The following is a 72,089-nucleotide window of genomic DNA, read 5'->3' on the forward strand; positions in this document are numbered from 1 at the left end:
AATATTTTCTTGTGTCTTCATGCTTTTTAGAAGCATGCTTTTGGTTGGGCATGGTAGCTCATGCCTGTAATCCCAGCACTTTGGGAGGCCAAGACTGGAGGATCACATGAGGCCAGGAGTTCCAGACCAGCTTGGACAACATAATGAGACCTCATGTCTACAATAAATAAATAAATAAATAAATTTAAAAAATAAACAGAAAAAGGACTTTTAGATTACTGTGGGCCCAGAGAGCTGATTAAAGAAAATCTCATCATCTATCTTGATTCCTAATTTAATCACACTGCAAATTCTCTTGCTGTGTAAATTAAAATATTCACAGGTTCTTGGGATTGACACATGAACATCTTTGGGGCCGGGACATGATTTTGTCTACTACAGTCCATCTTCTGGTCCCAAACATGCACATCTGTCTCACATGGAAAATACTTTCACCTCATCTCAACATCCCCAAAGTCTCAACCTGTTACTGTTGTAATATTGGTTATACAACTTTGTAACCATTTTTCAAAAATCATAGAACTATACACCGACAGTGAATTTTATTGAATATAAACATTAAAATGGGTATAGAAAAAGAGGAAACAGCAAAGGAGACCGAGAAGAAGTCACCAATAAGGTGGGAAGAAACCAAGAGATTGTGCTGACCTGGAAGCCAAATAAAGAAAGTATATTAAGGAGGGTGTAATATGGCCAGGCAACGTGGGTCATGACTGTAATCCCAGCATTTTTGGAGGCCGAGGTAGGCGGATCACCTGAGGTGGGGAGTTCGAGACCAGCCTGACCAACATGGGAGGCTGAGGCAGTCAGGAGTTCGAGACCAGCATGGCCAACATGGTGAAACCCCGTTTCTACTAAAAATACTAAAATTAGTCTGGCATGGTAGTGGGCGCCTGTAATCCCAGCTACTCGGGAGGCTAAGGCATGAGAATCGCTTGAACCTGGGAGGCACAGTTTGCAGTGAGTAGAGTTGTCACCACCACTGCATTCCACTGGGGGCGACAGAGCCAGATGCTATCTTAAAAAGAAAAAAAAAATGCAGTTCCAATTACATGCCCATGATTGCCATATGCAAGTGTCTGTACACACTCCTGCCAAGCCTGGATATAACGAATCTCTTTACTCTTGCCACTATAAGTCACAAAAATACCATTTAACTTGAATTTTCCTGATGAATAATGAGGTGGGACGTCTTTTCACATAGTTTGGACATTGTGTTTCATCTACAAACTGCATGTATTTATCCTTTGCTTATTTTTCTTTGCTTTGCTTTTTAAATCTTAAATTAATATTTGAATATGTGTAAGACTCAAGTTTTGAAACTCAAAAGGTAGGAAAGGATATTTTGAAAAGCCCTGGCTCCTAGCCACCCAGTTCCCCCTCCCAGAAGCAACCAAAGTTACCAAGTTTTATAGTTTTAGAGACAGTCCATGCATATATAAAGAAAATGTACACATCATTTCTTCTCTCTTTTTATGCAAATAGTAGCATGCTATCAGTTGGCACCTGGCTCTTCTTATTCAAAAATTATTTGGAGATTATTTCCTTCTCAGTAAAGAAAGCTGCCTCATACTTTTTGATGGTATTATTTAACCAATCCTCTACTGATGAACATTGAATCTGTAGCTTCATTCTGGCTGTAACAAATAATCATGCAATTAATGCTGTAGCATAAGTGGGACTCTATTGCCAGGATAAATTCCTGGAAGTAGAGTAACAGGGTCAAAGTGAGAGGTGAAGCCAGCTGGGCTTCTGGGAGCAGAGGGCACTCGGAGAACTTTTCTGTCTAGCTAAGGATTGTAAATGCACCAATCAGCACTCTGTGTCTAGCTAAATGTTTGTAAACGCACCAATCAGCACTCTGTGTCTAGCTAATTGGGTAGGGGACTTGGAGAACTTTTCTGTCTAGCTAAAGGATTATAAATGCACCAATTAGCACTCTGTGTCTAGCTAAGGGTTTAAACACACCAATCAGCACTCTGTCAAGACAGACCAATCAGCACTCTGTAAAACGGCCCAATCAGCACACTGTAAAATGGACCAATCAGCTCTCTGTAAAATGGACCAATCAGCAGGATGTGGGTGGGCTAAGTAAGGGAATAAAAGCTGGCCACCCAGCAGCACCTACCCACTCCGGTGCTTTTCCATGCTGTGGAAGCTTTGCTCTTTCACTCTTTGCAATAAATCTTGCTGCTGCTTACTCTTTGGATCTGTGCTGCCTTTATGACTGTTAACACTCACTGAGAAGGTCTGCAGCTTCACTCCTGAAGCCAGCGAGACGATGAACCCACCGGGAGGGAAGAACAACTCCGGCGGGAGGAATGAACAACTTCAGATGCGCCACCTTTATGAACCGTAACACTCACCGCAAAGGTCTGCAGCTTCACTCCTGAAGCCAGCAAGACCACAAACCCACCGGAAGGAATGAAGAACTCCAGACGCGCCGCCTTTAAGAGCTGTAACACTCACCACAAAGGTCTGCAGCTTCACTCCAGAAGTCAGCGAGACCACGAACCCAGCAGAGCGAAGAAACTCCGGACACACCATCTTTAAGAGCTGTTACACTCACCGCGAGGGTCCGCGGCTTCATTCTTGAAGTCAGCAGGACCAAGAACCCACCAATTCCAGACACAAAAGGACACATGCATCTGTGATTTTTTTTTTATTTTTTATATTTTTTAACAACTGGTAATCAGTTTATTAAAATAGTTGACTTAAGCATCTGCAATGGTGACTTCCACCTGAACTCCTGGCTCACTACTGATGGAAGTAATCTGCTTAACAATCTCAGAAGGACTGCAAGTCAATGAGTCGTTTGTGGATTCTCATCTGGAAATGATCCTGTGTCTTAGAACCTTCACCACAAGGAGTTTTTCTTGCAGTGATTCTCAAAGTCTTGGTAGGCATTCAAACTGGTCCTTTCACTTTGAGATTCTTTTCCTTTGTGCCTCTGATCAAGTCAGCACACACCTTTTCCAGGGATTTTACGTTGCGGCTCCCGATGAATTGGCACCTCCGGCTCCACGGGTATTTTTCCAGTATCCTTAAAAGCCATGGCTGATGTGCGGCTTCCTGACCAACTTGTTCCTCTGTAAGAGCGAACAGCGGTGAGTCAGCAGCAGGAGTGTGCAGATCAGCGATCCACAGCACCTACGACCGCATCTTCCTCAAAGAGCATTCTAACAGATATTTCTAAGTCTGCCCTCCACAGAGGTTACCAACACGTCTCGGTAGGATACAGGAGAATGCTGGTTTCCCTACAGACTTGCTCACATCAAGTGTTAACGTTTTTCCTCTATCTGCTTTGCTAACTCAGTGTCAGTCACTGAGGAGTTCTCTTATTATAATGAAAGTTTATCATCTTCTCATAGGCTTAGAAACCATTCCTGTTTCCTTTACTGTTAATTGTTCATACACTTGGCCCTTTTGGAGGCAGTCATTCTTTTTCTTTTCTTTTTTTTTTTGAGATAGCGTTTCATTCTTGTTGCCCAGGCTGGAGTGCAATGGCACGATCTTGGCTCACCGCAACCTCCGCCTCCTGGGTTCAAGCGACTGTCCTGCCTCGGCCTCCTGAGTAGCTGGGATTACAGGCGTGCGCCACCACGCCTGGCTAATTTTTGTATTTTTAGTAGAGATGGAGTTTCAGCATGTTGGCCAGTCTGGTCTCAAACTCCTGACCTCGTGATTTGCCCGCCTTGGCCTCGAAAAGTGCTGGGATTACAGGCGTGAGCCACTGCACCCGGCCTCTTTTTCTTATGCTTTGTAGGATCTTTGGTGTTAGAGAATTCCACCCTTGGTCTGTGACCATTGTCTGGGTAAATTTTTTTTTTTTTTTTTTTTTTTTTGAGATTGAGTCTTGCTCTGTTGCCCAGGCTGGAGGGCAGTGACACGATCTTGGCTCACTGCAACCTCCGAGATTCTCCTGCCTCAGCCTCCTGAGTAGCTGGGATTACAGGCACACGCCACCATGCCCAGCTAATTTTTGTATTTTTAGTAGAGACAGAGTTTCACCATGTTAGCCAGGCTCATCTTGAACTCCTGACCTCAGGTGATCCACCCATCTTGGCCTCCCAAAGTGCTGGGATTATAGGCCTGAGCCACCATGCTTAGCTTTTCTATTCTTTTCTTTTCTTTTCGAGACAGGGTTTTGTTCTCTCTCCCAGGCTGGAGTACAGTAGTGCAAGCACAGCTCATTGAATCCTCGCCCTCCCGGGCTCAAGTAAACCTCCCACCTGTGCCTCCTGAGTAGCTGGGACTACAGGCATGGGCCACCACACATGGCTAATTTTTTTCTGTTTTTGTAGAAACAGGGTCTCACTATGTATTCCAGGCTGGTCTTGAATTCCTGGGCTCAAGTGATCCTTCCTCCTCCACCTCTCAAAGTGCTGAGATTACAGGTGTGAGCCTCTGCACCTGGCCTTTATTAAAAAAATTTTTTGGGGGGGTGGGGTCTTGCTATGTTGCCCAGGCTGGTCTTGAGCTCCTGAGCTCAAGGGATCTTCTTGCCTTGGCCTCCCAAAGTGTTGGGATTATGGGCATGAACCACTGCACGTGGCCTTTTTTTTTTTTTTTTGAGAGAGTCTCACTGTTGCCAGGCTGGAGTGCAGTGATCTCAGTTCACTGCAGCTTCCGACTTCCAGGTTCAAGCAAGTCTCCTGCCTCAGCCTCCCAAGTAGCTGGGATTACAGGCACATGCCACCACGCCCAGCTAATTTTTGTATTTTTAGTAGACAGGGTTTCACCATGTTGGCCAGGCTGGTCTTGAATTCCTGACCTCAGGTGATCCTCCCGCCTCGGCTTCCCAAAGTACTGGGATTATAGGTGTGAGCCACGGAGCACGGGCTGGCCCCCATTTTTAACGATAAAATCTTTGAATCAGCTGGGATTTAGTAGATATGAATTATGAGGCAGGGATATAACCTAAGTTCTTTTCTTGATGCTTTCCCTCGTTGTCTTCATAACATTTATCCTTTTCTTGGGGGGTGCGCCTGGAGGATGATATGGTTTGGGTGTTGTCCCTGCCCAAATCTCATGTTGAAATATAATCCCCAGGAGCAGTGAAGGGGCTCATGCCTGTAATCCCAGCAATTCAGGAGGCCGAGATGGGCAGATCACCTGAGGTCAGGAGTTTGAGATCAGCCTGGCCAACATGGTGAAACCCCATCTCTACTAAAAATACAAAAATTAGCGGGGCATGGTGGCACACGCCTGTAATCCCAGCTACTGGGGAGGCTGAGGCAAGGGAATCGCTTGAACCTGGGAGGCAGAGGTTGCACTGAGCCAAGATCATGCCACTGCACTGCAGCCTGGGTGACACAGCGAGACTCCATCTTAAAATATATATAGATATAATCCTCAGTGGTGAATCTAGGGCCTGGTGGTGGGAGGTGTTTGGGTCATAGGGGTGGATCCTTCATGGCTTGGTGCTGTCTTCACGATAGTGACTGAGTTCTCACGAGATCCGGTTTTTGTAAAGTGTGGCACCTTCTCCTATCTTGATCCTGCTTTTGCCAAGTGATAGGCCTGCTCCCCCTTTGACTTTCACTGTGAGAAAATGCCTCCTGAGGCCTCCCCAGAAGCGGAGTAGATAGATGCCTATGTCATGCTTGTACAGCCTGCAGAACCATGAGCCAATTAAACCTCTTTGCTTTATAAATTAAAAAAAAATATATTGAATGAGCTAACTTTTCTGCAGTGAATTGAAACATCTTTTGGCCAGGTACAGTGGCTCACGCCTGTAATCCCAGCATTTTTGGAGGCCGAGGTGGGCGGATCACCTGAGGTGGGGAGTTGGAGACGAGTCTGACCAACATGGCGAAATCCCGTCTCTACTAAAAATACAAAACGAGCCGGGTGTGGTAGCACACACCTGTAATCCCAGCTACTTGGGAGGCTGAGGCAGGTGGATCTCCAGAGGTAGGGAGTTCGCGACCAGCCTGACCAACACACAGAAACCCTGTCTCTACTAAAAATACAAAATGAGTCGGGCGTGATGGCACGTGCCTGTAATCCCAGCTAGTCAGGAGGCTGAGGCAGGAGAATTGCTTGAACCCAGGAGGCGGAGGTTGCGGTGAGCTGAGATCACACCATTGCACTCCAGCCAGGGCAACAAGAGCAAACTCCCTCTCCAAAAAAAAAAAAAGACCAAAAAAAAACACACTTTTTTTGTTTTGTTTTTGTTTTTTTTGAGACGGAGTCTCACTCTGTCGCCCAGGCTTGAGTGCAGTGGCGCGATCTCAGCTCACTGCAAGCTCCGCCTCCCAGGTTCATGCCATTCTCCTGCCTCAGCCTCCCGAGTAGCTGGGACCACAGGCGCCTGCCACCACACCCAGCTAATTTTTTGTATTTTTAGTAGAGACAGGGTTTCACCGTGTTAGCCAGGATGGTCTCGATCTCCTGACCTTGTGATCCGCCTACCTCAGCCTCCCAAAGTGCTGTGATTACAGGCTTGAGCCACCGTGCCCGTCCTTTTTTTTTTTTTTTTTTTGAGACAGAGTCTCATTCTGTTGCCCAGGCTGGAGTGCAGTAGTGCAATCTTGGCTCACAGTAACCTCTGCCTCCGGGTTCAAGCGATTCTCCTGCCTCAGCCTCCCGACCAGTTGGGACTACAGGCACACACCACCACGCCCAGCTCATTTTTGTATTTTTAGTAGAGATGGGGTTTCACCGTGTTAGCCAGGATGGTCTCGATCTCCTGACCTCGTGATCTGCCCGCCTCGGCCTCCCAAAGTGCTGGGATTACAGGCTTGAGCCACCACGTCTGACTTTTTTTTTCTGAGAAAGAGTCTCATTCTGTCTCACTCTGCCTCCCGGGTTCAAGCGAATCTCCTGCCTCAGCCTCCCAACCAGCTGGGACTACAGGCACGCACCACCATGCCCGGCTCATTTTTGTATTTTTAGTAGAGACAGGGTTTCACCATATTGGCCAGGCTGGTCTCAAACTCCTGACCTTGTGATCCGCCCACTTCGGCCTCCCAGTGCTGAGATTACAGGTGTGAGCCACCGTGCCCAGCCTGAAACAACATCTTTTATATACTAAATTCTCAAATACACTTTGGTCTATTTCTAAATTTACTATTTTGTTTCATTGATGTAATTATTCATGGGCAGTAGCACACTGTTTTAATTATTATATTATTATAATACACTTAATACCTTGTAGAATTAATCCTCTCACACACAGATTGAGAGAATTGCCATGTTTATGACGTCAAGACTTTCTATCCAAGGACACAGCATACCATTTCAAGTCTTCTTTTTATTCTTCAGTGGTGTTTTAAAGTTTTCTTCAAAAAGATCTGGGTACTTGATCTTTTTTGTTATTATTGTAAATGGGGCCTTTTCTTCAATTGTGTCTTCTAACTGGTAGTTGCTTGTATTAAAGCAACTGATTTTTACCTATTAATTTCACACCCAGAACCTTACTGAATACTCTTATTTATATATTTTTGTGATAGTTTTTCTTTTCTTTTCTTTTTTTTTTGAGACAGAGTCTCGCTCTGTTGCCCAGGCTGGAGTGCAGTGGTGCAGTCTTGGTTCACTGCAACCTCTGTCTCCCAGGTTCAAGCAGTTCTCCTGCCTCAGCCTCCCAAGTAGCTGAGATTACAGGTGCCTGCCAACACACCCAGCTAATTTTTGTATTTCTTGTAGAGATGGGGTTTCACCATGTTGGCCAGGCTTGTCTTGAAATAGTGACCTCAAGTGATCCGCCCCACTCGGTCTCCCAAAATGCTGGGATTATAGGCGTGAGATACCACACCCGGCCTGTGATAGTTTTTCTACTTAGGTTCTTTGGAGTTAGCTGGTAGTCAATCTTTATTTGATAAGAAAATGCAATCTATATAACTCCATATACTTTTTCTTATCTAAATGTTTTGTTGGATCTTCCAGAACAATAAGAAATAGCAATAATATGAGTGAATTTTTTATGAACATGTCTGGTGTTTCCTACTAACTTTATCCATTTATTTTATTTTATTTTAATATTATTTTTTAAAAGTTAAAGAGATAGGGCCTCACTAAGGTGCCCAGGCTGGTCTTAAACTCCTGGGCTCAAGCAATCCTCACACCTTGTCCTCCCAAAGTTCTGGGATTATAGGCATGAGCCACCATGACTGGCCATCTGTTTTCTTTTTTTTTTCTTTTCTTTTTTTTTTTTTGAGACGGAGTCTTGCTCTGTCACCCAGGCTGGAGTGCAGTGGCACAGTCTCAGCTCACTGCAAGCTCCGCCTCCCGGGTTCACGCCATTCTTCTGCCTCAGCCTCCCAAGTTGCTGGGATGACAGGCGCCCGCCACCATGCCCAGCTAATTTTTTGTATTTGTAGTAGAGGCGGGGTTTCACCATGTTAGCCAGGATGGTCTCGATCTCCTGACCTCACGATCCGCCCGCCTCAGCCTCCCAAAGTGCTGGGATTACAGCCGTGAGCCACCGCGCCCGGCCATGGCCATCTGTTTTCTAATAGGTTATTTTTATCTTATTCATTTAAATTACAAACGTGGGCTGGGCACGGTGGCTCATGCCTGTAATCTCAGCACTTCAACAGGAGTTCGAGACCAGCCTGGCCAACCTGGTGAAACCCCGTCTCTACTAAAAATACAAAAATTAGCTAGGCATGGTGGCAGGCACCTGTAATCCCAGCCACTAGGGAGGCTAAGGCAGGAGAATCGCTTGAACCTGGGAGGCAGAGATTACAGTAAGCAGAGTTTGTGCCACTGTACTCCAGCCTGGGCGACAGAGTGAAACTCCGTCTCAAAAAAAAAATTTTTTTTCAATAGAGAGAGGGTCTTTGTATGTTTACCAGGCTGGCCTCCAACTCCTAGGCTCAAGCGATTCTCCAGCAGTGGCCTCCCAAAGTGCTGGGATTACAGACGTGAGCCACCATACCCGGCCCTAATTTGAAATTTCTATCCGAACATCTAGTTCCTCTATAATAACAGAAATGTCTTAAATATTTATTAATATGGGACTGGATTAATAGAAGCAGAGCTCTAAAAGGTTAACAAATATTCCTGAATATATTTTTATATGCAATCATCAATGGTATTTTAATTGTATTTTTAAATTGTATTTTAAACTGGTTCTTTTTGATATGTATTTTAAACTGGTTCTTTTTGATATGTAAGAAAATCGTTGATCTTCATGTTTTACAGTTTGCCACCCTTGCTTTCTAATGGTTTTTCTTAAATTCTCTAGATGTCTAATGGTTAATTCTTAAATTTTGTAGATATTAATATATAACCATCCCATGCACAAATTAATCCTGCTCCTTTATCCAACTGTATTGATGGGCACTTTTGGACAATAGTAAATAGCAGTGATTATAAAAACTAGCAGTCTTATCTCTTTTATTTCTGATATTTTGTTATTTTTTAGTGTATCCTAGAGATAAACTTTTAAACAAGACCTTAAAAAATAATCTCTCAGTTCAGGACATCATAAACATAAAGTGAAAACAGAGCCCAGGTTATGGCTGGATTACAGGAACAGGCTTTGAGCGTGTGTGAGCATAGTTTTTCTACTACAATTCCAGTAGTGAAATCACTGAAGTTAGTGACATTAATTCATCAACAGATATTGAGTGCCTACTTTGTGTCAGACACTGTTCTATGTATGAAGGACACAGTAGAAAGCAAAAGATAGAGCTTACATTCTATCAGGAGACACAGACAAAGTAAACAAGTAAGTTACATGAAGTATTTTCTCCTTATCTGCAGGGGAAACATTACAAGACCTCAGGTGATGCCTGGAGCCACAGATAGTACTAAACCCTATGAACACTATATTTTTTCCTATCCACACATAACTACAATAAAGTTAAATTTATAAATTAGGCACAGAGAGTAACAACATTAATAACAAAATAGAACAATTATAACAATATACTATAACAAAAGTTATGTGTGGTGGTGTAGTGCACATCTATAATCCCAGCTACTCAGGAGGCTGACTGAAGTGGGAGGATTTTTTTTTTTTGGGGGACGGATTCTCACTCTGTCACCCAGGCTGGAGTACAGTTGTGCGATCTTGGCTCACTGCAACCTCCACCTCCCAGGTTCAAGTGATTCTCCTGCCTCAGCCTCCTGAATAGCTGGGATTACAGACACGTGCCACCACGCCTGGCTAATTTTTGTATTTTTAGTAGAGACAGTTTCATCGTGTTGGCCAGGCTGGTCTCCCAACTTCTGACCTCAAGTGATCCACCCACCTCAGCCTCCCAAAGTGCTGGGATTACAGGCGTGAGTCACCACACCTGGCCAAAAGTGACATTTGAACAAAGACTTGAAAAAGATATATGGGAGTTGATCATTCCAGGCAGAAGGAACAGCAACCACAAAGGTCCTCAGGTAAGAATGTGCTTAGCAGTCCAAAAGCCACAGTGTGACTGACACGGGGTATACAAAGGAACAGTAGGAGAGAGGAGGTGGGGTGGGTGGGAAGTGGAGATTTTCTAGGTCCCTGAAGGCCACTGTCCGGGCTTTGGCTTTTACTGAATGAAAAAGGGAACCATCAGAGTAGTGTTTTAGAAGGATATTGTTGGCTGCTGTGTTAAACATACATTTGTGTGTGTGTGTGTGTGCATGGGGCTGGGGGGTCAGGCTACAGAGGTGGTGAGAAGCAGAAAGACCACTTAAAAGACTCTTATAGGCCAGGTGTGGTGGCTCATGCCTGTAATCCCAGCACTCTGGGAGGCCAAGGAGGGCGGATCATGAGGTCAGGAGTTCCAGACCAGTCTAGTCAGCATGGTGAAACCTCGTCTCTACTAAAAATAAAAAAAGCACGCCTGTAATCCCAGCTACTCAGGAGGCTGAGGAAGGAGAATTGCTTGAACCTGGGCAGTGGAGGTTGTAGTGAGCCGAGATTGCGCCACTGTACTCCAGCCTGTGTGACAGGAGTAGGACTCCATCTCAAGAAAAAAAAAAAAAAAAGAAGAAAGAAAAAGAAAAACACTATTGTAATAGGGCCGGGCACAGTGACTCATGCCTGTAATTGCAGCACTTTGGGATGCCAAGGCAGGCAGATCACCTGAGATCCGGAGTTCAAGACCAGCCTGGCTAACATGGTGAAACCCCCTTTCTACTAAAAATATAAAAAAATTAGCTAGGTGTGGTGGTATGTGCCTGTAATCCCAGCTACTCAGGAGGCTGAGGCAGGAGAATCACTTGAACCTGGGAGGCGGAGGTTGCAGTGAGCCCAGATCGCGCCACTGCACCCCAGCCTGGGCAACAGAGTAAGACTCCATCTCAAAAAAAAAAAAAACCCAAAAAACTGAAAGACTATTATAATAGTCCAGGTGAAGATTATAGTGGCTGAGGAAGTAGCATTGGGGGTGCCAAGAATTGGTTGGACTCTGGGTATGTTTTAAAGGAAAATCCAGCAGGATTTGCTGATGAATTGTTTATAGGGTTTGAGAGAAAGAGGAGCTGCCATTACAGGGGTGGAAGAGACTGTGGCAGGTGGCTCAGATGGGGACATGTTCTGTTTGAGGTGTTTTTTAATATACCCAAGTAGTGATCTAGAAGAGGCAGTTGGATACATAAGTCTGGAGTTCAGGGAGGAAGGCCTGGCTGAAGATTCACATTTGGAAATTATCAGCTCATAAATTCTATCAAAGTCATGAGATTGTGTGAGACCACCAAGAGAGTGAACACTGATGGAGAAGCCAAGAGGCCCAGGGGTTGAGCCCTGGAGAATACCAACAAAAAGGAACTTGCAAAGCAGATAAAAGAAGAAGCTAGTGAAGTAGAAGAAAAGGAGGAGAATGTAGTGTCCTGGAAGCCAAGCTGAAATAAAGAGTCAAGGAAGAAGTGATCAACTGTGGGGAAAAGAAAGAGAGATCAGATTGTTACTGTGTCTATGTAGAGAAAGAAGACATAAGAAACTCCATTTTTATCTGTACTAAGAAAAATTGTTTCTGCTTTGAGATGCTGTTAACCTATAACTTTAGCCCCAACCCTGTACTCACAGAAACATGTGCTGTATTGAATCAGTTTAATGGATTTAGGGCTGTGCAGGATGTGCCTCGTTAACAATGTGTTTGCAGGTAGTATGCTTGGTAAAAGTCATCACCTTTCTCCATTCTCGATTAACCAGGGACACAATGCACTGAGGAAAGCCACAGGGACCTCTGCCCAAGAACGCCTGGGTATTGTCCAAGGTTTCCTCCCACTGAGACAGCCTGAGATATGGCCTCATGGGAAACGAAAGGCCTTACCGTCCCCAAGCCCGACACCTGTAAAGGGTCTGTGCTGAGGAGGAGTAGTGAAAGAGGTAGGCCTCTTTGCAGTTGAGATAAGAGGAAGACTTCTGTCTCCTGCTCATCCTTGGGAATGGAATGTCTCGGTGTAATGCCGACCATTCCTATTCTTTCCATTCTGAGATAGGAGAAAACCACCCTGTGGCTGGAGGCAAGATATGCTGGCAGCAATACTGCTGTTACTCTTTGCTACACTGAAATGTTTGTGTAAAGAGAAACATAAATCTAGCCTACGTGCACATCCGGACACAGTACATTTCCTTGAACTTATTCATGATACAGATTCCTTTGCTCACATGTTTCCCTGCTGACTTTCTCCCCACCTGTTGCCCTGCTACACTCCCCTCGTCAAGATAGTAAAAATATATATACTGAGGGAACTCAGAGACCGGCGCTGGTGCCGGTCCCCTGGGCCCACTGTTCTTTCTTTATACTTTGTCTCTGTGTCTTATTTCTTTTCTCAGTCTCTCGTCCTACCTGACGAGAAATACCCACAGGTGTGGAGGGGCAGACCCCCTTCAATCATCTGCGCCAAGTGTTGCTGGTAAGTTAAAAGAGGAGACCTATGCATTCATCTCCAATTTAAGCAATGTGGAAGGAAGTTATTGGTGACCTTGCCAAGAACAGTTTCAGTAGAGTAGTAGAGTGAAAAGTGAGAATGAATAGAGAGGAGGGGAGAAGAATTAGAGACAGGCTTCCCTGGTTTACGAATGAAACAATTTTCCTTAGGAAACCTAGGGAATGTTTTGAGATCTTAAATTTGTGATTTTCACATATTCAAAGTTTGATTCTTCAAGAACTCAGGAGCTTACCAGATGTGAGTTTTGTATTCAAGATTTATTTATTTATTTATTGAAACAGAGTCTGGCTCTGTCGCCCAGGCTGGAGTGTAGTGGCACGATCTCGGCTCACTGCAACCTCCACCTCCCGGGTTCAAGCAATTCTCCTGCCTCAGCCTCCTGAGTAGCCGGGATTACAGGCACCTGCCACCACGCCCAACTAATTTTTTTTTTGTATTTTTAGTAGAGATGGGATTTCACCATCTTAGTCAGGCTGGTCTCGAACCCCTGACCTCGTGATCCACCCACCTCAGCCTCCCAAAGTGCTGGGATTACAGGCATAAGCCACCACGCCCGGCTGTATTCAAGATTTATAAAAGCATCTCAGTTCAGACTGAGATCACTAAAATATCTGAAACGGACAGACTTGTTAAAGGGCATGCCTTTCTAGCCTTTTCTGTAAAAAGAACAGGAAAAGGAGAATATAAAATTCATTTCATTTGCTGTTGACTTTCTGAATGGTTACAGCATAAAAGTTAAATTTTTTTCCATGAGCCTTATCATACCATAAATCTCAGCCATATTAACACAAGGTCTAATTTAGAGAAGAACAACTGAATTTATCAAACCCAATAGTTGGTTTATTTGTCTACGGTGTTAACTCCTTCCATTCCCCAACACCAACAACCACCATTAAAATGTAGATACCATGAAAACAGGCATCCTTTCTGTCCTATTGACCCCTGAATTCACAGCACCTAGAATACTTTTTGGCACACAGTCAGCTCTCAAATGTTAAGTGTTAAATAAAATTAAACTAAATGCATGTGTGTGGGGACACTTTTGGTTGTCACAAGATGCTAAGAGCATCCTAGTAACCAGGATGCTGTTAAATACCTACAGTGCACAGGAGGGACAACCCTCCCCCAACAAAGAATTGTTCAACCCAAAATGTCAGTAGGACTGGGGTTGAAAAACCTTGTCTTAGTGAAATTTGGGGAAAAATAAAAAAAAGAGAAAGGATTAACTTGACTCAAATAAGACTTTTGTTTGAATCCCTGGAAGAAGAAAGAGGGCCTATGGCAGAAGCCTGGATATACTAAAATTCACTCAAGCCACTGGCAGCTCTCCCATGACAAGAAGATATCCAACCTAGGCCAGGCGCAGTGGCTCACGCCTGCAATCCCAGCACTTTGGGAGGCAGAGGCAGGCGGATCACGAGGTCAGGAGTCCGAGACCAGCCTGGCCAACACAGTGAAACCCTGTCTCTACTAAAAACACAAAAATTAGCCAGGTGTGGTGGCAGGCACCCGTAATCCCAGCTACTTGGGAGGCTGAGGCATGAGAATCGCTTGAACCTGGTAGGCAGAGGTTGCAGTGAGCCTAGAGCGTGCCATTGCATAGCTTGGGGGATAGAACAAGACTCTGTCTCCAAAAAAAGAAAAAAGAAGATATCCAATGTGGCTCTGGTTATTCATTAGTGTAAAATTTTCACCAGTGCTGGGGAAGGAAGAATCCAGGCTGCAGTGTTTAAACAGTAAATGACAAAAGAACCCAAAACAACAAACTAGGATGTACTTCTAACAAACGTGGGGACTATCTTAATATATAAAGGAAGATTTTATATATATATATAACTATATATATATAAACTATATATATATAACTATATATATAAACTATATATATAACTATATATATATATATAAACTATATATATATAACTATATATATATAAACTATATATATATAACTATATATATATAAACTATATATATATAACTATATATATATAAACTATATATATATAACTATATATATATATAAACTATATATATATAACTATATATATATATAAACTATATATATATAACTATATATATATATAAACTATATATATATATAGTTTATTTATTTATTTTTTGAGACATAGTCTCCCTCTGTCATCCAGGCTGGAATGCAGCGGCGTGATCTTGGCTCACTGCAACCTCCGCCTCCCAGGTTGGAGTGATTCTCCTGATTCAGCCTCCCAAGTAGCTGGACTACAGGCGCCTGCCACCACGCCCAGCTAATTTTTTTCTTTTTTTTTTTTTTTTTGAAACAGAGTCTCACTCTGTCACCCAGGCTGGAGTGCAATGGTGTGATCTTGGCTCACTGCAACCTCCGCCTCCCAGGTTCAAGCTATTCTCCTGCCTCAGCCTCCTGAGTAGCTGGGATTACAGGTGCACGTCACCGCACCTGGCTAATTTTAGTATTTTTAGTAGAGACAGGGTTTCTCCATGTTGGTCAGGCTGGTCTCGAACTCCTGACCTCATGATCCACCCGCCTCGGCCTCCCAAAGTGCTGGGATTACAGGTGTGAACCACCGCACCCAGCCTTAATTTTGTATTTTTAGTAGAAACGGGGTTTCTCCATGTTGGTCAGGCTGGTCTCGAACTCTTGACCTCAAGTGATCTGCCTGCCTCTGCCTCCCAAAGTGCTGGGATTACAGGCGTGAGCCACCACGCCCAGCCAGAAGATTCTATTTGTTAAGAAAAAGAATATCCTAGGACAATAATAAGCAAAGGACTTGAATATACATGTCATAAAAGATTTATAAAAGACCAAATAATTTGGAAAAAATGTTTAACACTTCATTAGTATCCAAAGAAATACAATTTGAAACAATGACATACTCATCAGATGGGTCAAGACTTAAATAAGGTAACACCCACTATTGGTAAGGGTATGGAGACCAGGTCAGCTGGCTCACACCTATAATCCCAGCATTTTGGGAGGCCAAAGCAGGTGGATCACCTGAGGTGAGGAGTTCAAGATCAGCCTGGCCAACAAGGTGAATCCCGGTCTCTACTAGAAACACAATTTTTTTTTTTTTTTTTTTTTTTTGAGACGGAGTCTCACTCTGCTCTGTCACCAGGCTGGAGTGCGGTGGCACTATCTCGGCTCTCTGCAATCTCTGCCTCCCAGGCTCAAACAATTCTCCTGCCTCAGCCTCCTGAGTAGCTAGGATTACAGGTGCGCACCACCACACCCAGCTAATGTTGCTAATATTTTTGTATTTTTTGTAGAGATGGGGTTTCACCATGCTGGCCAGGATGGCCTCGATCTGCTGACCTCGTGATCTGCCCGCCTCAGCCTCCCAAAGTGCTAAGATTACAGGCGTGAGCCACCGCACCCGGGCGAAATACAAAATTTTTAGTTTTTTTTTTTTGAGATGGAGTCTTGCTCTGTGGCCCAGGCTAGAGTACAGTGGCATGATCTCCCCTCACTGCAACCTCCACCTGCTGGGTTCAAGCAATTCTCCTGCCTCAGCCTCCAGAGTAGCTGGGATTACAGACACCCTGCACTGCACCCGGCTGATATTTGTATTTTTAGTAGAGATGGGGTTTCACCATCTTGGCCAGGCTGGTCTCGAACTCCTGACCTCGTGATCCACCCACCTCGGCCTCCCAAAGTGCTGGGATTACAGGCGTAAGCTACCACACCCAGCCCAAATTTTTACTATTTTTGTACTAAAAAATAGTGGCACGCGTCTGTAGTCCTAGCTGCTTGGGAGGCTGAGGCAGGAGAATCACTTGAACCCGGTAGGAGGAGGTTGCAGTGAGCCCAGATCACACCACTGCACTCTAGCCTGTGAGACAGAGTGAGACTAAAAACAAAAAACAAAACAAAAAAAGTGTACATTGGTATAATCCCTTGGTAGTGAGATTTCAAATAATTGTTTTGCTTTATATTTTTCCATATTGCCATTTAAAAAAAATGAGCTTTTAACTTTATAAGTCATGATACTGTTGTCATTTGGAATACATATACATACATATATACCTATATCTATCTATATACCTATACACATATATACTTATAATAAAAGGTTTACTATACCTGCCCTAGTTCAGGGCCGTATCTTTCTGCCACACATATTTCCTACATATTGAACTACGATCTGATCCTGCTGAAACTAAAATTGACGTTGTCACTTCCTTGCTTGAAATGCTTCAGAGGATCCCATTATCAACAAGATAAAGTGCGGTCTTCCAGCATAGTATCAAGGCCCTCCAAGCTCTGACCCTGTCTACCTCTCCACCTAGGTCCTGCCTCACACTTTTGGTTCCAGCTATACACAGTGCTTGTGATATTTTGTAGCTATTTGCCTTCCTACTTTACTCATTGTTTTCTCTGGCATTCTTAAAACCCTCTACCCTCCTGCCCCCAGCGTACCCCCTGACGTAGAGCTCCCACAGCACGTTGGGCCTACTGTCATTACTGCACTTAGCACAGAGTCTGGAAATCTATTCCTCACTCTCTTTAGAATGTAAGCTGCCAACCAGAGTCCTTAATTTTTGTATCCTCAGTGCTAGCACAATTACCAGCCTGGTGAATAGAATGTTTAACATTTAAATTGTTTTGTTCATTTTTCTGTTTTGTTACTTCTTTTTTTTTTGAGATCGAGTCTAGCTCTGTCGCCCAGGCTGGAATGCAGTGGTGCAATTTCAGCTCACTGAAACCTCTGCCTCCTGTGTTCAAGCGATTCTCCTGCCTCAGCCTCCTGAGTAGGTGGGATTACAGATGCGTGCCACCATGCCTGGCTTATTTTGTATTTTTAGTAAAGATGGGGTTTTACCATGTTGGCCAGGCTGGTCTTGAGCTCCTAACCTCAGGTGATCCACCTGCCTCAGCCTCCTAAAGTGCTGGGATTATAGGCGTGAGCCACTGCACCGGCTGTTTTGCTACTTCTGATACTTAGTTTCATTTTCAGTTATTGTTTGAAATGTTCATTATTGCATTCAGAAAAATGATGATTATACAACAAACATGTTGATGATTACATGAGAACATGGACACGCTAACTTTTTAACTACACTGTTCCTTGTAAACCAAAGTTCATCCCATAAATCTCAGATACTGACTACAGATCCAAATTAAATTTTAAAAAGAAAGAAGAGTTAATCATCTACCACTGGTGTTCCCTTTTGAAAAGAAAAACAAATGAAGGCAAAGTTCATAGGCTCTTCCAGAACAGCGAAACAGATTTCTAGAGAAGGCAATGGCTTTGAGATAAACTTATTAAAAAGAAAGGAAGGCCAGGCACGGTGGCTCATGCCTGTAATCCCAACACTTTGGGAGGCCAAGGAGGGCGGATCACAAGGTGAGGAGTTTGAGACCAGCCTGGCCAGCATGGTGAAACCCCGTCTGTACTAAAAATACAAAAATTAGCCAGGCATGGTGGCATGTGCCTGTAATCCCAGCTACTCAGGAGGCTGAGGTAGGAGAATTTCTTAATCCCGGGAGGCGGAGGTTGCAGTGAGCCGAGATCATGCTACTGCACTCCAGGCTGGGCAACAGAGCGAGACTCCATCTTAAAAAAAAAAAAAAGAAAGAAAGAAAGGAAGGCGCCATTGCACTCCAGCCTGGGCGACAGGGTGAGACTCTGTCTCAAAAACAACAACAACAACAACAACAAAAAACCAAAAAAACAAAAAAAAAAAAGGAAGGGAGAAAGGAAATTTTAAAATTTTAAAATTAAAAAAAAACTTCATTTTTATCTTCAGAATCAGATATGTTTAATATCTGCATATAATTTAATATGCATTTTATCCATTACAATTTTTAAGTATAATCCAAGGCTTTAAAAAGGTATCTTTTTTTACAGTAATTTAAAATTACAGAAGATGCCTTTCCTATAATTGAAGTTATTGATTAATTGAAGGTATAACCAGACTGAAATATACAGCAACTTCTTGAAGAATGGCAAAAATAAAGTGAAAGTTCTAAATTCTTCTCTGAATTTTTCAGCTATTGCTAATGGAAGGTGCTGCCAATATAATAGGCAACACAGGTTTGTCTAACACAGGTCAGTCTAACACTGGTCCAAGTAATCAATCATCATATCTTATTTCTTTTCTTTTTCTTTTTTTTTTTTTTTGAGACAGAGTCTCGCTCTGTCGCCCAGGCTGGAGTGCAGTGGCACGATCTCGGCTCACTGCAAGCTCCGCCTCCCGGGTCCACACCATTCTCCTGCCTCAGCCTCCCGGGTGGCTGGGACTACAGGCGCCCGCCACCACGCTCAGCTCATTTTTTTTGTATTTTTAGTAGAGACAGGGTTTCACCAGTGTTAGCCAGGATGGTCTCGATTTCCTGACCTCATGATCCGCCGCACCCGGCCCTTATTTCTTAAGAATAGAAAACTGTAGGAGTTTGCATAGTAGATCACCTGGTGAGACCTCAGTCCTATAGTGAGAAATTCTCTATAAAAGCTATATGGTACATGATGTCATCCAACACCACATAAGCATATAAAATACATGATAAGGCTCTCCAGGAAAAAACATTCACAAGAAATAATGACTTCTTTCATCAGCTTAAAAGTGGGAAGAACTTATTTGATTAAACCCTGTTTAAAATCGATTGTCTTGTTAGACTTCCCCTATCCATAATGAAATCATTACAGGGTTCTAATGTCAGATGGAAAAGTGTTGACTATGGAGTTGTTTAGCCTCTGTTCCTAGGATAAACCAAGCAGTTAAATAATTTCCAAAAGTACAAAACAGACATTCCCCTCAAGTTATCCAGGCTTCTATAGGTACTTTTCAAGTGACCCACAAGCCCTATATTTTAAACAGCCACAGAAGTCAGAACCAAACTCAGGTTTCCAACAAACACTGTAAAATTCTATTCAGCAAAAGCTGCAGTTCCCCGTGGCAACTTGTTAGGTGGTCAGTCAGTCTCAATTACTCTGGGTTCCTCTGCAATTGCTGTCATGCCCGCGAGCCTCTCACGTTCTACTTGGCTGACAGCCCAGGTCTGAGGAAGTGAGAGCCAACAATCGCTTACTCAGCAGCGCATTGTGTCGCTTCAGGTATTCAATGGTGTCTCCTTGCTTTTCAACAATTTCTTCTAGGCTTGAAATAGTCCTGCAAATAATCAAGATATAAATGGGTTACACATATTCACCAATACTCATTACTGTCTTTGCAAACGAGTACCTACTAGTTTTTAGTAAAGCATATTGTATTTGTCACCTTTTCTTAGATGTCAGAAGCCAGGGTAATATTGCCAAATAAGATTATTTTCATAAATCGTTTTAGTAACTTCTACTCTTGAAATAAATTTAAAATGTTATAAACTTTCACACCTCTATGTTTTAAAAAAGGCCATCATTGCTTTATTTAAGAAGGATCCTAATTTGTTAGATAATTGAGTATAAGACAATTGAGTATAAGTGATCAACTTAAATGGCATTTAAAGATAAATAAAGGCAAAATTCATTCAATAATCAAATGACGATTTAAAATAGACAACTCTGACCATGGGAAACAATTTTTTAAATGTATGGCATCTGTTTATTTTTGCATTTCTCCTTTTTTCTCCCATACCACAAAAACGTATCTTTTTGCACTTGACACAAATAAAAATATTATATAAGTATATAAAACAAACAAAAAAATCTAACTCCTTCCTACACTACTGCCCCAGCCCACTTTGGTCTCACTGCTCAGAAGTAATAGCTATAAAGTGTTTTTAATTTCCTTCCACTAATTTAAGATATTAGTACTAGGAATAGTGATGATGACAATGACAGTAATATGCCAGATGAATTTTAATGTTGACTAAAAATTGCCTATTCAAGAAATAAAACGTTATTGGATGTGTTTCACTCAGATATTCTATATGTGCTAAAAGGGAACTATTTCAAGGGATGGTAAGTGAGAAATTCAGCATGAAAAATATCACATGGGAATGGTCCCATGTGAACAAAAAAGATTTATTCTTAGAAATAAACAGTTATGCTTATAAATAATGTGGTTACAGGAATGGGCTATGTAACCACATTACTATTATTATTATTTTTTGAGACACAGTCTAGCTCTGTTGCCCAGGCTGGAGTGCAGTGGCATGATCTCCACTCACTGCAACCTGCACCTCCCGGGTTTAAGCGATTCTCCTGCCTCAGCCTCCCAAGTAGCTGAGATTACAGGCGCCTGCCACCATGCCCAGCTAATTTTTGTATTTTTAATAGAGACAGGGTTTTACCATGTTGGCCAGGCTGGTCTCAAACTCCTGACCTCAAGTGATCTGCCCGCCTCAGCTTCCCAAAGTGCTGGGATTACAGGTGTGAGCCACTGCGCCCAGCCAATAACCACATTATTTATAAGCATAACGTGAAAAAAACTTTGAATATGCTATTATTTATAAGTATATTCGGAAAAAGACTATCCGAATTCTAATCCTGACTTTGTCACCCACAGACTGTGTGAACTTAATAAGTTACCTAAACTCTCTGGTCTTCAGAGGTTAACACAACAACGAACATTTAGCACTTAATATGTATAAACCACCTAAGAACCTCCCACTCTTTTTTTTCTGAGCTGGGCTATTCACTGAAAAAATACTCTTTATATAAAGGTTTTCAAGTTATCTTGATGGAACTGAGAAGGGATATGCTCTGAGTAGAGTCAACTCTTGTATACACTGACTTTTTTTTTTGAGACCGAGTCTCTTTTTTTTTTTTTTTTTTTGAGACGGAGTCTTGCTCTGTTGCCCAGGCTGGAGCACAGTGGTGTGATCTCGGCTCACTGCAAGCTCCGCCTCATGGGTTCACGCCATTCTCCTGCCTCAGCCTTCTGAGTAGCTGGGACTATAAGTGCCCACCACCACGCCCAGCTAATTTTTTTTTTTTTTTTGTATTTTTCAGTAGAGACAGGGTTTCACCGTATTAGCCAGGATGGTCTCGATATCCTGACCTTGTGATCCACCCGCCTCAGCCTCCCAAAGTGCTGGGATTACAGGCGTGAGCCACCACATCTGGCAGAGACCGAGTCTTGCTCTGTGGCCCAGGCTGGAGTGCAATGGCACGATCTCGGCTCACTGCAACCTCTGCCTCCCAGGTTCAAGTTATTCTTCTGCCTCAGCCTCTAGGATTACAGGCATGCACCACCATGCCTGACTAATTTTTCTATTTTTAGTAGAGATGGGGTTTCACCATGTTGACCAGGCTGGTCTCAAATTCCTGACCTCAAGTGATCCGCCCACCTTGGCCTCCTGTAGTGCTGGGATTACAGGCGTGAGCCACCATGTCTGACCATCTTCTCTTTTTTTTTTTTTTTTTTTAACACAGAGTCTCACTCCATTACTCCATTGCCCAGGCTGGAGTGCAGTGGCGTGATCTTGGCTCACAGCAACCTCCGCCTCTAGGGTTCCCACAATTCTCCTGCCTCACCCTCCCGAGTAGCTGGGACTACAGGCGTGCACCACCACACCCAGCTAATTTTTATATTTTTGGTAGAGATGGGGTTTCAGCACATTGACCAGGCTGGTCTTAAACTCCTGACCTCAAGTGATCCGCCTGCCTCAGCCTCCCAATGTGCTGGGATTACAGGCCTAAGCCACCACACCCAGACCTGGACACTTCTATATACAGTAGACTTTCAATTAACGTCCCTGTTCCCTGCCCTATGTCCCACTCCTGGGCATCCTGTTCATTTCTGAGTTCCAAGTCTTTCTGGGGCTACACAAAAAGAGTGGCTGCCTCCTTGGCTTTATTTCTCCCCGTGTCCTCTAAATGTAGCCTCTCTGCCCTGTGGTATTGTTTACCGCTCCTTCTTCTGTATTCTGTAGCCCATACATTTTCAGAAATCATTCAACCATCGATGGTCCCTTTCTCCTCCAGTTTTTCTGCTAGTGTGGGTAGGGTGGTCTTTTTTAATCCTTCACTATCCTTTTGGAAGGATCTGGGGAGGGTGAAGGGATAAACGTGTGGCCAGATTTACCTTCTTTCATTGGAAGTTGATTCAAATTTTCAAACTGAGATGCAGTTTCAAAGAAGAATTCCATACAAATTTTAAAATTAAAAGAGGAATATAAACTGAAATTTTTTTTTTTTTTGGGAACAAAGTTTCACTCTTGTCTAGGCTGGAGTGCAATGGCGCGATCTCAGCTCACTGCAACCTCTGCCTCCCGGGTTCAAGCGATTCTCCTGCCTCAGCCTCCTGAGTAGCTGGGATTACAGGCGCGCACCACCACGCCCAGCTAATTTTTGTATACTCAGTAGAGATGGGGTTTCACCATGCTGACCAGGCTGGTCTGAACTTCCGAGCTCAGGTGATCCGCCCGCCTCGGCCTCACAAAGTGCTGGGATTACAGGCGTGGGCCACCACGTTCGGCAGAAACTGAATTTTATTGCCCCAAAGTTAACCCCACGAGGTGAAGGGAATACATTTTAAAGAGCTTTCCATTAAGTCATAAGACAGCAATATTAGGTAAACTCTTCAGTGCTCAGGGGGAACAAGATGAAATATGAAAAGGGTCAAAGTCAGGAAGAACAGTCTCTGAATAAGCCCAAAAGTCGACACAGAGATAATCAAGAACTGATACTAAAGTTACTCCTCTATTTAGGTTAGAATGAAGAAAAAGTAAACAGAAGAAGAAGGTAGGTCATGGTAGGTGAAAAGTGACAAAAAAAGGTTGTATTTTCTCGGGGAAAGAATCTATTTCACTAAAGACACCTCCGTTTTCATAGTTCTGTACGTATTGAGAATTATAGACGGTATAATCCAGGCTTCAAGAAACCGAGGGTAAAGGATTCTAGAACTATCAAGATATCATCAGCTTACACTGTGGGACAGAGATAACGATCCCAAGATGAAGAACCTTGGACTTGCTGCTCATTAACTGTTTGTTTTTGTTTTTTGTTCTTTTTTCTTTTTATTCATTAAATATTTATATTCCACACTATAATAAAAAGCAATGTGCATCCTGATTCAACACTGTCACACCTGTGTTGCCACTTCACACCTGTGCCTAACAACAGTTCAGTTTATAAAAGCTAATTTAAAAATGACACTAATTTGAAAATTGGCCTTACTAAAAGCCAATACATTAAACTATATTTATTTCAACAAGTGTTTTTAAAAGTATCTCTTTCCTTTATCTATAAAGTTTTTTGTTGTTGTTGTTTTGTTTCGAGACAGAGTCTTGCTCTGTTGTCCAGGCTGGAGTGCAGTGGTGCAATCTTAGCTCACTGCAACCTCCGCCTCACGGGTTCAAGCGATTCTCCTGCCTCAGCCTCCTGAGTAGCTGCGACTACAGGTGTGCATCACTTTGTCCAGCTAATTTTTGTTATTTTTAGTAGAGATGGGATTTCACCATGTTGGTCAGGCTGGACTCAAACTCCTGACTTCGTGATCTGCCCACCTCAGCCTCTTAAAAATGCTAGGATTACAGGCATGAGCCACCGCACCCAGTCATGTTTTTTTCTTTTTTTTCTTTTTTTAACTAGTACATTAGTAATGGCACTGAGTCAATTTCTTAAGCCCCTAAATAATACACTTTCTTCTTTTTGTTTTGAGACGGAGTCTCGCTCTGTTGCCCAGGCTGAAGTACAGTGGCACCATCTTGGCTCACTGCAACCTCTGTCTCCCAGGTTCAAGAGATTCTCCTGCCTCAGTCTCTCAAGTAGCTGGGATTACAGGTGTGCGCCACTGTGCCTGGCTAGTTTTTGTATTTTTAGTAGAGATGGGGTTTCACCATGTTGGCCAGGCTGGTCTTGAACTCCTGACCTCAGGTGATCTACCCACCTCGGCCTCCGAAAGTGCTGGGATTACAGGCGTGAGCCACCCCACCTGGCCCACACTTTCTTTATATATACTGACTATATTTCTATGTCTGTTGCTATCCACTTCAGATGATGTTAAGGAATAACTTGTGTCCCAGATTATATAGATCCAAAAGCGGGATGAGAAGAACCACAGACATGGTCAGGAGTGGTGTAATCATGCCTGTAATCCCAGCACTTTGGGAGGCCGAGGTGGGTGGATCACTTGAGGTCAGGAGTTTGAGACCAGCCTGGCCAACATGGTGAAACCTCATTGCTACTAAAAATATAAAAATTAGCTGGGTGTGGTGGCACATGCGTGTAGTCCCAGCTACTCGAGAGGCTGAGGCAGGAGAACCTCTTGAACCCAGGAAGTCAAGGCTGCAGTGAGCCAAATCACAGCAGTGCACTCCAGCCTGGGTGACAGAGCTCTCACCCTGTCTCAAAAAAAAAAAAAAAAAAAAAAGAGCGGGCCGCGGTGGCTCACACCTGTAACTCTAGCACCTTGGGAGGCCCAGGCAGGTGGATCACTTCGGATCACTTGAGGTCAGGAGTTCAAGACTAGCCTGGCCAACATGGTGAAACCCTGTCTCTATTAAAAATACAAAAATTAGCTGGACGTGGTGGCGGGTATCTGTAATCCCAATTACTCAGGAGGCTGAGGCTGGAGAATCACTTGAATCTGGGAGGCAGAGGTTGCAGTGAGCCAGGATCGTGCCACTGCACTCCAGCCTGGGCGACAGAGTGAAACTCCTCTCAAAAAAAAAAAAAAAAAAAAAAAAAGAAGAGGCTGGGCGCAGTGGCTTACGCCTGTAATCCCAGCACTTTGGGAGGCCAAGGCGGGTGGATCACGAGGTCAGGAGATCGAGACCATCCTGGCCAACACGGTGAAACCCCGTCTCTACTAAAAATACAGAAAAAAATTAGCCGGGCGTGGTGGCAGGTGCCTGTAGTCCCAGCTACTCGGGAGGCTGAGGCAGGAGAATGGCGTGAACCTGGGAGGCGGAGCTTGCAGTAAGCTGAGATTGTGCCACTGCACTCCAGCCTGGGCAACAGAGCGAGACTCCGTCTTAAAAAAAAAAAAAAAAAAAAAAAAGAAGAACCACGGACATGATGCAGATAAAGAAGAAAAGAGGTCTAAAACCTGAGCTTTGGGCACACCAATCTTTAGGAGTCTTGAAGGGGAAGGGGAGCAGGATAAAGAGACTGAAAAAGGAAGGGCAGGTTGATGGCAAGGAAACCAGGAGACTGTCATGCCCCAGAGCCCAGGGAAAGAAGCACTTCAAGGAAAAGACAGTGATTACCTGTGCCCACTGCCATTGAGAGGGCAAACACAAGGACCAAGAGTCAGTTCACTCTGGATTGGGCAAAGTAGAGGCCATCAGAGGGACTGCAGGGGAAGATGGGAGTGGGGCGACCAGTAAGGAGACTCTTGCACATCCAGGTGAGAGATGTTAGTGGCAGTGGAGGTAGAGAGCAGTGGTTGGATTATTATCTTATTTTTATTTTATTATTATTATCATTATTTTTTGAGACAGAGTCTGACTGTGTTGCCCAGGCTGCAGTGCAGTGATGCAATCTTGGCTCACCTCAACTTCCGCCTCCCGGGTTCAAGTGATTTTTCTGCCTCAGCCTCCCAAGTAGCTGAGATTATAGGTGTGAGCCACTGCACCCAGCCAGATTATTATTTTAGAGACAGACCCAACAGGACTTGCTGATGGGTTATCTGGGTGGAGGTGGGGTGAAGGAAACAGGAGTCAAGGATGATACCAGCTTTCTGGCCTGAGCAACCTGTTGAATAGCGATGCCACTTCCCAAGATGGGAGAAGGCTGGATTTGAGTTGGGGCAGGGCTCTGTGTTGGACACATTAAGTTTGCAGACATCCAACTGGAGATGCTGATGGCTAATGAGAAAGTCAGACAGACAAATCTGGACCACAGGGGAAATACACAGCTGGAGATACATGTTTGGGAATCAGCAGCATATTTATGGGATCTATTTTGTTGTTGTTTATATATACTTAATACTCATACACAGTTAAAAAAGAAAAAAAAAAGGATCACAGTGAAAAACAACAATCCCCCCACTCGCTCCCCACCACCCACCACCTCTGAGTGTCAGGCCCAAAGGTAGCCACTTTCAACTCTTTGTAACTGGTTCTTCTGTATTTCTCTCTATATTTCTAAATAACAAGATTATACAATTTCTTGATTTTTCAATTTTTGCTATTATCTGCGGACTTCCTATATAAGAAATTAGAATTTAGTTCTCTCACTTTCCCCAAATCCATATACATATACATTTATGTCTTCTTTCTTGTAGCCTCTCAATCCAGTAAGCAATATTACAATTTTGGGTTAAATCAATATTCAGAAACTGCAATATCACTATCTAGATATTCGCCACAGTTAAACATGTAACAGTTGGCTAAATATTAGCTAGAGTTAAGCCATGTAAATCAGCCTTCTGATTTACCTAGAATTAATAATCACCTCATTTTTTTGTTTACATAGTTTTGTTTTTTGATTTTTGATTTTTGTTTTTTGAGTCAGGGTCTCACTCTGTCGCCCAGGCTGCAGTGCAGTGGTACGATCTCAGCTCTCTGCAGCCTCAATCTCCTGGGCTCAATCAATCCTCCCACCTCAGCCTCTTGAGTAGCTGAGACCACAGGTGTGTGCCATCACACTTGGCTAATTTTTTGTACTTTTTGCAGAGACAGGGTTTTGGCATGTTGCCGAGGCTGGTCTTGAACTCCAGGGCTTCGGTGATCCACCCGCCTTGACCTCCCAAAGTGCTGAGATTACAGGCGTGAGCCACCACATGGACCTGTATAGTTTTTTACATCTACGTTAGCCCCAAGATCTCCAACAGATATTAATGATATTTTAATTACCATGGAAGTCACTTAGGGAGAGACTGGATAGAAACAAGGGCGGGCAGACCGGGCTGGCTGTTCGGGAAGCTAAAATGGGAGGATTGCTTGAGCCCAGGAGTTTGAGGCCAGCCTGGGCAATACAGAGAGACTCCATCCCTTAAAAAGAAAACAACAGGCTGGGCAAGGTGGCTCACGCCTGTGATCCCAGCACTTTGGGAGGCTGAGGCGGGCAGATCACCTGAGGTCAGGAGTTTGAGACCAGCCTGACCAACATGGAGAAACCCCATCTCTACTAAAAATACAAAATTAGCCAGGCATGGTGGTGCATGCCTATAATCCCAGCTACTGGGAGGCTGAGGCAGGAGAATCGCTTGAAACTGGGAGGTGGAGGCTGCGGTGAGCCAAGATCATGCCATTGCACTCCAGCCTGGGCAACAAAAGCAAAACTCCCATCTCAAAAAAAAAAAAAAAAAAACAAAGACATCTATAAAAAAAGGTGCTTCAAGGAGGGAGTAACCAGTTAATCACGTCAAAAGCTCTTGAGAGGTTAAATAGGTTGGCTAAGTGGTTAATCTTTTGCATCAAATATATGGCCTATTTAATACATTTAGACATCCTGATTTAGACTTGATTCCACCACAGCTGAAAGGAAATAAACAAATCAAACAAATGTAAAAGTACAATTACACAATCATAAATTCCAAGCATCAGAATGGTTTCTAGCTTTCTAGGGGAAAAAACTCAATTATTTTATTCTCACCTAAATCTTACCTGAATCCAGTCTCCGAGGTAATATTGCTGGGGTAAGCATAGATTTTTTCTTCTTCAAGTATATCAGGCTCTGGTTTAGCTTTATTAAATCTCCGGATTTTCACTAAAATAATAAAGTCATTATTAGATCGAATTCTGAAAGACAAGTCTAGTTTCATTTTTTCAAATTATGCTAATTTGCTGTTCTTATTAACGTCCTCGAGTATTTCAAAGTCTACTATGTGCCAGGCCTGTTCTAAGCCCTGGGAATATAGGGATTACATTAGTATTGAAAATAGCAATAATAGCTGACATTTATTGTGCACTTAGAACACATGAGGCACAGTTTAAATGTTTTATATGGATGCCCTCATTCAGTTCTCATAACCACCTGCATGAAGTGGATGCTCCTATTACCCCACAGTGAAGCCCAGAGAAGCTGAGCAACCAGCCAGCCATCTAATTCAGAAATCATGACTTCCTCTGGTCCAGGGGAAAATACAGATAATAATCCTACATTCTAAGACAGTATGGAAAGCACCTTCAACAGAAGCTTGTGCAAGAGGCTTGCACAAGGAGTTGTCAAGCTGCTTTTTGGCCTGGAAAGCAGTGCCTAACTCAACAGAAGGTATCAGAGAGGGGAAAAGAGGATAGAGTTTGAGCCCTTCCTTGAGAGAAACACGGGAATTAGTCACACAGACTAGAAGAATAAAGAAGGGTGCTTCAGGTGTGGGAGGAGTCTGAACAAATGCTATGGTCTTGAGAAGCTACACGTATGTATGGGTGTGAGGGTGTATGGACGAGGGGTGAGGTTGGGAAGGTGAGCAGAGAATGCATCAGGAGTGGCTGGTGTGTCATGCAAGGCAGTTACACTTTTTTTTTTTTTTTTTTTTTTTTGAGACGGAGTCTTGCTCTGTCGCTCAGGCTGGAGTGCAGTGGCACAACCTTGGCTCACTGCAACCTCTGTCTCTGCCTCCTAGGTTCAAGCAATTCTCCCACCTCAGCCTCCCGACTGGGATTACAGGCGTGCACCACCACACCCAGCTAATTTTTTTGTATTTTCAGTAGAGACGGTGTTTCACCATGTTGGCCAGGCTGGTCTCAAACTCCTGGCCTCAAGTGATCCGCCCGCTGCGGCCTCCCAAAGTGCTGGGATTACAGGCGTGAGTCACCAGGCCCGGCCTAAGACATTTAGATTTTATCCTCAGAGCAACTGGCAGTCTTTGAAAGGATCTCACCATCATCACTGAAGAGCAGGCTAGGTAGAGGCCATTCAAGGAGAACCTTTCAGGCTGGGCATGGTGGCTCATGTCTGTAATCCCAGCACTTTGGGAGGCCACGGTGGGTAGATGACCTGGCATTCCGAGTTTGAGACCAGCCTGGCGAACATGGTCAGATGCCGTCTTTACTAAAAATACAAAAATTAGCTGGGCATGGTGATAGGCGCCTATAATCCCAGCCACTCAGGAGGCTGAGGCAGGAGAATCGCTTAAACCCAGGAGGCGGAGGTTGCAGTGAGCTGAGATTGTGCCATTGCACTCCAGCCTGGGCGACGAGAGCGAAACTCTGACTCAAAAAAAAAAATAAAGAAAACACCTTTTATGCCACATGAAAAATTTAGATTTTTTTTCCTTCAGCTATTAGAAAAGTCTGGGCAGGGAAGCTGTTAACAATCAGAGTTAAGTATAAACAAGATCACGTTGGCAGGAATAAGAAATATGAATCAGTGGACAGAGGGAAAGAGACCTGTTATATGTCTCCTGGATGTGGCCATGCAAGGGATGATGAGTACCTAACCAAGGCAGTGGCAGGGACCAAAGAAAAGAGACAGAGCTGAAAGACAGGTAGACTGAATAAGACTGATGACTGATCACCAATCCTATCCAGTTCTTGGGGAGTGAGGTAGAAGGAAGAAGGTAGATGACGCCTACGTTTCTAGGATTCTGATTTATCAAGTGGATGCAGGCTGGTATTGTTAACTGAGCTAGAAGAGGACAGTTAGGATGGAGGGAAATTTTGAAGAAAATTATGTTCTGTTCAATTCTGATCTTGGTGCCTATGGGACATGTGGATGAAAACTTCATTAAGCAGATGAATATATAAAATTTGAGGCCGGGTGCGGTGCGTCACACCTGTAATCCCAGCACTTTGGGAGGCCAAGGCGGGCGGATCACCTGAGGTCAGGAGTTAGAGACCATCCTGACCAACATGACGAAACCCCATCTCTATTAAAGTGCTAGCCTCCTAAAGTGCTAGGATTACAGACATGAGCCACTGTGCCTGGCCTATTTCTTAATTTTTAATTTTAAATGGCAAGCTGACATTTCAGCTGCCTTCAGAGAAGCAAAAGTTTGTGCATGTTTTTGTTGTTGTTGTTTTAGGAGACAGGGTCTTACTCTGTCACCCAGGCTGGAGTGCAGGCACATGATCTTGGCTCACTGCAACCTCTGTCTCCCAGGCTCTAGCGATCCTCCCACGTCAGCCTCCCGAGGGGCTGGGACCACAGTTGTGCACCACCATACCCGGCTAATTTTTTGTATTTTTTGTAGAGATGGAGTTTCATCATGTTGCCCGGGCTGGTCTTCAACTCCAGAGCTCAAGTGATCCTCCTGCCTCAGCCTCCCAAAGAGCTGGGATTACAGGCTTGAGCCACCATTCCCAGCCCCAAAAGTTTGTGTCTTGTTTTAATGGAAAAGTTCACTTGCGTTAACAAAAATTTATTAATGACACAATCTTAAAAGAATGGGGTCTCACTGGTGGTGGCTATACCTTCCTGTTGGTTTGAAATTAAAGAAGTCTGCATGTGGTCACCACTCAGATACACAGAGAACTTCCTTGTCGCTAAGATAATGGGCTATACTTTAAACTGGGAGGAAAGGAAGCAGTTCGAGGTTCCTATAAGAACAGGCTCGTTGTAATTCTCACCTGTGTAAATGAGGAGACATATCAGGGAACAGATGAGTTCCAGTGCCAAGATGGCTAGAATGAGGTCAAGATACAATCTGCCAGGCTCTGGGAAGGAGTGCTGCATGCATAGTATGAGGAGAAGCACTGTGTTGCCTGAGGAGGAGAAACATAAAACACAGCATGTGATGAGAAAGACATATATGGTCTTTGTCCAATAGATAGTTGGTCTTTGTCTGGTTCCTTACACAGAGCTCCTAAAACCCTTGTAATTTCCTGAGTGATCAGAGCCTTCAGAAATGAAGACCCAGGCCAGGTGCAGTGGCTCACACCTGTAATTTCAGCATTTTGGGAAGTCAAGGCAAGAGGATTGCTTGAGCCCAGGTGGTCGAGACCAGCTTAGGCCACATAGCAAGACCCCATCTCTGTAAAAAAATATAAAAAATTAGCCAGGCATGGTGGCACACATCTGTAGTTCCAGCCACCTGGGAGGCTAAGGTGGGAGGATTGCTTGAGCCTGGGAGGTTGAGGCTGCAGTGAGCTGAGGTCGTGCCACTGCACTCCAGCCTGGGCAACAGAGCAAGACCCTATCGCAAAAAAAAAAAAAAAAAAAAAAAAGAAATGAAAGACCCAGAGAAAACTATTCTTATGCTTAGGTTTGATGAAGAATGGACAGTCATGTAGAAATGTGATTGGACAAAGTATGATCTACTAGGAATAGACTGAAGGGGCAAACCCAGCAAGGCCTGTCTGTTCAGGTTCTTCTTGGCCTCTCTGTATAGACTCCTCACCCGCAACCCTCCTGCCATATAGGGTAGGACCCCTCTGAAATAAGGGTCTTCAAGGGAAAAGGGTAAAGGAGAAAGTGACCTTTCTTTTTTTTTTTTTTTTTTTTTGAGAAGGAGTCTCGCTCTGTCACCCAGGCTGGAGTGCAGTGGCGCAATCTCGGCTCATTGCAAGCTCCGCCTCCCGGGTTCACGCCATTCTCCTGCCTCAGCCTCCCAAGTAGCTGGGACTACAGGAGCCCGCCACCACGCCCAGCTAATTTTTTTAATATTTTTAGTAGAGACGGAGTTTCACCGTGTTAGCCAGGATGGTCTCGATCTCCTGACCTTGTGATCCACCCACCTCGGCCTCCCAAAGTGCTGGGATTACAGGCGTGAGCCACTGCGCCCAGCCAAAAGTGACCTTTCTAGATATTATGGCCTGCTTTGGGAGAGAGGAGTCTAGTTTCTATGGCCTGCCTTTGGGAAGAAGAGTTCTGGTTTCCACGACTGGCCAGGGGAGAAAGAAGGACAAGAAACAGGAGGGCAGGAAGGCAGAGAGACTTTGCTTCTGAGCCCCTCCCAATCTCCTTTAGTTTGGAGTACTCAGCATGCCAAAGCCCTGCACTTTGGAGTACGGTGTTCTGAATCCCAACAGGTATATTTGGTTTTTGTATAGAGTTCCTAAAACCCTTGGAATTTCCTGATAGAAGTGTCTTTTAGGCCAGGTGCGGTGGCTCACGCCTGTAATCTCAACACTTTGGGAGGCCAAGGTGGGCGGATCACCTGAGGTTGGGAGTTCGAGACCAGCCTGACCAACATGGAGAAACCCCATCTCTACTAAAAACACAAAATTAGCTGGGCGTGGTGGCGCATGACTGTAATCCCAGCTACTTGGGAGGCTGAGGCAGGAGAATCACTTGAACCCGGGAGGTGGAGGTTGCGGTGAGCCAAGATCGTGGCACTGCACTCCAGCCTGGGCAACAAGAGTGAAACACTGTCTCAAAAAAAAAAAAAAAACCCAAAAAGGCGTGGTGGCAGGACACGCCTGTAGTCCCAGCTACTTGAGAGTTTGAGGCAGGAGAATTGCTTGAACCCAGGAGGCAGAGGTTGCAGTGAGCCGAGATCACACTACTGCACTCCAGCCTGGTGACACAGAGAGACTCCATTTCAAAAAAAAAAAAATCTATTGAACAATGAGTTCTGATGAACTTCTGGGTTGCCAGGAGGAGGGTGGTGCACCCCAACTCCATGTGGACAGAAGCTCCTGTACTTGGGACCCTGCTAGACCTCATGCAATGTACCTCTTCATCTGGCTGTTCATCTGTCTCCTTTATAACAAACCAGAAAACATAAGTGTTTCCCTGAGTTTTGTGAACCATTCTAGCAAATTACAGAACTCAAGAAGAGAGGGGCCAGGTGTGGTGGCTCACACCTGTAATCTCAACACTTTGGGAGGCCAAGGCAGGTGGATCACTTGAGGTCAGGAGTTCGAGAGCAGCATGGTCAACATGGCGAAACCCTGTCTCCACTAAAAATACAAAAATTAGCTGGTGTGGTGGTGCACATCTGTAATCCCAGCTATTTGGGAGGCTGGCGCAGGAGAGTCACTTGATCCCAGAAGGCAGAGGTTGCAGTGAGCTGAGATCATGCCATTGCACTCCAGCCTGGGTGACGGAGAGAAACTCTGTCTCAAAAAAGAAAAAAAAAAGAGGTCATAGAAACCCTACTTTATAGCTGGTAGGTCAGAAGTATGGGAAGCATATCGGCTGGGCGTGGTGGCTCAAGCCTATAATCCCAGCACTTTGGGAGGCCGAGGCAGGTGGATCACAAGGTCAGGAGATCGAGAACATTCTGGCTAACACGGTGAAACCCCGTTTCTACTAAAAATACAAAAAAAATTAGCCGGGCGTAGTGGTAGGCGCCTGTAGTCCCAGCTACTTGGGAGGCCAAGCCAGGAGAATGGCGTGAGCCCTGGAGGCGGAGCTTGCAGTGAGCCGAGATCACGCCACTGTACTCCAGCCTGGGTGACAGAGCAAGACTGTGTCTCAAAAAAAAAAAAAAAAAAAAAAAAACAGAAGTATGGGAAGCATGGTCTTTCAACTGACATCTGAAATGGGGAGAGTCTTGTGGGATTGAGCCCTTTAATTTGTGGGATCTAAGACTAGAGCCCTTTAATTTGTGGGATCTAAGACTATCTGTGGATAGATGGTGCTATAATTGGATTAAGTTGAAGGACACCCAATTGGTGTCTGCTGGAGAACTGAATTAAACTGTTGTAGGGAAAACTCCACACATCTAGTTTAGCAAGAAGTGTTCTGTGTAGGAACGTAGAAAAGCAGTTTTTTCAGACAACATGTTAGAGCTCAGCACTGACACCCACAAGGGCATACTTGCACACAAAACGATTTATTCTTAGCAGCAAAGGAAGTTAAAGGATTAAAAACAAAATACTGTTAAATTTGGGAGAAAATGGAAAAAAAATCTACACATCTAAGAGTTAATAATGGCCCATAAAACAACTACATAAAGACCTGGACTTTCTTAAAAACTTAGGAATGATTTTTTGCTTTATAGAATTATTGACAATTACTTTCTTTAGGTACCCAATGCAAGTAAAAAGTGATGCCATTTTTAGAAGTTTGCATTTAAGACACAAAAAAGAAAAAAAAAGTTTGCATTAGACCGGTTCTTCAGGACCCACACAGTGGGAATCCTCGGAGCCCATTCTGGTCACCTGGTACAGCAACAGCAGAACTAAAGGATGATTAAGAGTATGCCCATGATCCAGACTACCTGGATGAAAATCCAAGACAAGTTACCTAATATCTCTGCTCTTCGATGTCCCCATCTAAAAAATGGGGATAACAGTACCTTTCTCACAATGCTGTTCTTTCTTAATGCTGTTCTTTTTTTTTTTTTTTTTTTGAGATGGAGTCTTGCTCTGCTGGAGTGCAAAGGCGCAATCTCAACTCACTGCAACCCCCGCCTCCCGGGTTCAAGTGATTATCCTCCCTCAGTCTCCTGAGCAGCTGGGATTACAGGCGTGCACCATCATGTCCAACTAATTTTTGTATTTTTAGTAGAAATGGGGTTTCACCATGTTAGCCAGACTGATCTTGAACTCCTGACCACAAGTGATCTGCGAGCCTCAGCCTCCCAAAGTGCTGGGATTACAGGCGTAAGCCACCACGCCTGGCCCACAGTGCTGTTCTAGGGAGTGAGTTAATATGTGAAAAATACTTAGAACAGTGCCTGGCCTGTAAATATTCAATAAATATTACCTGTTTGCACCCCCTACCATACACTCAGCATATCTATTATTTACTTATGAGGACCATTTTAACCTCATTTTGCACTTTTATTCTGAAAAACATCAAAGAGGGGCAGACTCTGTAGCATCTTATCTTAGATTTTTCTAAAGCTTATTTAACATATTTATGTGAGTCTGATCCTGAGAGGCAAAATGCTTTTTTCATTTATCTTCTATTGCTTGATACAAAAGAAATGATTGTGAGCCAAAGAGCCTTGCTGAAAGAATCCCCTTCCAAACTAACTACACAAGCCTAGGAGTTTGAGGCTACACTGAGCTATGACAGCACAAATGACATAGCTACACTGAGCTATGACAGCACTCCAGCCTGGGCAACAGAGCAAGACCTTGTCTCTTAAAAAAAAATAAAAATAAAAATAAAAAAATTTTGACAAAATATCACTGGATTGAAAGAAAAAAGTAACGACACAAAGCTACCTTCTAGCAAGCCCACTCACCCAATGACCTGCCACAGTATATTAGCATATTGACAGATTCTTTGTAAATCAGTTTTGTGAACAAGATAAATACAGTTTTTTGGTTTTTTTCTTTTCTTTTTTTTTTTTTTGAGATGGAGTCTTTCTCTGTCACCAAGGCTGGAGTGCAGTGGCATGATCTCGGCTCACTGCAACCTCTGCCTCCCAGGTTCAAGTGATTCTCCTGCCGCAGCCTGCTGAGTAGCTGGGATTACAGGCGTGTACCACCACGCCCGGCCAATTTTTGTGTTTTTAGTAGAGACGGGGTTTCACCATGTTGGCCAGGCTGGTCTCGAACTCCTGACCTCGTGATTCGCCTGCCTCGGCCTCCCAAAGTGCTGGGATTACAGGCGTGAGCCACCGTGCCCGGCCAATACAGTTTTACAACATTTAGGAAAGAAATACACGCTAGGAAAAAAAACTTCTGCAGAGAAATTTTCGAAAGAGTTTTCAAAGGATTTTCAAGGTACTGGGCAAATCCTATGTACCAGCAAGTTTGCAGTCTGGTGGGAAAGCCATACTGAAATAAAACATTCCTTTTAATGGTATGTGCTGTGGACATTATACAAGTACCCTCCTTGAAGAAGACCACCGCATACAATATCTTAGTTCAGATGAAAGTGACTTCACCTCTGGGTTACCACACCAGCCTCCTTATCAGTTTTGTGCTAAGCAAATATACTTTCCAGTTATACAGTAATAGTCTAATAACTGGTGACTTTTTTTTTTTTTTTGAAACAGTCCTACTCTGTTGCCCAGGCTGGTGAGATCTCAGCTCACCGCAACCTCTGCCTCCCCAGTTCAAGCGATTCTTGGCCTCCCTAGTAGCTGGAATTACAGGCACCTGCCACACCACCATGCCCAGCTAATTTTTGTATTTGTTTTGTTTTGTTGCCCAGATGGGAGTGCAATGACACGATCTCGGCTGATTGTAACCTCCGCCTCCCGGGTTCAAGCGATTCTTCTGTCTCAGCCTCCTGAGTAGCTGGGATTACAGATGCCCACCACCACACCTGGCTAATTTTTTGTGTTTTTAGTAGAGAGCGGGTTTCACCAGGTTGGCCAGGCTGGTCTTGAACTCCTGACCTCAGGTGATCCGCCCACCTCGGCCTCCCAAAGTGCTGGTATTACAGGCATGAGCCACAGCACCTGGCCTAAAATTTGTATTTTTAATAGAGACAAGTTTTCACCATGTTGGCCAAGCTGGTCTGGAACTCCTGGCCTCAAGTGACCCACCTGCCTTAGCCTCCCAAAGTGCTGGGATTACAGTTGTGAGCCACCGTACCCGGCCTAGTTTGGTGTTTTTTAAATGATTTTATAACCATAGACATAGTCTAAATGTTTTTTGTTTTACATCACTCACCATTTTAAAAAGATTCTAGGCTGGCGGTGGCTCCTGAGGTCGAAAGTTCAAGACCAGCCTGACCAACATGGCGAAACCCCATCTCTACTAAAAATACAAAATTAGATGGGTCTGGCGGCGCATGCCTGTAATCCCAGCTACTCGGGAGGCTGAGGCAGAAGAATCGCTTGAACCCAGGAGGTGGCGGTTGCAGCGAGCTGAGATCGTGCCATTGCACTCCAGCCTGGGTGACAGAGCAAGACTCTGTCTCAAAAAAAGAAAAAAAGAACATTCTAGGCCAGGTGGATCACTTGAGGTCGGGAGTTCAAGACCAGCCTGACCAACACAGTGAAACCCCATCTGTACTAAAAATACAAAATTAGCTGGGCATGGTAGTGCACACCTGTAATCTCAGCTGCTTGGGAGGCTGAGGCAGTAGTATCGCTTGAACCCAGGAGGTGGAGGTTGCAGTGAGCCAAGATCGCACCATTGCATTCCAGCCTGGGCAACAAGAGTGAAACTCAGTCTCAAAAAAAAAAAAAAAAAAAAAAGATTCTAAGGTTAATGCTTGCTATTCATTAAGAATAATGGAAGAAATAAGTTCCTGTGGGCTGGGCGGTCCTGTAATGACCACAAGCTGAGAGCTACCATGTCTGGGCTCCAGTGTAGGATCTGCTGCCTCCTAGAAACGAAACCCATGATCTCACCCAGACCTGGACTCCTACACCATAAAATGGGGGAAATAATGCTTATCACACAGGGTTCTGGTAGGAAGAAATGAACTAACAATGCCTAAGTAGACATGCAGTAAATGCCATATATCATCATTATTATTAAAACAAGAATTCTGATTTTCAATTCCAGGCACATGTTATGCAGCCCCTCCTCCATACAAAATTCAAAGGGGACTTGAAGTCAGATGCTATGCTACAGGAGAGACCCAGCCGCTCTGGCTCACCCCAGGGCACCAGGCCCAGATATCAGTGAGGACTCCAGCAGGCATTTCTACAAGTCAACTAAGACAGTCTCTGGCCCTCCCAAAGAATGTGGGCCCCTGAAAACTAAAGGTGCGCAGGAAGGACACAATCACTATGCCCTCGGGTCCTACAATTCCTGCCAGGAATTCTTTCCAGAATTTACCTTCAAGAGCAGTTCCCTTGAACTGCACTTTTGCATGTCCTCAGCCTCTGGCTTTACACTTTTAGGCCCCAGAGAGACTGACTGGACCCATATGATGGGTTGAAAATTACTATTTTCAGTGAAGGACCAAGTTTTCATTTCAGTGTGAAAAAAGCCCCAAATATGCAACTTGGCTATGTAACTAATAATAATTGATTTATTTTTATTTTTTTTTTAAGATGGAGTCTCACTCTGTCACTCAGGCTGGAGTGCAGTGGCGCCATCTTTGCTCACTGCAACCTCCACCTCCCAGGTTCAAGCAATTCTCCTGCCTCAGCCTCCTGAGTAGCTGGGATTATAGGCGCCCACCACCACCCCAGTCATGCCCAGTTTTTTGTTTTTTTTTTTTGTATTTTTAGTACAGACGGGGTTTCACCATGTTGGCCAGGACTGTCTTGGACTCCTAACATCAGGTGATCTGCCTGCCTCCACCTCCCAAAGTGCTGGTATTACAGGCGTGAGCCGCCGCACCTGGCCCAAATACATTTTGAACTCAAATATTATTAGGCCGGGCGCAGTGGCTCATGCCTGTAATGCCAGCACTATGGGAGGCCGAGGTGAGCGGATCACCTGAGGTCAGGAGTTCGAGATTAGCCTGGCCAACATGGTGAAGCCTCGTCTCTACTAAAAATATAAAAATTAGTCGTGCGTGGTGGTGTGTGCCTGTAGTCTAGCCTGGAGAGGCTGAAGCAGGAAAATCAGTTGAACCTGGGAGGCAGAGGTTGCAGTTAGCTGAGTTCACACCACTGCACTCCAGACTGGACAACAGAGCAAGACTCTCAAAAAAAAAAAAAATATATATATATGTATTTGGATCTAAGGAAGGAGAACAGATTAATCAGGTAAATATTTTTACTTGGTAGGAAAGCAAAGCTCTTTCTCCCACCTTCACCCAAAAGTAAATAATTTTTTTTCTTCTCTGGAAAATAACGAAATATATCAGGCTGAAGTTAACATTATCGGTACTGTTATCTGTAAGTCCTACATCTCCATAGATTTATCTTGTCTTGTTTTTTTTGGCAAATAAGAAAAAATATTTTAAAAAATAGAAATAAGGTAAGTACCTGCTCCATTCCTTTTGATTTTCTGGGTTTTCACATGAGCCACATAAACGTGATCTCACCTGTGATTCTAAAGGTCCAAGTGTTTAGAAATAGATTATGATTACGGCTCACGTGTTTAACAAAAATTTGAAAGGCAGATTTTGGAAAGGTAAAGATCAAATAATCTCTTTGTGAGCTTCAAAAATACTATTTCCAGACCATCACTTGAGAAACTGAATCTTATTTTGGTCATAGATCATATAAGATCTTTTGTAGTTTAAAAATAAGTTTTTTCTTTTTTTTTAATCTTTGTGTTACCCTGACATCTTCTGGCCAGAAGAGAATGCTGCACATCAACAGTTGAACATTCTCAAGCTCATTCTCACAAGGGGCAGGGAGCAATAAATGCTCCCCCTTCAAGAGCAGTCAATATCACCCAACTCTATAAACTGCTTCACGCTGATATAGCATAGCCCTTCAGCTTCCACTGAGAATTTCACAGAGTAGATGAACTTGCAGCATGCCCTTTAAGAAAATGCACTAACAGAACAGAAGAAAAATAAAAGTTAAATTCTGTAGAGCCTTTTTTTTTTTGGAGAAAAAAAAATCTCTAATTTTATTCAATTTTTTTTTCTCTTTTTATAGAGGGGGGAGTCACTCTTTCAACTAGGCTGGAGTGTGGTGCATAATCATAGCTCACTGCAGCCTCAAACTCCTGGGCTCAAGTGGATCCTCCCACCTCAACCTCCCAAGTAGCTAGGACTACAGGCACAGGCCACCACACATGACTAATTTATTTATTTTATTTTATTTTACTTATTTATTTATTTATTTTGAGATATTTATTTATTTATTTATTTAGAGATGGAGTCTCACTCTGTCACCCAGGTTGGAGTGGCACGATCTCAGCTTACTGCAACCTCCACCTTCCGGGTTCAAGCGATTCTCAGCCTCCTGAGTAGCTGGAATTACAGGCACCTGACACCACATCCAGCTCATTTTTGTATTTTTAGTAGAGATGGGGTTTCACCATGTTGACCAGGCTGGTCTCAAACTCCTGACCTCAAGTGATCCTCCTGCCTCAGCCTCCCAAAGTGCTGAGGTGCTGGCATTACAGGCATGAGCCACCGTGCCCGGCCTTAATTTTTTTTTAGACGGAGTTTCGCTCTTGTCACCCAGGCTGCAGTGCAATGGTACGATCTCAGCTCACTGCAACCTCCGCCTCCCGGATTCAAGCAATTCTCCTGCCTCAGCCTCCCGAGTAGCTGGGATTACAGTTGCCCGCCACCACGTTCAGCTAATTTTTGTATTTTTAGTAGAGACAGGGTTTCACCATGTTGGCCAGGCTGGTCTTGAACTCCTGACCTCAGGGAATCCACCCGCCTCAGCCTCTCAAAGTGCTGAGATTATAGGCATGAGCCACCATGCCCAGGAATTTTTTTTTTTTTTTAAACTTAACTTGGTGCTCATTTGTTACAACACTAAATTTCTCATTTTTGGTAGAGATGGGGGAACTCACTATGTTGCCCAGGCTGGTCTCGAACTCCTGGCCTCAAGCAATCCTCCTACCTCGGCCTCCCAAAGCTCTGCGATTATAGGCATGAGCCACTATGCCCAGCCTGGATTCAAAAAAATTTTTTTTTCTTTTTCCCTCTTTTTCTTTTTCTCGCCACCTCCTCCAAGTAGGAAGACTACATATGGATTCAATTTTTTTTCTTTTGAGACAGTGTTCCGCTCTTGTTGCCCAGGCTGGAGTGCAGTGGCATGACTTCGGCTCACTGTAACCTCTGCCTCCCGGGTTCAAGTGATTCTCCTGCCTCAGCCTCCTGAGTAGCTGGGACTATGGGCGCGTGCCACCACAACTGGCTAATTTTCGTTTGTATTTTTAGTAGAGACGCGGTTTCACCATGTTGGCCAGGCTGGTCTCGAACTCCTGACGTCAGGTGATCCTTCCACTTTGGCCTCCCAAAGTGCTGGGATTACAGGCATGAGCCACCGAGCCTGCCCTGGATTCAAAGATTTTTAAGATTTATTCTGGACTCAAATTGAAAAACAGGATCTTTTTGAAAGGTAGAAACTAAGTTATTTACTACAACTTTTTCTTTTTCTTTTTTTTTTTTTTTTTTTTTTTTTGAGATGGGGTCTCACTCTGTCACCTGGGCTGGAGTCTGGAGTGCAGTGGCACGATCTCGGCTCAAGCAATTCTCTCGCCTCAGCTTCCAGAGTAGCTGGGACCACAGGGGCATGCCACCACACTTGGCTAATTTTTGTGTTTTTAGTAGAGAGGGGGTTTCGCCATGTTGCCCAGGCTGGTCTCAAACTCCTGACCTCAAGGGATTTGCCCACCTCAGCCTCCCAAAGTGCGGAGATTACAGGCGTGAGCCACTGTGCCCGGCCATTTACTATAACTTAATGCCAAATTTCCCTAAAGAAGTTCAATTTAATTCCATTAAATCTTTAAAATGTCTGCAACAATAAAGAAAAGCAAGTACTCATGCATTCTAAGTCCCATGTGGACCTTCTGATCTCGCCTTCATAAATTAGGACCTGTGTGTTTTTCAAGTTTTCTGTTTGATATAATGCATCTCATTGCATAACAGTCCTCTTTCCTAGGAACTAACCATTACTGTTTCCTACTGCAAGAAAAGCACTGAGCTTCATTTTTAAAAAGTTCCCACCAGGACTGGCTCACACCTGTAATCCTAGTGCTTTGGGAGCCTGAGGCAGGAGGGTTGTTTGAGGCCAGGAGTTCCAGTGACCAACCTGGGCAACACAGTGAGAACCTGCTTCTACATAAAATTTTTTAAAAAATTAGCCGGGTGTGGTGGCACGCACCTGTAGTCTCAGCTACTCAGGATGCTGAGGTGGGAGGATTGCTTAAGCCCAGGAATTCCAGGCTACAGTGAGCCATGAAGGTGCCACTGCCTTTCAGTCTTGGGTGACAGAGCAAGGCCCTGCCTCAGAGAAAATAAAATAAAATTTAAAAATTCCCCCTCCCTATCCTCAGAAATATCAAATAGCAACAGCATTTCTATCTTTATGAGATGAGTAAACCACTTGGTAACAAAAGAGGGTATAATTCCACACTTCACACATGCGATGAGGATACCATGTTCATAACAAATAACAGATTTCAAATGAAAATTAAGGCTATATATTTCATAAGAAAAGCTGTTTTTTTGTTTGTTTTTTTTTTGAGATGGAGTCTCGCTGTGTCGCCAGGCTGGAGTGCAGTGGCACGATCTCGGCTCACTGCAACCTCTGGCTCCCTGGTTCAAGCAATTCTCCTGCTTCAGCCTCCTGAGTAGCTGGGATTACAGGCACGCGCTACCACGCCCAGCTAATTTTTGTATTTTTAGTAGATACGGGGTTTCACCATGTTGGCCAGATGGTCTCGATCTCCTGACCTTGTGATCTGCCTGCCTCAGCATCCCAAAGTGCTGGGATTACAGGGGTGAGCCACTGAGCCCGGCCAAGAAAAGGTTTAAGACATTAAGGTGATCCAAATTTTAGTGGTCAGAACACACATCACCCTTACAAAAATGAGAGAATATATTTGATTCTAAAATCAAACTTCATATATTCTTTCTGCTGTCATTTTTGCCCCTCAAGCACCCAAGTAGCTGAGAGAAGACTGGACATACCAGAGGACTGTATCATCAACGCAAGTCTCTTGAGATGCCTTGTCGATCGGTAGATCAAGTTATAGCCTCGGTTTCTGATTTTGCTGTGGTGATACTGGATGTAGCATTCAAGGAGTAAATGGAGAATCCATAAAATAACTTTCCCAAGGATTATAACCGTCTGAACTTTCAGTGGGTTTGTGTAATTTCCTGGGCACTTGTCCTCATTTGGATTAGGATAAGAACAAAGCACACCTGTTAAAAATGCTAAAATAACAAACACAAGCTGGGGGAAAGAAGAGCAGAAAAATTAATATTCAATATTTGTAATTAGGAAACAATAACTACCATCCCAGCATATGTTCTTTTTTTTTTTTTTTTTTTTTTGAGACGGAGTCTCGCTCTGTCGCCCAGGCTGGAGTGCAGTGGCGCAATCTTGGCTCACTGCAAGCTCCACCTCCCGGGTTCACGCCATTCTCCTGCCTCAGCCTCCCGAGTAGCTGGGACTACAGGCGCCCGCCACCACGCCCGGCTAATTTTTTGTATTTTTAGTAGAGACGGGGTTTCACCATGTTAGCCAGGATGATCTCGATCTCCTGACCTCGTGATCCACCCGCCTCAGCCTCCCAAAGTGCTGGGATTACAGGCGTGAGCCACCGCACCCGGCTTCCCAGCATACATTCTTATACCTACAGCTTCCCCTATCCTATTTTTATAAATGAGTTTTTAAATGTATTTTCATTTTGTTTTGTTTAAATGTATTTTTGTTTTCTGTGTGAGATATGGTATTACCCTGTTGCCCAGGCTGGAGTGCAGTGGCGCCATCTCTGCTCACTGCAGCCTCAACCTCCTGGGTTCAAGCGATCCTCCTACCTCAGTCTCTGGAGTAGCTGGAACTACAGGCCTGTGCCACCATGCCTGGCCAATTTTAAAAAGTTTTTATAGAGACAGGTTCTTGCTATGGTACCCAGGCTGGTACAGAGTATGTTATTCAAAAAGTAAAAGGAAAGAAGAAAAAGAGGTCACCATCTGGAAACCACAAGGCCACCCCTGCACATCATGGTACCAAAAAGAAAGCACTTCAGCTGGGATCTGGGGATCAGGAAGCCATGGTGGAGCCATACCACAGCTACTAGTTCCCTGAAGGAAAGGGGATACCACCTCTCTCCACAGTGATTCAGTTCTGAACTCAAGTCTCCCACAGTATACTTCACTGGAGAAGAATCCCAGCTGCAGGGGAAGCCAGGAAATGTGCTGGGGGATACGGTCCCTGGAGACAGGCAAACCTATCAGTAGGAGGCTGAGCAAGTCAATTAACTCCATTCACAGTCCTCATAAATACTCAAGGAGTGGTGAGAATGAGCCCTCTTGATTTTTCACATTGCAGCAGAGAACAACCATAACCCCTAGTGCTTCCGACTGCAATCGTTGAAAGGGAGGAACTGATTAAACAGACTGGCAGCGGAGTCACCACCAGTGAGGCCTGCGATAAGACCTTTCGCACATGTGTTTTTATAAATTCCAGATATTTGTAATCTGGAGTTTATAAACATACAAAATTGTACATATTATTCCACTGCAACTTGATTTGTCTGCTAAACATTATTCCCTAGGTATAAGTAAATTGAGAAATTCCTGTGTCAACATATGTAGACTTTTCTGCATCTTTTTTGTAACTGAAAAGGTAATACAAGCACATGGTTAAAAAATCAAGTAGTATTCAAAAGTAAACAGTAAATTATATTAGTGTCTTTTCCACCAAGACCCTCAGTCCTCATTTCAGAGGCAACTAGGTCTGTGAATGCCTCTAGAAATATTCTATTATATACAGGAAAACAGGTCCACACCAGCCCTCTCAACCCCCTTTTAAAAACTGCAGATAGGAACATTCTGTACACAAGGTTGAAAGCTTGATTTTTTTTCACTCGACAATGTAATCATGAACGCTATTCTATGTTAATATACTGTATACCTATCTACCCCATTCTTAACAGTTGCATAGCATTTCCTTATATGAATGGGACACACAGTGTCTTCTGGATGCCAAGTAGCCAAGTAGTTTGTAGTCTCTTGATATGATAGACAACATGGCTATTATCAACAATATCTTTACATGTGTGCAACTGTATCCACAATGAATTATTTGAAGATATAAGTAAAAGTGTATGTAGTTTTTTGTTTTTTTTTTGCCCATGACACAGCCCTCAGGATGTCCTAAGAACATATGCCCTACATTTTAAATGTTGATAGATACAGCACAACTGCCCTCTGAAACACTTATATAATTTTTACAAACATCACCTCTGGATAGGTCCCCTTCCTGCAGCCAACTTACATGAATAAACCACAGAAGATTCACTATGATGACTGTAGGAAGAGGATGGAATCGGGGTCTAAAGTGAGCTTGTAATGAGTGATGTGGGAGAAGCTGGGCATCCAGAAGTGGGTCGTCTTCAATACTCTGGGTGATATCCAAGGAACCCTGGGGTGCAGAAAAACAAGCAAGCTATAATCACCACTTTCTAGATTATGTTTCTAAGACAAATCCACTAAACTATAAAGCTTTTTAACCATATACAAATTAAAGGCAAGAGAACACATTCCCTACCTGAATCCAATTTTTAAAAATTAATTAATTTTTAGAAAATTGTAGCAACATGGTCTCACTATGTTGCCCAGGCTGGTCTTGTTTGTTTGTGTTTTGCTTTTTGTTTTTGAGACAGAGTCTCGCTCTGTCGCCCAGGCTGGAGTGCAGTGGCGCAATCTTGGCTCACTGCAACCTCTGCCTCCCAGGTTCGAGCAATTCTCCTGCCTCAGCCTCCTGAGTAGCTGGGACTACAGGTGTGCACCACCACTCCCAGCTAATTTTTTTTTTTTTTGAGATGGAGTTTCGCTCTTCTTGCCCAGGCTGGAGTGCAGTGGCACAACCTTGGCTCACTGAAACCTCCGCATCCCAGGTTCAAGCAATTCTCCTGCCTCGGCCTCCTGGGTAGCTGGGATTACAGGCATGCACCACCACACCCGGCTAATTTTTTAATTTTTAGTAGAGACGGGGTTTCTCTATGTTGGTCAGGCTGGTCTCGAACTCCTGACCTCAGGTGATCCGCCCACCTCACCCTCCCAAAGTGCTGGCATTACAGGCATGAGCCACCGCGCCCAGCACACATCCAGCTAATTTTTGTATTTTCAGTAGAAGCAGGGTTTCACTATGTTGGCCATGCTGGTCTCAAACTCCTGACCTCAGGTGATGTACCCACCTCGGCCTCCCAAAGTGGTGGGATTACAGGCATCAGCCACAGCACCCGGCCCCAGGCTAGTCTTGAACTCTTGGCCGCAAGCTGTAATTCCAGCTACTTGGGAGGCTGAGGCAGGAGAATCGCTTGGACCCAGGAGGTGGAGGTTGCAGTGAGCCAAGATCGTGCCACTGCACTCCACAGAGAGACTTCGACTCAAAAATATGGATATATACTGCATTGTATATACTTTTAATTTGCTAAGAGTGTAGATCTTCAGTGTTCTCATCACATGTTAAAAAAAGAAAAAAAGAATGTGGTTCATGGGAAGCACATAACAAGTCAGCAAATGAAAAGCACAGAAGACAATGCCAAAAAATTTAGGTCAGCTAATTGCACTACGATGAGACAGAAATGAAGGATTCATGAATAGGATTTGGCTACACAGAATGAGAGCTATTTATTTTGGAAGTAGGGAGTAGGACAAATGATGTAAGGGATGGCTGTTGATTTATTGCTAAGATTACAAAGATAAGGAGAGCAATCTGGGGTGTAACCTAGCTCTGGAGTGGCCTCCTCAATTTCCAGTAGCAGGTATTCAACACTGCTCTGCAACTGTTTTTGTTGTTGTTGTTTTGTTTGCTTGTTTTTGAGATGGAATCTCACTCTGTCACCCAGGCTGGAGTACAGTGGCTCGATCTCGGCTCATTGCAACTTCTGCCTCCTGGGTTCAAGTGATTCTCCTGTCTCAGCCTCCTGAGTAGCTAGGATTAAAGGCACGCGCCACCATGCCCAGCTAATTTTTGTATTTTTAGTAGAGATGGGGTTTCGCCATGTTAGCCAAACTGGTCTTGAACTCCCGACCTCAGGTGATCTGCCTGCCTCAGCCTCCCAAAGTGCTGGGATTACAGGCATGAGCCACCGCGTCTGGCCAACTCTTTTATTCAATGCCTAGATTGCTTCCTGTTTAGTTTACCATAACTCATGGTACGATTCAGATTACTCCTGTTCTCTTCAAGACCCCTCTGCCTCTAGCTCATTCTCAGTCAGCAGATGTTGAAGCCTTGAGATCTGCTCTTCCCTTAGCTAATGTCTGTGCATTCTTTCATGCTCAGAAGGGGCAATTCCCACCACATGGCCTTTCTGGATACCCCTAATCTGGATTGTGCCACCCTCCATGTTTTTCAAAGCATTCTGTGCTTGCCTCTTCTATCAAACTATCCTGTGATTGTCTCTTACATATCTCTTCCCCACTAGAGGTCATTGGACCCATTAACTTTACACCTCTTGTCTTTGTAATCCCAGCACTCAACACTATCTCATGGTTGTCACTCAGCAAACATTTGCTAGATGAATGAATGAGTGCCCCAAACCTGTTTCTGCAGTATTTTCTAATTCAATTATGGGCATCATCAAAGACCTGGGCTAATTAGAAGAGATTATCAGGACATACGGGGGATCAACTGTGACCAAAGGCAGTAAGAGCTGTGGTTAAGGTCAGGCTCCTAAGGGCAAACCGCCTGGATTCAAGCACAAGTTCTACTGCTTTCTAGCTGAGAGTAAGTTACTTCACCTCTCATGCCTCAGTTTCCACATCTAAAAGGGAGACTAATAATAGCACCTGCTTCGTAGCTCTATCAGGAATACTAAATGAGTCACTACACATGCAAGTCCTCATAACACTGCCTGACACACAGAGAGCACTCAATAAGTATTAGCCACTATTATTTCTTTATTCTTTTCTCTTTTTAATATTTTTTAAATTTTAAAATAAAAATCAACAGGGTCTCGCTATGTTGGCCAGGTTGGTCTTAAACTCTTAGCCTCAAGCAATCCTCCCAAGTGGACTCCCAATGTGCTAGGATTACAGGTGTGAGCCACCACACTTGGCTTTTTTATTAACTCTTACTTTTGACTTGCACCCCGCTATGGTCTAAATGTTGGTGTCCCCCAATAGTTCCCTGCTTTCCTTTGGAAAGTAATTAAGCCATGAGGTTCCCCCGCTTCATAAATGAGATCAGTGCCCTTATAAAAGAGGCTTGAATGAGCTCCCTTCCACCTTCCACCGCGTGAGGATGCAGCAAGAAGGCGCCATCTTTGAAGCAGAGAGCAACCCCTCCCCAGGGCTCTTGGCACCTTGATCTTGGGCTTTCTGAATCCGTGGCTGCCTTAATCTTGGACTTCCTGTCCTCTAGAACTGTGGTCAATACATTTCTATTTGTAAATTACCCTATTTGTATTTTATTATAGCAACCCAAACAAAGACACTATCCCTATAATCATTACCATTCTATCCACTCAGTGCTGGGGCATGATAAAAAAAGAAAAAATCATTACCATTCTAACTCCTAAACCTGTTATTTCCTCTCTATTCTCACTATCTTAGTCCAGGCCCTCCCATTTCTCATGGCCTTTTACTAGAAGCTTCCAATCTCCTGGTCTTGGCAATCTCTTTCACTGCTCCAAGACAAACATTCGTGTTTCTCTCCTCAAAAACTTTGGGTAGCTCCCTGTGATGGTCATTAGGTGTCAAATGGATGGTAAAGTATTGTCTGTGAGGGGCCAAACATTTAAGTCAGTGGACTGGGAGAGGAAGACCCACCCTCAACATGGGCGAGCACCATCCCATCAGCTGCCAATGCAGCTAGAACAAAGCACAGAATAGGCGTATATGCAGCTTGCTGAGTCTTCTGGCTCTCTCTTTCCTTCCTGCGTCAGATGCTTGCCTCCTTAATTCCTGCCTTTGGACATCAGACTCCAGATTCTTCGGCCTTTGGACTCTGAAACCTGCACCAGCAGCTCGCCTGGGGCTCTCAGGCCTTCAGCTGCCAACTGAAGGCTGCGCTGTTGGCTTCCCTGGTTTTGAGGCTTTTGAACTTGGACTGAGCCACTACCGCCTTCCCTTTCCCCAGCTTGCAGGTGGCCTATCGTGGGACTTCACTGTGTAATCTTGTGAGCTAATTCTCCCTAATAAATCTCCTTTTTATATATACATATATCCTATTGGTTCTGTCCCTCTGGATAATCCTAATACAATCCCCAAATCCTCAGGACAAAGTCCAAATTCTTAGTCTATCGCTTTACAATCTGTCCCCAAGTTACTTCTCAGGACTTTTTTTTCTCTCTTTTTTTTTTTCTTTTTTTGAGACAGAGTCTTGCTCTGTCCCCCAGGCTGGAGTGCAATGGCATGATCTCAGCTCACTCTAACCTCTGCCTCCTGGGTTCAAACAATTCTCCTGCCTCAGCCTCCCAAGTAGCTGGAATTACAAGTGCCCGACACCTTGTCCAGCTAGTTTTTGTATTTTTAATAGAGACGGGGTTTCGCCATGTTGGCCATGCTGGTCTCAAACTCCTGACCTCAAGTGGTCCACCCGCCTCAGCATCCCAAAGTGCTGGGATTACAGGTGTGAGCCACTGTACCCAACCTTTTTTTTTTCTTAAAAAAAAAAAAACAACAGGGTCTCACTCTGTCACCCAGGCTGGAGAACAGTGGCACGATCTCGGCTCACTGCAGCCTCCGTGCCCCCCTCCCCAGGCTCAAGAAATCCTCCTACCTCAGTCTCACGAGTAGCTGGGACCAGAGGCACACTCCACTATGCTCGGCTAATTTTTGTATTTTTAGTAGAGATGAGATTTCACCATGTTGCCCAGGCTGGTCTTGAACTCCTAAACTCAAGCAATCCACCACCTTGGCCTCCCAAAGTGCTGGGATTACAGGCATGAGCCACCGCGCCTGGCCAAGGATTTGCCTCTCACCATTTCCCTCCCTCCTGGTGCCGTCTGCTTATGATACCCATCTTTCATGAAACACTTTCCATCTCTACACCAGCTCTACTTATTCTTCCTTACCTGTCAAATGCTTGTCCCAGCAAAACTGCCTTCTCTGTGATGCCTTTTTGGCATTCCCAGCCCCAGCATCATTCCTACTGCACTCTTAATCTGACATTGTAGTTTTCATCTATACAAGTTTGAGCTGGGTCTACTTTGTATCTTCCATGTCTCTATTTAACTTCTAAATATATTGAAGACATTTATAATAATGTTTAATGTTTATGTTTAATGTTAATGTTTATTTCTAGCATATGTCATGTCTGAATCAGTTTCAGTGGACTCAGTACAGCTCACATTTTCCTGCCTCTTGGCATGCCTTGTCATTTTTTATTGGATGCCAGATATTGCAAATTTTACCTCTGTGGGTGCTGGATATTTTCTGTATTCCTTTTTTTTTGATATGTAGTCTTGCTCTGTCACCCAGGCTGGAGCGCAGTGGCGTGATCTCTGCTCACTGCAGGCTCTGCCTCCTGCGTTCACGCCATTCTCCTGCCTCAGCCTCCCAAGTAGCTGGGACTACAGGCGCCCAGCACCACGCCCGGCTAATTTTTTGTATTTTTAGTAGAGACGGGGTTCCACCATGTTAGCCAGGATGGTCTCGATCTCCTGACCTCGTGATCCACTCGCCTCAGCCTCCCAAAGTGCTGGGATTACAGGCGTGAGCCACCGCGCCCGGCCATTTTCTGTATTCCTATATTCATGAACTTTGTTCTGGAGTGCAGTGAAGTTACTTGGAAACAGTCTTGCTGTTAAGAAATTAGGTGGGCTTCATCTAAGGCTAATTATACTCCACTACTGAGGCAAGACTTTTCTGAGTACTCTATGTACATGCTCTGTGAATTATGAGGGTTCCGTCTGGCTTGTGGGCAAAACAGGCAGTATTCTTGGCCCTGTATGAAGAAACTGTTCCTTCCAATACTTTTAGGTGGTTCTTTATGAGGCCTCCAAGAGCTTCCTCATGCCCTGATTAGCATTCTACTGGATGCCTGGTGGGGACAGTGTTGGGGGGCTCCCCCTGCATATCTTCAGAGTTCTCCCTCTTTGTAGCTCTCTCCTCTCTGGATGCTCTGTCTTGTGAACTCCAGTTACCTCGATCTCCTAGACCCTCAACTCCATCTCCTCAACTCAGAAGTCTGCTGGGCTCTGTGTGGCTTCCCCCTTCCCTGTCACAGCCTGCACACTCTTTCAAGGCAGTAAGCCGGGGCAGTGATAGGGTTCACAGCATTTGTTTCCTATCTCTGAGATTGCTACCCTTCATTGTCTGATGTCCGGTATCTCACAAAGTGTTGTATCATACGTTATATCTAGTTTTTTGGATGTTTCAGGCAGAATGGTAGATCTATTCCCAGTTACTCCATGTTGGCTGGGAATGGAAGTCCCTACTGAACTCTCTTACATCTGTATTATAACCTACCATACTAAGCACATGGCATTGAAATTGTCAGAAAAAAATGCGCTTTACAAGTGCAGAGACTCTTTTATATTATGTCCTTTGTGCTTTTAACACTTGATATACAGCAGGTGCTAAGGTGTTCAATATGCATGTTGAGAAAAAGACCGCTCAACTTCTTGTATGCTTCAGACCTGGGAAATTTTTATTTATTTATTTATTTATTTATTTATTTATTTATTTATTTATTTACTTTTGAGACAGAATTTCGCTCTTGTTGCCCAGGTTGGAGTGCAATGGTGTGATCTTGGCTCACTGCAACCTCTGCCTCCCAGGTTCAAGCAATTCTCCTGCCTCGGCCTCCTGACCACAGGCTGGGATTACAGGCATGTGCCACCATGCCCGGGTAATTTTTGTATTTTTAGTAGATACCGGGTTTCGCTGTGTTGGCCAGGCTGGTCTCAAACTTCTGACCTCAGGTGATCCACCCGCCTCAGCCTCCCAAAGTACCGGGATTACAGGCGTGAGCCACCGCACCTGGCCAGACCTGGGACATTTAAACAAAGCTAGCATTGAAACCTTCACTATAAGACAATAATCTACTTTATCTCCTAATATGTCACTTTTATGCACCTTCTTCTCTCGCCTAAATGAGCTTTCTATAGAGCCCTACAAATATCCTCCCCTACCTTTTTCAGAATTCTATGCATCTTTCAAGGTCCTAACCAAGTTTATGTTCTCTATAAAACTGGCCTTGTTAAGTGTTTTCCTTCTGCTTTAAACTCCTATAAAACTTATTGCCCATAATATTCATTTGGAATATTTCTTATGCTGCCTTGTATTGTTTTCCTTTTCATGGGTGTATCTTTTGTTTTTCCTAACTACACTGAAGGAGTTGGGGACTATAATATGGTTCTTCTCTATGTCACTTAGGAGTATTTACTTTCCATTGAATCCTATAGAAAATATGCAGCATAACCATACAAACAGCACCCAGTCATTCTATTAACTCACCGTCTGCAAGTGAAAGGTGAGGGGAAGAGGACTCCTGAATCCAAATGATTTTTTCATTTCCATTATTAACTACATTACCACCTGTAGAAGATGTCTGTTGTTTTTGCCCACATGGTATCTCTTCCCTCTTCTGTGACAATAACTCTGTTTCCTTTGAGGACCCACTGTCTACTTCTGCATTAAGTCTTAGTGGAACCATCCTTCAATACCCTTCTTCCTCCTCTGGTCTAGGAGTGGTCATGGAACAAAAAACTGTTGGGTGAATCCAACTCTTTCCATGAGCAGCAAAAGAAAGATCATGAGGTCAGGCACAGTGGCTCACGCCTGTAACCCCAGCACTTTGGGAGGCCAAGGCAGGTGGATCACCTGAGACCAGCCTGACCAAAACGGAGAAACCCCGTCTCTACTAAAAATACAAAATTAGCCAGGTGTGGTGGTGCATGCCTGTAATCCCAGCTACTTGGGAGGCTGAGGCAGGAGAATCACTTGAACCCGGGAGGCGGAGGTTGCAGTGAGCCGAGATCGTACCATTGCACTCCAACCTGGGCAACAAGGGTGAAACTCCATCACAAAAAAAGAAGAAAGATCATGATTTAGGCAGATTCATTCCAGGGTAGACCCTGAAAGGACTCCTGTCACTTCAATGCCTTGAGATGCCCTTGTTTTGGTCCTTTCAGAGGCCTTGGCATATACTCACCCTATAGCCTTTCAGATAAATCCTTTTCTTAAATTAGCCAGAGTTGGTTTCACTGCCTGCAAACAATGAATCCTTACTAACACAAAGTCTTTGACTCAACTCATTTAAGTGTCTGTAACTAAGGCATGGTCCAAAATTTTTAGCTTTTTCCTGAAGGCTAGAAATCATGTCTACAAAATACCAAAAGCAGGCAACTTACTCAGATCTAAAGTGACTCCAGTATGTGGTTGATAGCAAAACATTAATCTCTAATTAATTTTTATTTATTTTTATTTTTGAGACAGAGTCTCGCTCTGTCGCTCTGTTGCCCCGGCTGGAGTGCAGTGATGCGATCTTGGCTCACTGCAATCTCTGCCTTCCAGGTTCAAGCGAGTCTCCTGCCTCCCCAGTATATAGGATTACAGGCCCCCACCACCCTACCTGGCTAATTTTTGTATTTTTAGTGGAGACGGGGTTTTGCCATGTTGGCCACGCTGGTCTCAAACTCCTGACCTCAGGTTATCTGCCTGCCTCGGCCTCCCAAAGTACTGGGATTACAGGCATGAGCCTCCCAACCATCCCCAGTCTCCAGTGTTTGAGGAAGCAGATTTCTAGTACTATATGCATCCTAAAGCTAAAAGCTACAGATCGAAGAACCCTAGAGCAGCTTAGCATCAACCAAGAAGCACTTACTGCATGTGTTTTTCTAAGAGACTCTCATTTTCCTCTTACATATTCGTTTTTTTCCATACATTGTCAGCTCATGAAGCTCAGCCTTAAAAACTCAGAAACAATGAATTTTGCTTTAAATATATATGAGTCTCAAATCTACTTACAGGTCTTACAGTTAATTTTCCATTTTCTCAACTGGAAAAAATAGAAAATTTTAGTTTCATTAGAAATTGTTTGGTCTTTATTTCATCAAGATTATTTAACTATGGTCACTGCACAAGAATCTAAGCTACCGTAATGCTGGAACTGTTTCATGTTTCTCTTCCTTTTCCTGATGCAGTTCATTCAGTGATAGGATCACAGTAAATATTCGTACTAATTTATTAACCCAAATTAGCGCTTTCATGTAACTGTCAACTTTGCATTTCTCAAGAGCAAAAATTTTATTACTTTCCAATGGAAAATCCAGTTAATTCTCAGCATACATACGTTTCCCCTAAAAACACCTTACGATACTGAAGCAAAGAAATAAGATTTTTGTAATTATGCTACCATTCTGTACTATACACGCTGTAAACTAGGCCACTGGGTTTTTTTTGGTAATCTGGTTTGAATCTATCAAAGATTTAAAAACCTTTGCATTCCTACCATGCTAGATTCAAAACAGCACATGACACTTTTTCTCTCGTGTGGGTTTCCAGGCCATGATAGCGACAGGTCTACGGGGCGCTGGTGCCCGGCCCGAGAGTCGCTGTCACTCCAAGTCCACAGCCTCTAGAGCCAAGGCAAAGGACCTCCCCAGGAAGGGAGATTCGCCCCCTGTGCCCCTGGGACGTCCGAGCGGAACCTATCGGCCCGGCTCCCGGAGACTTGCGGGGAGGAAGGGCTGTCAGGCCAGGCGCGCATCACGTGAAGCTGCCAGTTCCGGGATCAAAGACGTACCCCGCACGTGGGCTGGGCGCCAGCCTGGGACCCCCGGGGGCCGCGCGCCCACTGCCCAGGAGCCCACCCCAGCCTCCACTGGGAAAATTAACCCGGAGGCAACGCCGCGGATCCCACGGCCGCCTCGCGCCCTCCCATAGCCCCGCGCCCAGGCCTCCCCGGCACAGGCGGCGCCCCCTTCGGCCGCGGCCGCAGTCGCCAAGGGTAGCTTCCCTCTTTGAGTCTCCGCCCCGTGCGCCCCGGCACAAGAAAAAGGGTATTCCGGGGCCAGCCGCCCGCCGCCTCCGTGCACTCACGTCCTCCATCCTGCCCCCCGCCGCCATTTTCTGACGCCGGAGGCCGAAGCCCCGGCCAGCCCGGCCTCTCCACCTGGACCTGGAAGCCTCTGGCCGCGAAACTCGCCACCTTCTGGGACCTGCCAGGCCCCTCCCCAGACACACCCCCTCCTGCGTCCGCCCCGCCTCCGGCTGGCCCTATCCCCGCCCCCTTAGCTCCGATTGGCTGAGATGGTGGGAGGGGCGTGCCGGCCCAGAAGACCTGGACTGTGGGCGGTGGCTACGGTCTGAACCACCTCGGTTCCTGGGGCTTCTGGCCGCAGCCGCTCGGTGCGCTCTTACCCAGAGACATGAGCATTAAAGGATGCCTTCCTAGTCCAAGAATTTAACTATTTTCGGGCTCCACTTGCATATTTTAAGAACATTAACTTTTTTCGGTCTTGCCTAGTTGTTTGCAGACACAGCTCTACGCCTAGGTAGAACCAGCGGTAAAATCCTACTCCGCCAGCAGGGGGACAGGAGCAGAATAAAGATTCCAATTTCCATGACATTTACAGATTTCTCCAATGGGAAACAAAGCAGTTCGGAATGCTTACGGCGTTTGTTTATTAAGACAGAGTCTCGCTCTGACGCCCACGCTGGAGTGCCCTAGCACGACCACGGCTCACTGCAGCCTCGAACTCTTGGCCTCCTGGCCAGTTCTCCCACCTCAGCCTCTCAAAGTACTGAGATTACAGGCGTGAGCCACTGAGCCCTTGTTTCTTTTAAAATTGAATTTCAAAAAGAGAAAACTTCAATGACATTTTCTAAAAAGCTCATGATTGTAAAAATGTAAGCAAACAAGGAAAGAAATTTTCTGTTACTAGCTCCCGGAGAGAACTTTGATATCAGTTAGAATATATACACTCACACATTTTTTTGGTGGGGCGGCGGAGATGGAGTCTCGCTCTGTCCCCCAGGCTGGAATGCAGTGGTGCAATCTCGGCTCCTGGGTTCAAGCCATTCTCCTGCCTCAGCCCCCTGAGTAGCTAGGATTACAGGCGCGTGCCACCACGCCTGGCTATTTTTGTATTTTTAGTAGAGACAGGGTTTAGCCATGTTGGCCAGGCTGGTCTGGAACTCCTGAGGTCAGGTGACTTGCCTGCCTCGGCCTCCCAAAGTGCTGGGATTACAAGTTTAGCCACCGCGTCTTGCCCACTTTCATACATTCTAATGCTTATTTGTACATTGAGTATAGTGTGATCCAGTTTAGGATGTGTGAGATAAAACTACTCAAATGTTAGTGAAGGAAGAGATGGTGTAAGACTCCACGTGATCTTCTTTTTTCTTTTTCTTCTTTTTTTTTTTTTCTCGTAGAGACAAGGTCTCACTATGTTGCCCAGGCTGGTCTCATAATCCTGAGATTCTATGAATTATTTATCACAAGCCTTTTCTAGACGTGCAAACTTTCTTCTCTGCATTTTATTTTGAAAATTTTGAAGCCTACAGAAATGTTGAAAGATTAATAAAATGAACATCCATGTACCCCTCACACTTGATTCATTAGTGGTTCGTTTTTTGTCATGGTTGCTCTGTGTGTGAGTGGGTGTGTTCACACACTTTTTTTTTTTTTTGAGACGGAGTCTCGCTCTGTCGCCAGGCCGGATGGAGTGCAGTGGCATGATCTCAGCTCACTGCAAGCTCCGTGTCCCGGGTTCACGCCACTCTCCTGCCTCAGCCTCCCAAGTAGCTGGGACTACAGGCGCCTGCCACCACACCCAGCTAAATTTTGTATTTTTAGTAGCGACGGGGTTTCACTGTGTTAGCCAGGATGGTCTCGATCTCCTGACCTTGTAATCCGCCTGCCTCGGCCTCCCAAAGTGCTGGGATTACAGGCGTGAGCCACCGTGCCCGGCCATTTTTTAACTGAACCACTTGAAAGTAAATTGAAGACAATATGAAGCTTCATTCCTAGATACTTTGTTGCCTAAAATAAGGATATTTTATATTTTCTTTCATAACCACAATATCAATATTACACACAACTAATAGTAATTCCATGTTTACCAATAACCGATCTATGGCAAAAATTTTCTAAGTTGTTTCCAAAATGTCTTTTTTAGCTGCTTTTTTTGTTTTATTTTGTTTTGTTTTGTTTTTGAGATGGAGTCTTGCTATGTTGCCCAGGCTGGATTCGCACTCATGAGTTCAGGCAATCCTCCCACCTCAGCCTCCCAAGTAGCTTGGATAACAGGCATACACCACTGTGCCTGGCCCAGCTGCTGCTTTTTCTTTTTCACTAACCAGAATCCGATCAAGGTTCACACATTTCATTTCATTATTATGTCAAGACATGCTTTTCTGTTGTTTTCAAGACAGGATCTCACTCTGTTACCCAGGCTGGAGTACAGGGGCGCTATCATAGCTCACTGCAGCCTCAACCTCCTGGGCTCAAACAATCCTCCCTCTTCAGCCTCCCAGGCATCTGGGACTATATGTTCACACAACCATGCCAGGCTAATTTTTAAGATTTTTCTTTTTGTAAAGATGGGACTTTGTTATGTTGCCCACACTGGTCTCAAAACTCCTGGTCTCAAGCCACCCTCCCGCCTCAGTCTCCCAAAGTATGGGGATTACAGGTGTGAGCCAAGACATGTACTTTCACAGGGACAGCACACTGGTTAAGACCAGGGCTCCAGAATTAGTCATGGAGGTTTGAATTCTGCATCTTACTAAGCATGTGATATTGGGCACTTAGCTTAAGTTCTTAGGAGCTGACTGGGCAAGGTGGCTCGTGCCTATGGCCCCTAGCATGTTGGGAGGCCAAGGCAGGAGGATTGTTTGGTGCCTGGAGTACGGGACTAGCCTGGGCAACGTGGTGAGTGTCCGTCTCTACAAAAGATTAGAACATTAGCTAGATGTGGTGACGTGCACCTGTAGTAGCAGCTACTTGGGAGGCTGAGGTGGGGAACTTTTAGTTTCCCATATACAGAAATTTTCTTTCCTTTTGTTTTGTTTTGTTTTGAGATGGAGTTTCACTCTTGTCGCTCACGCTGGTGTGCAATGGCATGATCTTGTCTCACTGCAACCTCTGCCTCGCAGATTCAAGTCATTTCCTGCCTCAGCCTCCCAAGTAGCTGGGATTACAGGCGTCTGCCACCATGCCTGGCTAATTTTTGTATTTTTAGTAGAGACAGGGTTTCACCATGTTGGCCAGGCTGGTCTTGAACTCCTGACCTCAAGTGATCTGCCCACCTCAGCCTCCCAAAGTGCTGGGATTACAGTCATAAGCCACTGTGCCCAGCCAGAGATTTTCTATTAAATAAAATAATGCATGTAATGCTCTTTATACAGCGTTGTCTCTACAAAGCACTAAGCAAATGTTAATCTTTTTTTGTCTAAATCAGATTTATTAAGGCATTATTAACATACATAATCATTTTTGTTTGTTTTTTGTTTGTAAAGACAGGGTGTCACTGTAGGCTGGTCTTGAACTCCTGGTCTCAAGTGATTCTCCTGCCTCGGCTTCCCAAAATGCTGGGATTACAGGCAAGAGCCACCATGCCAGTCCCATTGTTTTAATAATATATTAAAAATACGTTATGCAAGTAGTTCAGCATTTTTTTTTTTCTTTTGAGACAGAGTCTTGCTTTATGGTCCAGGCTGGAGTGCAGTGGCATGGTCTCAGCTCACTGCAACCTCCACCTCCCAGGTTCAAGCAATTCTCCTGCCTCAGCTTCTGGAGTAGCTGGGATTACAGGCACCCGCCACCACACCTGGCTAATTTTTGTATTTTTAGTAAAGGCGAGGTTCCACCATGTTGGCCAGGCTGGTCTCAAACTCCTGACCTCAAGTGATCTGCCCACCTCTACCTTCAAAAGTGCTGGGATTACAGGCATGAGCCACCACTCCCGGCCAGCAATTTTTTTCTTCTGCAGTTTGAAATGTTTCAAAATAAAGTCAAAAGGGAAAAGATAGGCTAAAGAGCTTGCTTACACTTTAGGGTAGGAATAATCTGTGATTACCTGGTATAAGCCAGAAGAAAGAAATGGTATCAGGAAATAGAATTCTGAACTTTACAAGGTTTAATAGAAGGAGATTGGTGGAGCTGGAGAGTGAGGTTGTCAGACGGAGAGGTGCAATTCAGTAGGAGACCTTGACTACCAGGAAAAATGATGAGAGGAGAAAAGGATGTTCTCTGAAAAATCATGGGTGACTCCACAGAAGGAAGAAGGGGAACAAGATCCATCTTGTCTTACCATTTGATTTAGACTTTGTCTTGCAAGAATAGGTGCTATTTCATGTTTAGTGTGTCCAGGTGAAAAGTTAAAGGAAAGTATATAATTGCCACTAAAAGTCATCCATATACTTTCTCAGGGAATATATGCAGAAACAATGGGTTAGGTGCAGGAATAGGATTCTGTGGAACTCTGTCCAAAATGTACCCCTCCCTGCAATGTATTTGTATAGTACTTCAGGCATAGATAATATACAGGAATTAAACCGTAGTCCGCACAGGGAAATAGTATTAAAATGTCTGCCCATATAATGCTCTAATGACTGTTAAAGCAATTTATATAAGCACAGCCCTGTAAATAAGTTATATTTATAAAGTATCTGACACTTCATTTTTGTATGACTAAAGATCTTTTCGTGAAGATTCTTGCATTTATTTACTTGTGAGGAGTAAGGAAAGGAGGAGAGAAGCTGTTTTCCTAGTGTTGGGGCTCAGAAGACAATATTGGCTAGGCGCAGTGGCTCACGCCTGTAATCCCAGCACTTTGGGGGGCCAAGGCGGGCGAATCACCTGACATCAAGAATTCGAGACCAGCCTGGCCAACGTGACGAAATCTCATTTCTACTAAAAATACAAAAATTAGCCAGGCATGGTGGCATGTGCCTGTAATCCCAGCTACTCAGGAGGCTGAGGCAGAAGAATGGTTTGAACCCAGAAGCGGAGATTGCACCACTGCACCCCAGCCTGGGCAACAGAGCAAGACTCTTTTCAGATTTAATAGTTTAAAAATGCAACTAGCATGCCCAAAATGGTGAAACCCCGTCTCTATCAAAAATACAAAAATTAACCAGGTGTGGTGGTGCATGCCTGTAGTTTCAGCCACTCAGGAGGCTGAGGCACAAGAATTGCTTGAACCTGGGAGGGAGAGGTTGCAGTGAGCCGAGATCGTGCCACTGCACTCCAGCCTGGGTGACAGAGCAAGACCCTGTCTCAACAACAACAACAACAACAAAAAAAAAAAAAAAAAGAAGAAGAGGATAATATCACAAGTATAGTGCTTTTGCATGCTGAGTACTTGAAGTGGAGGACACATTGGCAGGCCTCGAAAGCAAAGTTTCTGTATGACTTTTGAACAAACAGGCCTTGCTGACCCTGGTACTAAGCATTAAAGTAGATGCTTGTAAATTCTTATTCCTACTCAGTCTATTGTCATTAGATTACCTGTAATCCCAGCTACTCAGCTTCTCAGGAGGCTGAGGCAGGAGAATTGCTTGAACCCGGGAGGCAGAGGTTGCAGTGAGCCGAGATCGCGCCACTGCACTCCAACCTGGGCGACAGAGCGAGACTCCATCTTAAATAAATAAATAAATGAATCTGTTATGCTTTTCTCTTGTTAATCTGGCTTTTGTTATAGGAGTGTCAGCCACGACCCTGTGATGGGGAGGAAAGGTATCACACCTTTCCACTTCTATGCTACCAAACAGTTCACCATTAGAAGATTCTGGACTGAAGCTCCATCTTTCCTGTAAGTGTTGTCACCATCAGCATTGTTCCAGGCACCGTGCTCATTCCTGATCACAAATATTAAAATGTTAATAGTATCTCATTGATTTTTTTAACATCAAAATCTGTCCTTTATTCACTATTTTTCACCTTTATTCACCTTTATTTTTCAGCCTAGCATAACGTAACATGTCATACAAACAATAGGTACTTAATTGATATTTTTGTTAATTTTAAAGCAGGATCTCTTTACTGATATTGATTTTAATCTGCCTTTTAAATGGATTTATTTATTTATTTATTGAATAAAGATGGGGTCTCACTATGTTGCCAAGGCTGGTCTTGATCTCCTGGGCTCAAGCAGTCCTCCCACCTCGGTCTCCCAAAGTGCTGGGATTATAAGCATAAGCCACTGTGCTCAGCCTAAATTTATTTTTAATCAATAAATAAAAGTTATATATATTTATGATGTTCAACATGATGTTTTGGTATATGGATACATTGCAGAATGATTGAATCAAGCTAATTAATGTATTCACCACCTCCCATACTTATTTTTCTTTCTTAACTTGCTTTTTAAATAAAATTTTAGAACAAGTTGATCCTAGCTAAATATTTCTACAATTCTCTTAGGCTGCCCTATACCATTGTCAGAAATGAAGATATCCAGAATTCTGTCTTTGGATATGTTTTGTAGCTAAATCTCTCTTAGGTACTGAAAGAGATGCCATTGAAAAATTCCCTTTCAATGAACAGACAAAAAAAGGAGGTCAATAGTTATTTTAGTATATCAAATTATATTTAGTTTATGTACTTTTTTCTGGAGAAATTTTTTTTTCTAGAAATAAATTTAAGGATATTGTAAGCGATTGGAAACATTCCAGTTTCCATTTATTTGTTTCATAAATGTTTGTATATTTCAAAGCACCTGTACCACAAATAGAGTCCAGTTGTAACCAAACATTTCACATTTGAGTGATAATGGACTCTGTTAGAGGTCTCAGGGCTTGTAAAGTTTCAGGCTTGATATCCAGTACTTTTCCTCTCATTATTGTTTGTTTTCTCCTGTAGTTCTTATGATCTCAAATCCTGGCATTTAAAAACACACTTATTTTTGAAGGCAGAGTTTTGCTTGTTTGTTTCACTGACTCATTCAGGAGCAGAAAAAAAAGTTTGCTAAAAATCCCAAAAGTAACTTATGTTTGGATAGACACCAAATATGTGAAGTTTCAGACCAAAACCACAATTTCTCTGAAAGGTTTTAGAAAACACACACCCAAACTCAGGGTGAAAATGAATTTTGTAACCTTCATGAAACTCAGGGCTACTACTTAGTGATTATAGAGCTGACTTTGTCTAATCTCCACTCACTCCTGATTCTTCTTTGATGCCAAGTACCAGGCTCAGGCATCCAGTCCAAACAGTCGGCAGCATTCTCATGGGAGGACCTCCTTATTTCAGAAATAATCAGAAGACGGGGCTTTAAGTGCTTTGTAGTGATAGCTCTTTTAATTAAGTTCTAGACAGTTAAGAAGTAAAACTTTTCTTTTACAATACAATTCATAATTCTGTGTGTTGAGGTCTAAAAGAATATTTGAAGGTATCCCCAAATAACTTATAAAATAATTATTTTGATTCTCCACACCGAGCTGAGCAGTAGCTCCCTAATCTGGCTCTGATTCAGTTCCAAACTATACGAAGCTTTACCCTCTTTCAGGAAGCTCACTCTCCCGAGTCTGAGTCTTTGTATAACCGTTCTAGGAATCAAAGGGGCCTAGTTCCTTTCCAACTTGACTTTTATATTTCTTTTAAAAGTAATCACCAGTTGATGGATTATTTATTTATTTATTTTGAGATGGAGTCTCACTCTGTTGCTGGAGTGCAGTGGCAGGATCTCCTCTCACTGCAACCTCCGCCTGCCAGGTTCAAGCGATTCTCCTGCCTCATCCTTCCAAGTCGCTGGGACTATGGGCACCTGCCACCACGTCCAACTAATTTTTTTGTATTTTTAGTAGAGATGGGGTTTCACCATGATGGCCAGGCTGACCTCAAACTCCTGACCTCAGGTGATCTGCCTGCCTCGGTCTCCCAAAGGGCTGGGATTACAGGTGTGAGCCACCGCGCCCGGCCTGATGGATAATTTAATAATGATGTTGAGAAAACCCACCAGTCACTTGGAAGAAAATAAAGCTGAATTACTCCCCATTTCCTTTTCTTTATTTTTTTCTTTTTCTTTTTTTTTTGAGACAGAGTCTCGCTTTGTCACCCAGGCTGGAGTGCAGTGGTGCAATCTTGGCTCACTGCAACCTCCGCCTCCCGGATTCAAGAGATTCTCCTGCCTCAGCCTCCAGAGTAGCTGGGATTACAGCCACGCACCATCACACCTGGCTAATTTTTGCATTTTTAGTAGAGACGGGTTTCACCATGTTGGCCAGGCTGGTCTCAAACTCCTAACCTCAAGTGATCCGCCCACCTTGGCCTCCCAAAATGCTGGGATTACAGGCATGAGCCATCGCGCCCAGCCTACTCCTCATTTCTTAAACCAAAATTAATTACTAATGATTCAGACTAAAACATAAAAAATAAGTAGTTGGCTGTGATGGCTCATGCTTGTAATCCCAGCACTTGGGAGGCTGAGGCAGGAGGATCACTGGAGCCCTGGAGTTCAAGGCTGCAGTGAGTAATGATTGCAACACTGCACTCCAGCCTGGGTGACAGAGCAAGACCCTGTCTCTAAAAAAAAAAAAAAAAAAAATTAAAGAAAAAAAAAAAGAAGAAATCAAACCAACAGAATTTCTAGAAAAAATATTTTAATGTGGTCTTACAATACTTTCCATGCATTACCCCAAATACAAAACAACAAAGAAAAAGGTTCAAGAAATTTGACTACATAAAAAGCTTGAAACTTTTGCGTAAGAAAAAAGAAAACATAAAGTTAAAATACAAATGACAAATAACTAAAAGCAACATAAATATCCATTATTTAAGGAATGAATTAAAAAACTATGATATCTAAACTTAGAAGACTATTCAACCATTTGAAAAATAAGGTAGATCTACATACATTGGCAAAATAAATAGGCCTTTAATATAATATGTTACAAAAGCATGTTGCAAAATAATAGCTATGCTATAATTTTATCCATGAAAAAAGAATACAAATATAATGCAAAACCCAACTATTTTCATGGCAAATATATGCTGTGAAAGTTTACGGAGCCAGAAAAATTAAGCAAGAAAAAGAAATAAATGGTATTCAAATTAAAAAGAAAGTTCTAAATCAAGGACCAGAGGAAACAAAATAGAAAGGAAGATGTGAAACTATTTCTATTCATAGAAGACATAATGTTAAATCTAGAAAACTCTGGCTGGGCACATTGGCTCACCCCTGTAATCCCAGCACTTTGAGAGGCTGAGGAGGGTGGATTGCTTGAGGCCAGGGGTTTGAAACCAGTCTGGGCCACATGGCATAACCCCATCTCTGTTAAAAATACAAAAATTAGTGACATGTGGTGGCACATGCCTGTAATTCCAGCTGCTTAGGAGGCTGAGGCACAAGAATTGTTTGAATCCAGGACGCAGAGGTGGAGGAGGCAGTAAGCCAAGATTGTGCACTGCACTCCAACCTGGACAACAGAGAGAGACTCCTTTTCAAAAAAATAAAAATTAAAAATTAAGTAAATAAAAAACCTGAAAGAATTCATGAAAAAACTATTACAGCTAATAAATCAATTCAGAAAAGTTTCAGTATATATAATTAACACAAAACTTGGAAGACTCCTACTTCCTGATTTCAAAACGTACTACAAAGCTACAGTAAGCAAAACAGTATGGTACTGGTGTAAAGATAGACATATAGAACAATAAAATCAATCACAGAAATAAAGCCGCCCATCTGTGGTCAATTGATTTTCAACAAGGATACAAAGATCATTCAATGGAGAAAGAATAGTCTTCAAGAAGTAGGACTGGGCATGGTGGCTCATGCCTGTAATCCCAGCACTTTGGGAAGCCAAGGCAGATGGATCACCTGAGGTCAGGAGTTCGAGACCGGCCTGGCCAACATAGTGAAACCCCATCTCTACTAAAAAATATATACAAAAATTAGCTGGGCATGGTGGTGCATGCCTGTAGTTCCAGCTACTCAGGAGGCTGAGGCATGAGAATTGCTTGAACCCAGGAGATGGAGGCCGCAGTTAGCTGAGATCACACCACTGCACTCCAGCCTGGGCAACAGAGCTAGAATCCATCAAAAAAAGAAAGAGAGAAAGAGAAAGAGAGAAAGAGAGGAAAGGAAAGGAAAAAGAAAAAAAAGAAATGGTGCTGATAAAACTGGAGAGTCACAGGTAAAAGAATGAAGTTGGACCCTATCCTTATACTTTATACAAAAAGGACTCAAACTGGATTAGATATCTAAATTTAAGAGCTAAAACTATAAAGCTGTTAGCAGAAAATATAAGGACAAATCTGCATGACCTTGGATTTGGCAATAGTTTCTTAAATATGACACCGAAAGAACAAACCAAAAAAAAAAAAATTAAATTGGACTTAATTAAAATTAAAAGGCCAGGCACAGTGCCTCACACCTGTAATCCCAGCATTTTCAGAGGCAGGAGGATCACTTGAGGCCAGGAGTTCAAAACCAGCCTGGTCAACACAGAGAGACCCTCATCAAAAAATAAAAAATTTATAAAAACTTATTTATCTACAAAAAAAATTTTTTAATTAGCCAGGCATGGTGGTAGACACCTGTAGTCCCAGCTACTCAGGAGGCTGAAGTGGGAGGATTGCTTGAGTCCAGCAGATGGAAACTAATAAGCTGTGATTACACCACTGCACTCCAGCCTGAGTGACGGAGTAAGATCCTGTCTCAAAAAGTTACATATTATATTATATATATTATATAATTATATATAATATTATATATAATTTATATGTATATTTTAGAGCTATATATATAGTAACAATGAAGCTTGTCATTAAAGAGCATAGGAATTAAAAAAAAAGAAAACCAGGAATAGGCCAGGCGCAGTGGCTCACGCCTGTAATCCCAACACTTTGGGAGGCCGAGGTGTGTGGATCACCTGAGGTCAGGAGTTCGAAACCAGCCTGACTAATATGGTGAAACCCCATCTCTACTAAAAATACAAAAACTACCTGGGCATGCTGGTACACACCTGTAATCCCAGCTACTCGAGAGGCTGAGGCATGAGAATCACTTGAACCCGGGAGGCAGAGGCTGTAATGAGTCAAGATCGTGCCACTGCACTCCAGCTCGGCGACAGAGTGAGACTTTGTCTTAACAACAACAAAAACAACAGAAAACACAGGAATAGATTTATATCCATTGATTTATATGTGCTGCAAAAAGATATAGCTAAGTTAAAAAAATTAATTTGTAATTATATATATTTGCTTTTGTATACTTGTGAAAATTTTCTGCAAGAATATGTAAAAACCATTAAAGATTATCTCTACTGAGTAGGACTGAAAATGTAAAAAAATATTTTCATTCCAGTTTAAATTTTTCTGCACTCTGAGATTGTTACCATGTGTGAATTTTCAAACTTTATTTAAAAAATTTTAATTATACACATAAATCACGATTACACAGTAAGCAGTTTGGTGTGTGTATTCCTCTAGACTTTTTTCTGTATACTTTTATAGCATATAGTTTCATGTTAAAATATTTGATTTTTCTATTACACATACATTTTTTCATGAATAAAATTATATCATAGCTGTTTTTGTATACACACACACACACACATATATATATACATGTATATATATTTATTTTTTTTTTTAGACAAGGGCTTGCTCTGTCACCCAGGCTGGAGTTCAGTGGCATGATCTTGGCTCACTGTAGCCTTAAGCTCCCAGGCTCAAACAATCCTCCCGCCTCAGCTTCCTGAGTCGCTGAGACCACAGGAGTGCGCCAAGGTTTCCCCAAGTTTCCCAGGCTGATGTCCAACTTCTGGGCTCAAGGGGTCTTCCTGCCTCAACCTCCCAAATTGCTAGGATTATGGGCATGAGCCACCATGCCCAACCTTATTTTTTCCTATATTGTAGAGCTGGTTTTTTGCTAATGTATATAGATCCACCTCATTTTTTAAAACTGCTGAATAGTGATTAAATTATGAATACTATAGTTAAATCAGTCCTCAAATAATGGATATTTAGGCTACTCAGCCACTTGATATTTCAATAAATGCTATAAATGAATGCGCTTTTACTTCCTTCCTTGTATACACTTATCCCTTTTGGTGCATATGGAGAGGTATTTTTCTAGAATACGTACATTATTTTACAATTAAAAATACTTTGAAAAAGAAGAATGCTTTGGGAAGTTAGTAGAAAAATTTCTTTGAGATATAAGTAACCAAAAATATAAATAGAATATATATTTAAAAGATTAAGATGTCTCTCTACATGTCATTGGAAAGTAGCCAAATAAAATAAAATAAAACAAAATAAAAAGACAAAAATCCACCCCATAGACCATGTGCCTGACACTTGGTATTTTTTAATTTTTTTATTTTTTAGATAGAGTCTTGCTCTGTTGCCCAGGCTGGAGTGCAGTGATATGATCTCGGCTCACTGCAACCTTCACCTTCTGGGCTCAGGTGATCCTCCTGCCTCAGTCTCCCAAGTAGCTGGGACTACAGGCACGCACCACCACACCTGGCTAATTTTTGTACTTTTAGTAGAGACGAGGTTTCACCATGTTGGCCAGGATAGTCTCAAACTCCTGACCTCATGTGATCCGTCTGCCTCAGCCTCCCAAAGTGCTGGGATTACAGGCGTGAGCCACTGTGTCCAGCCAATTTTTGAATTTTACATATATATAATCAAACTTGGGGATTTGTAACAGAAGAAATAAATTAAATGAACATAAACAGGAATATGGAACGGAATCCTCAGGGACCCCAGACAAAGTGGGGTTGGAGAGTGAAGGTTTCCTCAGCCTTGAGCAGGTCGTGGCTCAGGGAGACTGGCCGAACTTGTTCATCAGAAACCATGCCGGTCCACACACTCATAGGCAGCTGCAAAATGCCGACTCCCCATTTTGTCCTAAAGGTAACCTTTCTCCAAGGACTTGAAAGTAACTGGGGAAGTGGCACCACTCACCATCACCCCTAGTGACCCACTAGCAAAATTTTTGCTTCCTGTTCCTGTGACATTACATTCTGCTGGCCTGGAGGTCTTAGGTCCAGCGGGAGGAACGCTGCCACCAGGAGACACAACAATGATTCCATTATACAGGAAGTCAAGATTGCCACCTGGCCACTTCAGGCTCCTCCTGCCTTTAAGTCGACAGACTAAGAAGGGAGTTACAGTGTTCTACAGAGTTACAGTGTTGTACGGAGTTACAGTGTTGATTGTCCGGGTGATTGACCCCAACTATCAAAATGAAATCAGTCTACTACTCCACAGTGGAGGTAAGGAAGAGTATGCATGGAATACAGGAGATTCCTTAGAGTGTCTCTTGGTATTACCATGCCCTGTGATTGTGTCCGGAATTGGTGGGTTCTTGGTCTCACTGACTTCAAGAATGAAGCCACGGACCCTGGAGGTGAGTGTTAACAGCTCTTAAGGCGGAGCATCTGGAGTTTGTTCCTTCTGATGTTCGGATGTGTTCAGACTTTCTTCCTTCTGGTGGGTTCGTGGTCTCGCTGGCTCAGGAGTGAAGCTGCAGACCTTCGCAGTGAGTGTTACAGCTATTAAGGCAGCGTGTCTGGAGTTGTTTGTTCCTCCCGGTGGGCTCGTGGTCTCACTGGCTTCAGAAGTGAAGCTGCAGACTTTCGTGGTGAGTGTTACAGCTCATAAAAGCAGTGTGGACCCAGAGTCAGCAATAGCAAGATTTATTGCAAAGAGCGAAAGAACAAATCTTCCACAGTGTGGAAGGGGACCCGAGCGGGTTGCCAATGCTGGTTCTGGCTGCCTGCTTTTATTCTCTTGTCTGGCCCCACCCACATCCTGCTGATTGGTAGAGCCCAGTGGTCTGTTTTGACAGGGCGCTGATTGGTGCCTTTACAATCCCTGAGCTAGACACAAAGTTTCCCCACGTCCCCACTAGATTAGTTAGATACTAACCTTGAGTGTCCACACAAAGGTTCTCCAAGGCCCCACCAGAGTAGCTAGATACAGAGTGTCAATTGGTGCATTCACAAACCCTGAGCTAGACACAGGGTGCTGATTGGTGTGTTTACAAACCTTGAGCTAGATACAGAGTGTGGACTGGTGTATTTACAATCCCTGAGCTAGACATAAAGGTTCTCCACGTCCCCACCAGACTCAGGAGCCCAGCTAGCTTCACCCAGTGGATCCTGCACCAGGGCTGCAGGTGGAGCTGCCTGCCAGTCCGGCACCGTGCGCCCGCACTCCTCAGCCCTTGGTGGTCAATGGGAGTGGGTGCTGTGGAGCAGGGGGCGGTGCTCGTCGCGGAGGCTCGGGCTGCACAGGAGCCCAAGGCTGGGGGGAGGCTTAGGCATGGCGGGCTGCAGGTCCGGAGCCCTGCCCCACAGGAAGGCAGCTAAGGCCCAGCGAGAAATTGAGCGCAGTGCCGGTGGGCTGGCACTGCTGGAGGACCCAGTACACCATCCGCAGCCGCTGGCCCGGGTGCTAAGCCTCTCATTGCCCGGGGCTGGCAGGGCCGGCCGGCTGCTCCCCGTGCACGCGGGCAAGCCCACGCCCATCGGGAACTCCAGCTGGCCCGCAAGCACCGCGCGCAGCACCGGTTTCCGCTTGCGCCTCTCCCTCCACACCTCCCTGCAAGCTGAGGGAGCGGGGTCCGGCCTTGGCCAACCCAGAAAGGGGCTCCCACAGTGCAGCGGTGGGCTGAAGGGCTCCTCAAGTGCCGCCAAAGTGGGAGCCCAGGCAGAGGAGGCGCCGCGAGCGAGGGCTGTGAGGACTGCCAGCACGCTGTCACCTCTCATGATGAAGGTCAATGGAAAACTACAACAACCCAATCAAGGCAGAACTACAAATGGCCCAGACCCTTCAGGAATGAAAGTTTGGGTCACTCCACCAGGTAAGAAAACACAACCAGCCCAGGTGCTTGCTGAAGACAAAGGGAATACATGATGGGCAGTAGAAGAAGGTAGTCATCAGTACCAGCTACGACCACGTGACCAGCTGCAGAAACAGGGACTGTAATTGTCGTATTTCCTCCTTATTTATGTATTTATTTAGAGATACAGTTTCGCTCTTTTTGCCCAGGCTGGAGTGCAATGGTGCGATCTCAGCTCACCACAACCTCCGCCTCCCAGGTTCAAGAGATTCTCCCGCCTCAGTCTCCTGAGTAGTTGGGATTACAGGCATGCGCCACTACACCTGGCTAATTTTATATTTTTAGTAGAGATGGAATTTCCTCATGTTCGTCAGGCTGGTCTCAAACTCCTGACCTCAGCTGAACCGCCCGCCTCGGCCTCCCAAATTGCTGGGATTACAGGTGTGAGCTACCATGCCTGTCCTCCTCCTTATTTTGTTAAGAACATGTTTGTGCATATATACACTTGTACAAAGGAAATATGTTCATTTTATTTCCTTTCTTTTTCCTTTATCATGTTACATAAGATTGATTGACTTCATATCAGCATTTAAGTGTTGTTAACTTTATATAATAGCATTTAGGTTAAGCATTAGTGTGCTTCCAGTTGTACAAAGGATAGCTGTATTATGTTGGGCATAATTACAACCTTATTATTGTCTGTATTTGGAGACTAAGTATGATTTCAGGAGATGTGTATGGGTTCAAGCTGAAAAGGGGTGGACTTGTGATGGTTAATATTAGGTGTCAACTGGATTGGATTGAAGGATGTCTAGTTGGTAAAGTATTGTTTCTGGATGTGTCTGTGAGGCTGTTGCCAGAGGAGCTTAACATTTGAGTCAGTGGACTGGGAGGGGAAGACTAACCCTCAGTGTGGGTGGGCTCCATCCAATCCGCTGCTGGCACCACTAGAACAAAGCAGGTGGAAGAAGATGGGATAAGCAGGCTTGCTGAGTCTTCTGGTTTTCATCTGTCTCCCGTGCTGGTTGCTACCTGCCCCTGGACATCAGACTCCAGTTCTTTAGCCTTCGGACTCCTGGATTTACATCAGTGGTTTGCCAGGGATTCTCAGGCCTTTGGCCACAGACTGAAGGCTGCACTGTTTGCTTCTCTACTTTTGAGGCTTTCAGACCCAGACTGAGCCACTGCTGGCTGCTTTCTTCCCCAGCTTGCAGGTGGCCTAATGTGGGACTTTGCCTTGTGATCATGTGAGTCAATTCTTCCTAATAAACTCCCTTTCATATATATATGTATCCTATTAGTTCTGTTCCTCTGGAGAAACTGACTAGTGAAGTAACAATCACAAATTCTTTGAAAGCATTTTCTCAGTTGAGCATGGTACCTCACACCTGTAATCCCAGCACTTCGGGATGCTGAGGTGGGTGGATCACCTGAGGTCGGGAGTTTGAGAACAGCCTGACCAACATGGTGAAACTCCGTCTCTACTAAAAATATAAAATTAGCGAGACGTGGTGGCGGGCGCCTGTACTTCCAGCTACTCAGGAGGCTGAGGCAGGAGAATTGCTTGAACCCGGGAGGCAGAGGATGCAGTGAGCTGAGATCATGCCACTGCACTCCAGCCTGGGCAACAAGAGTGAAACTCCATATCAAAATAAGAAAGTTTTTTTCTCATACGTTACACATTTTTAACTGATGTTTATCTTTTAATGAGAAATCAGCAATGCTTAAGCTAGAGATTCAGAGTTTACATGGTCCAAAAGAAGACCTTTAAAACTTTAAAAGTTTTTCTCATCTATTTAAATCCTAGTCTGCAACACTTTTTCTGTCTGACCCCTAATAATAATTATTTCCTGCAATCACTAAGACTTTCATCATTCTGCCTTATCCCCCTCAACCAAACTGTAGATACTCTAAGATGTAACCCATCATACACAGCCCAGCATTGAACACACAACGAATGGTGTTGAATTGGACTCAAAGAAAAACAAGGGAAAAGGTGTAAAAATAAGATACTAATGGAAGGTAGGAAGTGAAATCAAACAAAGCAAGAAGGATAGTTTAGAAAGAGAGATATGGCCAGATGCAGTGACTCACACTTGTAATCACAATGCTTTGGGAGGCCAAGGCAAGAGGACTGCTTGAGGCCAGGAGTTTGAGACCAGCCTTGTCAACATAGTGAGACTCTGTCTCTACAAAACATTTTTTAAAATTAGTCAGATGTGGTGGCTGTTACTGTAGCCCTAGCTACTCGGGAGGCTGAGGTGGGAGGATGTCTTGAGCCTAGGAGTTTGAAGTTGCAGTGATTTATGTTTGTGTCACCACACTACAGCCTAGGCGACAGAGCAAGACCCTGTCTCTAAAATAAATACATAAATACATAAATAAGAGAGAGAGAGAAAGAAAGAGACAGATGGAAAGAAGAGGTGTGGAG

The 72,089-nt window shown here is 44.0% G+C and overlaps 1 protein-coding gene and 1 pseudogene across 4 annotated transcripts; both read right to left on the minus strand.

The window, feature by feature from the left end:
* Positions 1–2,621: 2,621 nt before the first annotated feature.
* On the minus strand, positions 2,622–4,678 carry LOC129035216 (small ribosomal subunit protein uS10-like; annotated as a pseudogene).
* A 13,891-nt stretch (positions 4,679–18,569) lies between these two features.
* Positions 18,570–55,095, minus strand: TMEM192 (transmembrane protein 192). 4 transcript variants are annotated; one of them, XM_054485643.2, is made up of 6 exons: positions 54,948–55,095; positions 45,229–45,375; positions 42,915–43,179; positions 31,175–31,309; positions 28,271–28,373; positions 18,570–19,944 (listed from the first exon to the last, which is right to left on the minus strand). In XM_054485643.2, exons 1-6 carry the CDS (start codon positions 54,972–54,974, stop codon positions 19,806–19,808), a joined length of 816 nt encoding a protein of 271 aa, XP_054341618.1. In that variant the 5' UTR covers positions 54,975–55,095; the 3' UTR covers positions 18,570–19,805. The 4 variants fall into 4 exon arrangements, with proteins under 4 accessions (XP_054341618.1, XP_054341617.1, XP_054341620.1 ...); XM_054485642.2 differs by lacking the exon at positions 54,948–55,095 and adding an exon at positions 46,151–46,405; XM_054485645.2 differs by lacking the exon at positions 31,175–31,309 and having other exon boundaries at positions 54,948–55,087.
* Positions 55,096–72,089: the final 16,994 nt, after the last annotated feature.

Source organism: Pongo pygmaeus, chromosome 3 (genome assembly GCF_028885625.2).
Source record: "Pongo pygmaeus isolate AG05252 chromosome 3, NHGRI_mPonPyg2-v2.0_pri, whole genome shotgun sequence".
Taxonomy (NCBI): domain Eukaryota; kingdom Metazoa; phylum Chordata; class Mammalia; order Primates; family Hominidae; genus Pongo; species Pongo pygmaeus.

Excerpts from the sequence above, each read along its gene's own strand:
- TMEM192 (XM_054485642.2), bottom strand. The coding sequence starts at position 46,183 with ATGCCTGTAATCCCACCACTTTGGGAGGCCGAG. Across the intron at positions 31,310-42,914 it reads GTTGATGATACAGTCCTCTG|GCAACACAGTGCTTCTCCTC; the intron begins GTATGTCCAGTC and ends TCTCCTCCTCAG. Across the intron at positions 28,374-31,174 it reads ATGTCTCCTCATTTACACAG|TGAAAATCCGGAGATTTAAT; the intron begins GTGAGAATTACA and ends TTATTATTTTAG.